The following is a 53,992-nucleotide window of genomic DNA, read 5'->3' as shown; positions in this document are numbered from 1 at the left end:
TCAAAAAACACCTGATTCAGTCTTTAACACCGTTTTCATAAATCCATAGATCCTGAAACCTGTTTGAATTGATGGTACAAGACTTGGTCTCTGCCTCTAGCCTTGTTTGAACACAGGGGTAGTGTAGTCCCGTAACCCTGTTGCAAGGACTTGTGGTAGCGATTTGATCATGAGTGCTGACCTTTACACGCGTTTTAATCATAATGAATATTCAAGAATTCAACATTCCAACACGTCCGGTACTTCAAACGTATATGGTGAAACTTTCAAATCGTTGGATGGCTTTCAAATGGCAGACATCGAAAGCATGAAAGTGAAAATGATTTCCATGAGCTCAGGTTGAGCGCAATTATTAACATTATCATTGATTATGAGTTTATTTATGGGAGCTACAGCAGTATCACGTAACACATCCAAACTCAGATCTAATCAAACTCCACAGGAAAATGTTTCATTATAGACATTGTGCACTCTGCTTTACGATTATATAATAGCTGTAACAAACAAGTACAACGCACATTACAAGCGAAAGCTTCGCTTTCATTTACCCTCGCCGAAGCTGCGCAATCGCGATACGCCGCGATGCACGCGTTCTGATTGGTCAAAAATCTATGCCACGTGAGGGTTGCACCTGTGATTCCCCTCTCACTTTCCCCATTCTTTGCCTAGCACTACAGCATTGACAGCGCAGTGTTTTGAAGGTAATTCGAACATTTGCCATCATTTTCTGATCTTTTCCAAGTTTGATGGAGACAGGCATTTATAGATTTCCGACGAGTATAACATTTCTCGATTATACACACAATATTGGTGATCTATGCTCTTTACCGTCTTTACCTTATAGCTGGGCATATTGCAGACACATTTTTTGCTATATAAGATTTATTTGCATAATAATGAGAATAACTGACCTTTAACGTAGGCGGTGGGTTTCGCATATTTACTAAGGAAAGCACTGTTGTAATCGTTGCCGATATGATTGCTTACAAAGCACGTGTAGAGTCCAAAATCATCCTCGGTAACATTAGTTATTCTCAACTCAACGCCGTAATGGTCCTTGACTAGGATAGTCTTGTAATAATGTGGATCTATAAGGCGGTATGATCCGTTCTCAAAGTCGTCACCAATTTTCTTTATTGATAAGACGGATTTGTCCCATTTCAGCCATCTGAAAACTGGAAGTGTTCCACTAACGAGCACAATGCATGTCATCGTTGCATTATCTCCAATCTGCACGGTTGTGTTCCTTGGAAGGCTTGTCTGTAAGATGGGCCGCGATCGTGGCTTAGCTGTTGAGAAGATGATGGAAATGTATTTTTAATTTCAAGCAGTTACAATACCAAAAGTGTCTGTGGTGCATGGTGCGGAAACTCGGCAAATTAAGTCATGTTTTACTTTATAAACAAAATCGCCTTACTTTTCCATTGCAGTTTTTTTTTAGAAGTAGACGTGCATGACTACATTTTTGTTTTGCTAAACTCACCAACAACCTGAAGCGTGTAAGTGTGATTTATACTGCCATATGGATTGGACACTATGCAAGTGTATTTCCCCGAGTCGTAGGGTACTAGATTTGTCAGTTTTAGGTACCAAATGGAAGTGTTAAGGTGTGGGTCCATCCTTCGCCTGGGCATTTTCGTTCCGTCCTTTAACCATGTGTATTTGAGAGGTGGCGCACCAGTCGCTTTACACTTCAATCTGATCGAGTGTGATGCTGGCCATGCTCGAAATGCTCTTTTTAATATATTTGGATCAGAAAAGGTTGGTGCTCCTAAACAAAGGACACAGAAACAAAATAATTAAGACCAATAAGTATGATTTGTAGCTTGACTCTACTTCTACAATCTTGTAGACATGGCCAGTTGCACAGGTGGCGCAAAAGCTTAATTTTCGTTATAATTCAAATTCATTGGAATGCCAAAGGAAAACTGGTGGTTAATAGTTTGCAAGTATTTACCTTATTTATTAAGGAAAAGTCATTGATTAATGCGGGTTATGACCACTCTTCATGTGATATTGCCTGTTTTGAAAATGAAATGTAATAACCTTGTGGGAAAAGAAGAAATATGAGAAAGTTTTGATTGATTGTACAGATATTCAAATTAGAAGCGTTAGACGTCTAGTTTCCTTAGCAATCAGGAATTGCGAAAGTTGTCAATGGATTACGGAGAGTATACTCGATTTGAACTGAACATCGGAAGAAAACCGATATTGCTTTGGTTTTTTATTTCTACACTGTGCAATGACATGCAAAACCAAAGAGGTTAATGGACTATAAACTTCAAGGAAACATGTTATACGAAAATTTTCTGTAGAGAGGGATTTTCTAAAAGTTAAAGTCAGCGCACTTACCTTTATTTTTCATCCGGGTAGCTGAGAAACAGGAGAGAGAGAGAGAGAGAAAAAAAGGTTTGATTTCAATCAAAAATCTTTCCAGTTCTTCTCAGTCCACACATATTCTACTCTGATTTTACTTACTTTTGTTTTCCTAATACACCCGTTCGTTTAGTAATGTCCAGGATAGCCAAGGCATTGCCAAACGTCATCTTTTTCGCACGCATTACGTGCCGTTTATTTAAAACTACCGATTCCATTTGCGGCATGTGATTCGTTGACTCGTTCCCAGTTGTCTTCTTACCTCTTTATCGACTGGGGACGAGTCAGGGATCTACGAATGGCATGGTAACCCCGGAAAGGGACAACTCACGAAGGGACAACCACAAATCATAACTTTTTTCAAACCCGGGCGCGGATCTAGGAAAAATGTTGACCGATTTACTGCAAAACGAGCGCCGAAGGCGCAAGGTCCTAGGGGGGGGGTCTGGGGGCATGGTCCTCCGGGAAATTTTTTTTTTAATTTTAACTACCTAAAGTACCCTTTCCTGGCTTTTTGGGTCAGTTAGACAATACATTTGCCAGTTCCATTCTCCTTGGATGAAGCCTTGCAAATCTGCGAATCATTTCGTCAAAGTCAATGTCCATGTTGTAATGTAAAATTTTGCCGCTAAAACGTGTCTATGACCCTTGTCTATTTCCGGTAATTGGCAAAAAAGAAGAAATAAAAAATAAATGTCAAAATTATTTTCGAGATTGAACTTGCAGTTTACTTTTATTAAATATATATATATATATATATATATATATATATATATATATATATATATATATATATATATATATATATATATGGCTTAGATACTACCACATGTGTAGTTTTTGGGGCGGCTTTTTAAGCTTAGCCTCCATCCCAGTTTTCAGCACTGCACTGATGAGGCCCAGAAGGCCGAAACAGTACTGTCTGCAGTTAGTTATATATATATGTATATATATATATTTTTTAATAAAAGTAAACTGCAATATATATATTGCAATATATATATATATCTATGTATGTCTGAATTTATGAAAACCGTGTTAAAGACTTTGCACCAAAATAGCGGGCATGTTTTTGAACAAACGGTTAGAAAATGTACATAAATATGGCCATGTCGCACCGAGAGTGCTATCTACCTCGTGTACTCTTAATAGAGTCCATACCATGCCTATACAAGCCTTTAAAGTCGCTGCAAATGAGTCGAACGAGCCAAACAAAACTAAATTAGAGCTTAAATTGATCATTTGGTTCGCCGCGGCACTAATTTAGACAGGCTTAACCTCTGCGATTTCACCTAAATGACCTCACTAGGTCTTTACTGTGGGTTAAATTAGCCAGTCACGCTAACAAGAGCATGGTAAGCAGTGGAATCGGTTATTTACCTCTATATTTCAGCCAAAAAGTAGCCGTTACGTGACATTTCATTTCAATATCTGACCGGATTCGCAAAAACATAGCCATAGAATTTGACTTGTCACTGATAATCTAACTTGCTACAATTCTGTCCTAGAGCTAGCTTTCCACGAGGCTTATCGTAGCTCAAATAGCAGCAAATAACTCTCCTGTATGCCTTTTGAGGCCAGGAAGACTAAATTCACCGTCTTTTCGTTGAATCATGAATTGTACAATTTAATTAAGAGTGCTTTTAACATGAAATTGGAGTCTAAATCAACACGAACGTACAGATATCAAAACCGCGGCGGAGAGCTAATCTATCGCTTTCTAAAGGCCTGCATCGTCCTAAATGGACTGAACAAGAGCTTCCTACATCGAGAATCGATTGAACTTCAGACAAACTAGGCCATAGTTAGCAGTAAGCGAACACTCAACATGTTGTCGTTACGTCAATTATCGCCCGGAAGCCACGCAAATAAATTTCTTCCGCGCTAGCGAATCACAGACAGTTCTGATACTTAGCTAAGCCGAGAACGCCTAAAATTGATAAAACAAGGAAATTCTACTCACGATCAGCGCTTGAACTCATGTTCTTCTCTCTCCTCGTGGCCATGTTTTGCTCGCAAATAGCAATGTCCCGGATGTCCTTCAATTTTGTCGAGCGCGGAATGGCACATCCAGATTTCAACAGATTTTTTTTCTAAGTCTTTAGCTACATCAAAGTTCAAAGCAAATGACGCCAACAGCAGCTAGAAATGTCTAGTCCATTGCACGTCTAAGCCCTAAATTGATGTGGCGAAAGATTTTTGCTGTCTAAAGCAAGCACAACATTATCGCCACAGGGCAAACGGCCTTCTGTTACGGGACTAAATGTGACCCGTACAGTTTACACATGTCCTCAGGCCCGCCTCAGGTACGATAATGGACGACGCTTACTAGCAAAGCGTTAGACTTGGGCCTTCATTGGACTTAATGATGTCCTCGGGCAGACTTCCTTTAGACAGCAAATACAGAACGCTAGTCGGTCGCTCCTTGTCAGAGTCACCGCGCGAACTGAATTCAGACGAGTGTAGCCTGGGCTAAACTTAACGCAAATTGAAAAAGGGGGGGGGGGGGTCGATAAATAATGAAAAAAATACCTAAATAAATGAAACATGCGGCAAGGAGTTCCTACATTTCATGCTAGGTAAGATTTACAAGCTGCTGTCATAGCTAAAGCAGAAAAAAAAAACAAAGAAATGAAAAAAAAAAAAATCAAAAAACACCTGATTCAGTCTTTAACACCGTTTTCATAAATCCATAGATCCTGAAACCTGTTTGAATTGATGGTACAAGACTTGGTCTCTGCCTCTAGCCTTGTTTGAACACAGGGGTAGTGTAGTCCCGTAACCCTGTTGCAAGGACTTGTGGTAGCGATTTGATCATGAGTGCTGACCTTTACACGCGTTTTAATCATAATGAATATTCAAGAATTCAACATTCCAACACGTCCGGTACTTCAAACGTATATGGTGAAACTTTCAAATCGTTGGATGGCTTTCAAATGGCAGACATCGAAAGCATGAAAGTGAAAATGATTTCCATGAGCTCAGGTTGAGCGCAATTATTAACATTATCATTGATTATGAGTTTATTTATGGGAGCTACAGCAGTATCACGTAACACATCCAAACTCAGATCTAATCAAACTCCACAGGAAAATGTTTCATTATAGACATTGTGCACTCTGCTTTACGATTATATAATAGCTGTAACAAACAAGTACAACGCACATTACAAGCGAAAGCTTCGCTTTCATTTACCCTCGCCGAAGCTGCGCAATCGTAACTTAATCCCGAGCGTTATATGACTTGAGTCACATAAACAGTCGAATGATGAGTTAACACTAAACGTTTCTCAGTGGTACTTGCCTGAATACACCATCGACGAGAAGAAAGCTATGAGTAGAAGCATCACGAACAGTTTCATACCGGGTTCCATTGTGCTTCGAGTAAATTCAGTGCTTTTTACTCTTCTTGTCTGTGTGCTGGGGGTCTGGCAGGCTGCCCAAACGATATAAACAATCAAAACAAAATAGAAATTGAAAACTGATGAATCGAAAAAGGTCAAAGTGTCATCTTGGGAAAAATCACAAACGTTTCGAGCATAGCCCTTCTTCAGTGCGGTGAGGCCGTTAAAAGTTCGGTTCACGCGACTGTTCATTTGAAAGTACATGTACACTCTTTTTCAATATGAGAACGCCTAATTTTGGAGCTGAGGCTGAAGGTTCTTATATTTTTTGGGATTTGAGGCTGAAAACGTTCTTACGATGTTCTTAAATTTAACTACCTTGATAATACTTCAGACTTTGTATGACCTGATGACTGTGATGGTGTCAAAGTTATTTTGGAACAGTTATAAATAAGAACTGCTGATTACCGAGATGTGTGTCATGCAATAAGAATAAGAAAACCATTGTCAATGTTACACAAAACATGCTCTTCCTTAAGTATTTGGGTTAACTTTACATTTTTTTTGTTACCTTTATTTTATGCTTGACATTTTTAAAATACATACAGATTAGCAAAATAAAAACGTTCTTAATCGACTCTCAGCCTGAGGAATGTTCTTAATACGTTCTTAAAATTTTGGTTAATCTCAGTCTCAAAGCTCTTATAAAAAAAGGTTCTTAGATAAAAAAAAAAGAGTGTAACGTACAGTTTTTCAACTTTTATTTTCTTTTGAATGTTTATATCCATTTATAAGTGTTACGCCTCAACCAGGGAGAGCAATTTCTTTCGTTCTGTTCATCTTAAACATCTGCCCAAACAATAGGCTCTTTGCAGCTGGGGTCACATGACCACATTTTTTCTTTTAAAAATTTCTATTATAGGCTATAACTTAAAGAATGCGAGAAATGGAAAGAGCATATTAAAAATACTAGAATGGCCAAGTTTGAGGTCCCTTGCATTAAAGAGTAAGTTTATACGACAGTTTGAATTTTCAGAAAATTTAGAGGATTTGTATGGAAATTGTTGCTGGAGAGCAAGGCCTTGCTCTCCAACAACTTTTTCCATACAAATCTTCTTATTTTTTAAAAATTCAGACCGTCGTAAAATCTCATTCTTTTTAGACGGGGGCCTCAAACTTGGCCATTTTGGTATTTTCAGTATGCTCTTTCCATTTCTGGCATTCTTTAAGTTATAGCCCATAATAGAAATTTTTTTAAGAAAAAATGTGGTCACGTGACCCCAGCTGCAAAGGGCCTATTGTCGGTAAGCCAACAGAATGTTACAAGCATGAGTGAAACAGGCCAGGCGCTATTCTATTCTATAAGTCTGCGATGTTCTAGTATTTGTGACAACTTCCTTTGAAATATTAGCCCAGCTTTAGCCGTTATATTAAAAAATGTTCAACAGGGAATCACTTTTTTGTCTCTTATACTAAGCTACGAAAGATAAGGTTTGAAGCGCTAGTGCTACTCAAGAGCAGAGGCATCTGAGGCGTCAACGAATTCCATTCACGCAAATCACAACTTCTTAGAAACGTCTTCCACTCAACTTTGCTAAAACCTTGCCTAAGTGCAAAACCTCTGGTAACTGAACGAGTGATAATCCAGAGATTCCCGGTTTGCGCTTTATTGATAACAGTAATATGCCCCTTGGACTGCAGGGATGACTCGCATTCTACTACAGATACAACGCGACAGTTCAATGACGTACAAAATGCTCCTGCACAAAGATAGAATGTAGCGTCTCGGTGACCGTTTGCTAATCTTCAAAGGAAGTATTTCATTTGCAAAGATCTGGAGGAATCGAGCTGTTTCAGTAAAAGGATTTTTTTAAATAAGACTCACGAATAAACTTGTTTTTTTAAATGCTACCATCGTCATGCACTCTTGTAGGGACCTTCCACCGGGGACACAAACGTGAACACTCGACCAACAAGTTTCTATATTACGCGAGAGGCAAATGAAGACAATTTCGACTAACTCATAAACACCAATAATGGATCTTTCAGTAAATTAATGGTATTGTTATTCCACCCGACTCAAATACGTTTTCCGATTGGAGGAGAACTTGACACGTGTCGTGGGTCAAAATTCACTAAGTCCCTAGGGCGAACAAAACTCACTAACTTCCTAGGGAAACAACAACTTGAACTTTAGACTCACACGTCATCAGGTCGTGCTCCTTGAAGCCGAGGGAAATTTGTGAGCCAGCCGGCTTCAAGCAAACGATTTCTTCTTTCTATTCCTGAGTTGGGAGGTATAACAAAACACTTAATGACTGGTCCCGCGGGAAAAAGTGAGTTTGTTTCCCCTCGACCTCAATGAACACTGAGGGTCTCGCTCGGGGAAACAAAACTCACTGTTTCCCTTGGTGCCAGTCCCTAAGTGCTTATTGAACCTTTGTTGGTTAAGATACCCAGCCACTGTGCATTTTCCGTCACAGTTGACTGCTATAACGACTCGGGGGAAGTCACGTTAAGAGGATTGCAATTACAATCGAATTTCATCAGCTCCGATTTGTATTAAAGGCTGCGAAAACGTACATAAGATGTCCTTTTGGTGTGAAACTGACTTTTACAATAATTTCGGAAAAGATAAAACTCTTGAACTGGAAACTAGTTGGGATGGAAACGAAGTCAAAAGAAACAAATTTTAGTTGGGATGGAAACGACGTCAAAGGCAACAAATTTTTAGCGGAGAGCCTTAGAACCAAATTCAATTTTCAAGGTTTCTCAAGCCGTGAATGTCGGTTAAATAAATTTTAAGGTGCGTAGAAAACCGTTCAACATCTTCAATGAAAAGTTAAACTATTAAAAAAGCAAACTACTTTGCTGGAGATCAACAGAATAAAAGCTTCGTAGTGAACACAACGTCAAACTGACCATCAAAATAATTTACTTTTCTATGACGTTATCATTACGAAAAGTTTATTTACATTTCCGAGCGTTGGTTAGAAAGAAAACTGAATGAGCTATATTTCCTAACAGAAGCAAATAAATTTGCTTTTCTTTCGTAACTGGGTGCGATGTTGATTTATCCATGTAGGGCCAAAATAAATTGAATGTTTGGGCAGAGGTTGGGTACATTTCCTTTGTAGGAACACGTCAAAAAGAGCATAAACGTTGACGGGCTTGGAGCCCTTAGGACTAGAGACGAGAGAGCACTGGGAACGAGAGAGATGGCCAGGCCCCCAAAAGCTCTCTTTTTCTCCTCCCCAGTGACGTCTCTTTCCAAAATCACTTTTTGGAATTCGACGTTATCCTTTCGCCAGTGCATGCCAGCTATATCTCATCGTTCACAGGAACTACGACGAGAAGGAGTTGAATTCACAAACTATGTACAGTACCTACATGTTACGGTTGTAACCTTGACACAGTCAAGTTTAGGACCTGTATCCACTCATTTAGTTGAACACGTACAGTGAATGTAAATGCTCACAATTTGATGGTATAAGAATCTGCTTAGTTATGTCAGCGAAGTGAATGTTCTATCACGACTGATATTTTAATCGTGTTTAAATAAATTCGCAGTCTTGTTAATTCGTTGTGGCTCCTTTCAAACTGCAATCCACTGTTCCTCTCCATGACTCATAACAGCAAACGTCTCTCTTTAAGAGCTAGGCTTTGATATACAGCTGTGGACCTCGCCGTTCTCTACTTTCCAATGCTCCACCTTGATCTTCAGCTATGGTACATTAACTTCTCTTCTTTCCAATATTCAACCTTGTTCGTGTTTTGCAAGAGAGCCTTGACATACAGCCATCGAGCTGTCACTTCTCTGCTTTCCGCTCCATCTTGTTTATGTTTCTACAGAGCCTTGATCTTCAGCTGCGGTGCATTAACTTCTCTGCTTTCCAGTGCTCCTTGTTCGTGTTTTGCAAGAGAGTCTTAACATAAAGCTATGGAGCTCTCACGTCTCTGCTTTCCTATGCTCCACTTTGTTTATGTTTTTACAGAGAGCCTTGATCTACAGCTGCACAGCTCTCACTTTTCTTCTTTCCAGTGCCAAACCTTGTTCGTGTTTTGCCAGAGAGCCTTGACATGCCGCTATGGAGCTCTCACTTCCCTACTTTTAAATGTTAAACCTTGTTTATTCTTGATGCCCCACAGCAGTAGAGCTCTTCTTTCATTTGTTTCACTTTGTACAAATACTGTGACAGAGCGCCTTGGCACAAAGTTGTCGTCCATCTTTTGTCTTCATATTACACAAACCCAAAAGTACGTCAGGTGTGTTTTGTAGGCTAGGAGATAATTCCAATATTTCCTTTACCTTGGAAAAGAAGAACGTTCAGTAGCGTTAGAATGCCACGCTTGCTGACTTATTTTATGACTGCGAATAGGATGACTTGAGCGAAGGGATGTACCTACTGCACCCCTGTTATTCAAATGACAGGAATGATAATTTTGAATCCTGGTGTTAAAAGAGCTCGATCACACACACAAAAAAATCACCTTTGAATGGAAGGAAACCTGAAAATAGTAGTTTTCTAAGATATAAAAACACCAGAGAGATAATAATAAATCATAAAGAAACAAAGATGGTTAAGGCTGGAGAAGATTAAAACGGATTACAAACGACGAACTTAAAAAATTAAGGCTAAAATTTTCAACATGTGAAAACCGTGACGTAGCTCCTTTAATGTGAAATTCCCCTCAGTGGCATCTACACGTTTCTTCGAGTATAAAACGAGCGAAAACAAATTCAAAGAGGTCAATGCATTCTCCTAAGCAACCACAAAGAAGTCAAACAGAACTCGAGATGACACTATAGTAATGGAACCGTGAAAAGTCGCATAAGTCACGTCACTTGACTGGCCCAGGAAGGGACTTGCTTATTCTGCTTGCCGAGTTTGTCCACGACTAATGGTAATGATTACTGAGCTAGCTAGGGAGGTGCAAAACTAAGATAAGCACAGAAATAGTTAATCCTAGAGCGGATTGAAAAAAACCCCGACGTACCAAATCTTCAGGTAAACAGGCCGATAATGGTCTAACGACGGTGTTACTGCTGGCCACAGCTTGTTGAAGAAACGACACGACTAACGCTGGTACTGGTCCCACTTCAGTCGTTTTCATGGAGGCAATAAAATCATCACAAAGACGAACTGGCCAAGAGAAACAAATAGAAAATTCACTTGCTTGCTAATAGCGGAAAATGCGTCTCGCTATTCACTGACCAATACCCCCAACAAACTCCATTCCCTCCCCACTCCGGTAAAATTAAGAAGTCGATCACTACCTGTCACTAAGTTGATGTGTAGCAAAGTGTTTACTTCGCCTTACTAACGAACATTTACATGCAACATCACAACTTAGTATAAATCTACTAGCGTTCTATCACGAATGCCGTTCTCTCACTGGCCACGCTACTCGCTAACTATTTTATATTAGTAGAATTCTTCTTGAACCCCAATGCAAATGCTGCAATCTGATTGGCTGAGCCATTGCACACTATCAGCCGTTATAGTTCGCCACTAAATATTCTCCGATTCTTATTAGTTTAAATTGATCACGTGACGCGATAGTGTTCATCCGCGGAGAGACACTATCAGCCCTTACAGTTCACCACTAAATTTTCTCAGATTCTTATTGGTTTAAATTAATCACGTTACGCGATAGTGTTCTTCCGCGGAGAGACACTATCAGCCCACAGTGCCCGTCCGAGGAAAATACCCGGATGGATAGTACTCGTCCGTGAAAATAGTTCCGTAAAAAAGCGGGTTTATAGAAAATAAACAATTGAATTTGTATTAAGAGGGTTTTTGTTTGTTTTCTTTTTCAAATTTTACATTCGGCTTTCACGGCTCTCATCTAAAAAAGTTGAAAATAATTCAATAATGATTTTTGAACTGGCGCACGGAAGAAAATTTAGTGGTGAACAATAAAGACAAAAGAGTGTTTATGTCTCGGAACTACCGGTCTGATAGTTGCCCCTTAGAGCTTTGATATTTTTAAAACTAGCATATTTGATTTAAGAACAACAAATTTCCGCGGGGCAACTATCAGCCGATAGTTCCTCGACATAAACACTCTATTGTTTAAATAGAAATCTCGAGCTCATAATCTTATTGTTTAATAGAAGTAGGCCGCGTATCAGTACTAACCTGCGATCAGACGTCATTCTATTTAGACAGCGACTAGAGAGGACAGAAAAGGGAGCAGGCGGGAAATAATGTGCTGTAGGTGACTCACTAAGCAGCCTGCGAACGCAGACGTATTTCCGGTTGTCGCTTGTCTCCGCCGAAAATAGGGACTTTAAGCAACGGTAACGCGGACGGCGACGGGAACGCCATAAGATCAGGGAAAAGCAAAAAGGTCCACTGCGCATGATTGGCGGGAAACTGGTTGACGTTCTGCGTTCGGGCCCGACGTGAGTGAAGCTCATCTCGCGTTGTCTGACAACGTGAGTTTTCGCTTTCGTTTCCTCTGCTGTGTCAACGCTAAATAACCAGTGTTACTAATTTCGAGGAAATTTAATGCTTGTTTTCTCTTGTTATGTGAGATATTTCATTTTATAGAAACGTCGAGAAACCTGAAGCGAACTCAAGCCAGTCGGCGAACATGTGAGTACCGTGAAATATCTTTTTGAAAGCTTATGTAAATAAAGACAACTTACACGAATTTAAATCGAAATTTTTCCTTTCAAGAAGTACTCAAATATCAAATGGCTCATTATGGTGAAATTCTAACACATTTAAAAGGGTAGTCACCATTAAAACTTGTGTAGCTGTTTCCATTTTCAGTCGTTAGACCAGAGGTTTACTTAGATCTTTATCAGTCGGCACACTGATTTGTCGCGCCAGTCTGATTAAACATCTGCTGATAATAAGTTTATTTACTTTATTGTACAACTCAGCGAGAAGGGGCAAGTTGCGTTTGTGGAAGCGAAATTCAGACAGGCAATCGTCGTCTTCAAACCATCCAAGTTAAAATCAGGAAAGGAATTTTAAGTTTGGTCGAGATCATTAGACCGGTTTAAATCGTACAAGAGTAGAAGTTCGTCATCGTTTAACACACCTTCATCGTGGATTATCAAGAGTTGATTGCGAACTTCTTTCAATGAAGTCACCCTAGTTCATCCTGATAAACAGAGGACGAATATCAATAATGTCAATAAGCTTGACAGTGCGGAAACCGCGGTTTCCGACGGCGCTGCTTAATGTTTGTGAATTTCCGCTACAACGGCGTTTTCTCCCCAGCCTTCTCACAGGTTTCGGCGTCCCCGCCGCCGTCCGCGTTCCAGCTGCTTAAAGTCCCTAATAACGTCTTCGAACGCGAGCCAGGAAACGATTTCTGTGTCGTAGAAATTTTAAGCCAATCACAGTTTAGCTCAAGTAGCCCCAGAACTACTGCGCGAGGTATTCGCTGCGAGGAGCACTCGAGTTTCATTCTATCATGGAATCTGATTGGCCAAGGAGAAACAAAAGTCACTACGTCAGAGAAATCGTTTCCTGGCTTGGGTTCGCAGACGTTATTTTCGGCGGAGACAAGCGATAGCCGGAAATACGTCTGCGTTCGCAGGCTTCTCCATAAGAGGCCCACAAGGGAAAAGAGGGCCTGGTCGACGGTTAGCTGCGTACAAGACGCGAACACAGGAATATCTAGAGAAGTTGGATGGGCCAATCCTACTCAGGGCTAACTAATAAGACGCGGTTATCAACATTCACATTATGAACATACCTAGAGCCTGCTGTACGCGCGATGAAGATCTCGAGTTGTGAAGAGAGAAACTGTCTAGCCTCTTTATTTTGGTAGGGCTGAAATTGAAGGAAAAAGAAAACACGTGCGCTTATGTTACCTTTTATCTTTTATATTTTTACGTATATACGGCCCCACAAGCTGTTAAAGCTTTAAATTTCACCGTGTTCAAATCATTTTGCTTGCTTGATTATCCTACCTTTTATGAATAGTGTCATGTTAGTGAAGACAGTGGAATGTGGTTTTAGTTCACCGGCTCTGGAGTCAATAATTCATTGTTGAATACCAAGCAAGCTGGAGCTGAGTTCGCAAACACGTTTTGGCGCATGATACAGCTGTAACTTCAATTTAGCAAGCCAATCAGGATGTGCGGATTGATCTACTAATTTGTGATATCTGTTGTATCACGGAGACCAAAAGATATCTAGGATTTTGTTAACACTTCTCACCGTTCGGTTTCCTCATCCTTCAAATCTCCTCTTGACAGCGTTTGTTCAAGAGTAATCCCTAGGCACACCGTGTGTGCCATCAACCGAGCAAGAGCCCAGCCCTGGAGAGAGTAAGAATCAAAACACACTGAAACCAACGAGTAGAGTATGTCTGTTGCAGTCAGTATAAAGAGCAGATTGAAAATAAAAGAGTATCGGTATCAAGTTCTGATACAAGCGAATCACGAGCGCTACATTATTAACGAATGTTAACTGTAACAGTCAATGAAAGGAAACAAAAACATTAGGAAGCAGTAGATTGATGCAAAAGTTAAAACCAACGTTATTTAATTGTACCTTTGGATCTTCTAATATGGTATCAGCTTCTTCGTGATTCATGATCAGCGGTAGAACTTGTTGAAGCAGGCATGGCACCAAGCCCTGGGCATCAAACATTAGAAGGCTGCTGGCCAAGTCAGCTAACAAGGAATTCGAAAGATTTGACAACTCGTCAATAACTACTCCATATAACGCAAAAAACTAAAAACAACCGACTTGGACTACATATCGGCAACAAAAGTACGAGGTGAGTAACCGCCAATCACGGTCATGTGATTACCTGTTGCATTCCAGTTAGTAAAAGTCATCATACGGTTTCATGTTCACCTTGGAATTAATTTGCAAGTGCAAACTAATTCCAAATTGAACGAGGAAAACCGTATGATTTCTTATTAATAACATAAACATGAAAAAAATCGCGTGGAGGAAGTGCCGGAAGATCTTTCTTGAAGCCATTTTTTCTCATTCGACAAAACTCTTTTCAAAGTTTCCGAACAATTTTTGTCATCATTTTACCTATCATTGGCTTAGAAAATTTCCTATTGTCTTTCAGTCAATCATAATCCAGAATTACGATGTGTAATTTACACTGGTGTTACACTTTTTACACTGGTGTTACGCTTTTTGAACTGGTGTTACACTTGAACTGCACTGCTCTCAGCCAATCAGAATCGAGCAATTTTTTCATGTATATTATTAGAACGAAAATTAAAAAAAACTACTCGGAACGGAAAAATATGGAACAAATATAGAAAGTATAGAACGCATGAAAAATAAAGAGACCAATGAAAAAGATAACTGGGCTAAATACTTACATAGAAAGTAATGGGAAGATATAAAAATATGCAAAATACAAAATATACAAAAAGGAAATAAAAAATATGGCACATAAAAGTTATGGATGTATTGCATATTAAAGTTGTTTGAATACTGACTGGAAATGCGCGCCATACGTTTCTATTATCTAATTCCAGCTTTTGTCTGTAAAAACTGTAAGAAACAATTCGATGCTGCGTAGCGCAAACAAAGCCCATGGATTACTACTAACCTGCTAGGACAATTTCTTCATGCCGGGTAAACTTTAATATTTCCTAAGTTTAATAAAGAAAAGGATCATGTTCATAAAAATCTCCAGTCACTTACAGGCAAGCCAAACTTTTTGTTTCCTAACTGGTCTTGAACAAACAACCAGCCAACAAGAATAGCTGTTACTTGTCGTCCAGAGGGTCCGTGAAGGGAAAAACTGTGCTTTCGGTCTCGCCTGACACACAACACCCGAGGGCAAAGCTCTTCTATACACCAACCAACCTTATCAACAAACCAGAATATATCTCTTTTTTTCCTAATTTGTTTTGTAAATAAAGGTGCGCTGCTGAACTGGTTTTCTTAGCGCGCGCTCCTACAAGCTCGGATAGCCGCATAAGATACCACACCGTGGAGAAACCTATACTCGAAACCAATCAGATATCATGATTCGCAGAATACCATTTCTACAATGTGTCAGGCTTAATCACCCTTTTTTCCTCATTTGTTTTGAAAATAATTGTACGCAGTTGACATGATTTTTTAGTACGCGCTCCTACAAGCTCAGATAACAGCATAAGATACCACGATCTGGAGAGGACAGGGGAACACCGTCTATTCTCCAGCGGAACCAATCAAATTTCACGATTCGCAGAATATCCCTTCTACAATGTGTCAGGCTCAATCACCAGCACCGCCGGGAAAAATAAACCCAGATTAGAGAAAGCGGTAGATACCGAGCCAAACATTAAGTTAACCATAAACTTGATAAGACATTACCTTGATGATATTGTAAATAAACCACTCGTTTCCTCCTGTAGTTAACAGATGCCTGAACTGTTCAAGTGTCCTATTACTGAGCTGCCGCGCCTTGACAACGTCTGTGAACAAAGTTCCAAGAGTCTGGAAACAGAAGAGACATTCAAATTAAACGCCAGGCTCCTGAAGTCCAGGTTTCGTTTTTTTTTTCACAAAAGGATTAGCATCACCTAGGAATTCAGTTTCATAAGTTGTCAATAGTCAGTTCTACTTTACTCAGAGACAATCAGAAGCCTTGCCTACTGTCCTGATATCCTGCGATATCACTGAAGTCACTGATTGATTCGGCCAGTCTTTTTTGCCGTGTTAAGTAAATACCAGGAGCATATAACTCCGAATCAAAGTTATATGCTTCTGGCAAATACCCAATCGCAGCTTTTTTTAATACTTTTTCGATGGCATATTAGGCTCGTTAGATCTCACATGAGTATTTTCCCTTGACTGTGTCTCGCCTGACATATCGCCTGATGTGCCGCCGACGCGTACCAAAAAGATACGATTAGGTATAATCATCAATTTAAATTGTTGTCTGTGTTTACCTAATGACTTACCTTGGACACAGGCCTGCCAGTTGATACCGGTTTATCTGCATTATCATCCCATGTGTTATCTGAAGTTAAAAAAGCGATCCTGAGTCTGCTTGTGATATTACAGGGTAGAACACCAGACTGAATGAGTTAGTAATTGCATTTCTCGGCTAGACACCACCCATCAGAATCACATGAGACGACCTAGTTTCAGTCAGAGGTTGACATTAGAGGTTTAACAATGCCGCAAGCCTCCGGCGGACAGCTAAGCATAAAAGCCCAAGGGCTAATTTTCTGATTAAAAGGGTAAATAAAGCCTATTTAAGTGTACCAATGTATTTGTTGTGCCTCTTTCCTGACTCTTACATTTTTAATTATTACAATTACGGTCACCCAACTAGTTTAGCTTTTTAGTTATTTTGGGTGTCCCACTACTGTATGTACTGTACTGTTTATTTATATATTTATAATTATAATCTTGTAAATTCTTTTAGTTGTTTACAGTAGTAGAAATAAACTGTTGTTGTTGTTGTTGTTCCGTTAAAGATACCAACGACAACACAAGAGTGTCTCAGTCCGACAAAAGAATGACTTCTCACCTTTTCCTTCTACACTGGACGACATTCTCTTCATGACTTCTAACAACATAGCACAGCTGTAAAACAAGGCAAGTTTGATCAGTCAGTTTGCAGCTTTCATACGCGGTTTTGAGACAAACGTCTTCATCTCTTTGCGTTCTTCGCTGGGAAAAATCGTTTGAGAATTGACTCCAAAACTTCCATTCTAATGACGTAGGTTTGAAAAACCGGTTCCGAGTCACAAACAAACTGGTTTTAAGTCGGAAGAAACCGGTTTTTCAAACGGTCTTAGGTAGAAAATTGAGATAGTCTACCTGTCTACAAACTCCTTGGGCATTCCTTTGGGATTGACAGGATTGAGGAGAAAACCCACTAACCTGTCAAAAGAAAAAAACAGAAGAGTAAAAATGTTTAAAGCATTTACTAGGAGGTCACAATGGGTATATTGAAACATGACCAATGTTAAGCTCACTTCCTTGAAAAAAATAGGGAACGAGAGAAAATGATTGTCAACCGAAGGCACAATAAGAGCCTTGGAAGTGATGAAGGGAATCTTAAAATCGATCAAAAGTAGAGTAGAAAGCTGGCACAGATGCAAAATGGTGTTGCTGTTCAAACAAGGACGTATTTAACTGATACACAACTATTGCTACACGAATAAAAATATGTGCTAGGGCATTAAAAGTCAAAAAATCAAAACTAAACCCTCCGTAACAGATAAATGAGCCACTCTGATAGAACGACAAAGCTTGTTTGTAGAAAGAAAATGTTCCACGCAGTACGCACGCGTGCCTCCGCGACGATTAACACCACACTCACAAAGCGGCTTGGCGTCATTAACGCCGTCATATCACCATATTGTATTTGTTGCCTTAAAAAGCACATCTCCTGAGCAGTTTAATATCTTAGCACTATAGAGTACTTTAGTTTCTTAGCATTGACTGATAGAGTACACTAAAGGACTAAATAAATGAGAGAGAGATTGAGTGTTACCGCAAGGGGTGTTTTCTTTCTTCTGCAGTCAGAGTATAAATATGTCCACAGCTCCATGAACAAGCACAAACGGCCAGCGCAGGTGCCTCGTACTTGAGAAGCTCGCACAATTTCTACCGAAAAAAAATAATGTAAAAAACAGTGATCGTTTGGGCTAAGTCTCAGACAGTCATCAAGGAACGCTGTCATCCTATCAAGGAAAAAGATCCGATAATAAACAACTCCCCTTTCCCTGAAGCCACTTTGCAAGCGGCGTGAAAGAACAGGCGGGCATCCGTCTGCATTAACAGGATACATACCCTGAAAAATTAAGCCCCCCCCCCCACCACCAAAAAAAAATCAAATGCATTAAGCCCCCCTCCCTCCAAATACAATCCACGGCCTTACAGTATATTAAAATTCTGCTCTCAAAGGGCAGTCTAAATAAGAGAAGTTTTTGAAACTATCGCGGAAAGTTGAACTTGAGGAGAAAGAAGATCTGGTTTTGGCTCATTCGACCACTGTCATTTAAAACCGTCCCATTTGTGATATTCTATCTGATCTAGCATTACCTGTAACTGCTCAGGAGGTACAGCTTTGGAGTCACATTGCCACGCCTTCAGTACATGATGCAAGGCACTGGAAACGTTCGTGCAGTGTTCATCCCAGTTGGCTTGGCTGCGAAATAAGTACAAGAACATGCTAACTTGAAGAAAGATGAAAGGGCAAAGCAAGTTCTTATGGGTCATAACCCAAAATATATTTCTACTGATGGAAATGATAAAAAAAATAATGGTCCACTTCCCTGAAAATTTAGATAAACAAGTGCATTGAAACTATCATGAGTTAACTATACACAAGATTTTGGTGTCAAAATGAACATATCTAGCACTTTATAACTGTTGCATGTGATGTGACACACGACAATTCAAGAGCTGGGCATAAGGTGCAACCCAGAAATTGTGCGTAGCGTTGTGCGCAGTCTTGGACTGAGTGTACCGGCGCTTACGACAAATTTAACCAACAAAGTGACCGGCCTGGTCAGCCTTTTCTGAGTTAAGCGCTGTCAAATGATTACAGCATGTATGATTGTACCTTGCAGGAAATGCTGAGTTACTGAAGAATTGATCGAGTAGTTCGTTAACTGCCGCTTGGTTGGGCGAGTGCTGTGTATCAGGAATAAATGACCTCCACTTGTCAATGTCTGGAATGTGGCGAGAGATCCATTGAATAACAAATGGAGCAGGTGACCGATTCTTGGCAACGTCCAGTACAACCTGGCCAAGAAAAAAAGAACAAATTGCATCAGTCACCCGGCTTCTGAACCTGGATGGGACGCTAGTCCTTCGCAGGATTATCCCCAGCATTAAATTCAGCTGTACCCATTTATACTCCGGGGTGGAGAGAGGCACTCCAGCGAGCAAAGAACGTCGTGTCCGATAGCCCAGGGCTAATGGATTCTGTCTTCACTTGCCTGATGGGCAAGTGAAGTTTCCTGGAGAATTTTTGAGGAAATTCCAATTAAAGAACTACTTCGTATAATGTGATCGTCCGGGTGAGGGTAGTTCTGAAAAGAACTGTTGTTGGTGACTGACGTTTACACAACCTGAGCGGAAGTCATCTTTAGAGTCTTCGAACTACTGATATTCCTGGGTTCAAACCATTTACTGTAAAGAACTACTACAAGAGATGAAATTTTGGGGGCCATTATAGTCGCAGCTTGCCGGAAGTGCAAGCCCGAAAATTGGTTTAAGTTTTTCTTTTGCACCTTGCACTGCGAGAGAAAGGCGTCTTGCTCAAAAACACAACAAAATGACCCTGCCCAGGGCTCGTTCCGAAGTTAGCGCACTAACCATTGGGTCTTTATTTAACAAATCAAGAAGTCTAAGCCGTGTATTACACTGTGATAAAACACGACGGACATTTAAGAACACGAGAGAAATGCAGAAAACACGAGCCGCAGGCGAGTGTTTTCTACATTTCTCGAGTGTTCTCATATGTCCAGAGTGTTTTTTCACATTGTAATACACGGCTTAGGCTTCTTTATTTGCTATATGATTTAGAGGTAATGTGGCGAAAGACAATAAAATACGCTTTTTCTGTGTTATACTCTGATAAAACATGGGTTGTTGACCAATCAGAGCGCGCACAGGCTCCTATCTATAAAGTAAAGGAGTATATCGTTAAGACACACGATCAAGCACATCAATACTGCACATGATGAGGCATCAAGGGGGTAAAAAAAGTGGAATGGCGTGGAAAGAATTTCTTATTTTCCTCGGACAGAAGAAATGCTGTATCGAGAATTCAACCACACCTGCTAGTGTGAACAACTGAAAACTTTCTCTAGAGGGTAATTAAAATAAAACCCACCTTTCGACCATACACCTGCCCAATATGACACAGTAACAGAAAAGAAGTGTTGAACAGCTCTCCTCTGATGTTTCCTCGTTTAACTGCAACAAATAAGACATGGTTGACCACAGCTACCTTCTGCTTGTTAGGTTCAAATCTTACTTGGTACAGAGAAGAACATTGATGGTAATATTGGTCGAAGCAGTGTTGTGATTGGTTACCAAAATTGATTCAAAATATTCCAACTAATGCTGGTTGTTCCATTTGCTGGGATAAGTTTGATTTGGATTTCAGGACAGTGGAATTACAGTAAAATTGCTTTGTTTAGTATAGGGAAAGAAATAAACTGAAAGAATATTTAAAAACCAGTTACGCACAAATCTTTAGACTAACCATCTTCTTTGTCTGTAGCAGCGTGAACAGTTTGGTCAGTAATTCTATTGAGAAACAAAACAAAACAAATGTAAACAGTCAAGACTGTGCATGACAAAAAAACAGCAAAAACGATTTCCATTAATGCCCTGACTTCAACTGCACTTTCAATTACGCACAAAGCTTATAATTCAGTTCATACTTAACAAGTCCTCTTATAAGGTTTTGAAGTTTTCCCACGCTTGCTGCTGCCACAGTCATCCATTTAAACTTTTCCACATTCTTCAGAGGGTTCAGAAATTTCTCATCCCTGCTGCTGAGATCGGATTCCAGTGCCTGCAAGGGCAGCAGTTAAAAGCGGAGAAACTAAGAATTATTATAATTATAGTTGTGGTCAGCACTAATAATGATGATGACCATAAAGACGAACATAATGAATGTGGTGAACATAAATACGACAGCACCCTTCTGCACCTTTCTCGTATTTAATTGAGCACACACAGAGAAAAAAAAATCCATATTGTAGGGGGTATGGAGCCTAACAAAGCTTCTCTTTTACTTACCCCGATTATTTCCAAAATTCTGCTTTCTGAAACCAAAATAATGAATTTTACATTACCTTTTAGTCTTAACACAGACTCAGAAAACAGAGGGAATCAAAAAGAAACTTCAGTCAGATTGTAAATAAACCTTCATCCTGGATTTGCTGTGCAGGATTGTTAAAAGTTAACTGGCTGCTTAACATATTTTGTACTTCAGCTGACAATGGTCTGCAAGGCAAAGCAACAGCCATACAATTTTGAGAACCTTAGTTAGGATAAGGGGGAACTGCCTGATAGTGTTTATCAGTCACAACCCTTGAGATCCTTTGTTATCTCTGTAACAAACTGTGCTATGAACAAACTTGTAAAACGAGTTGTGAAACCGGGTCACCATTTGGATGTAGCTTAATCCTCTCAGTTTTGCCTACCATGTCACATTAACAATTCAGCACTGTACGTCCCAGTGGCATAACGTTGTTCAACTTTGCCACTTATGTCCTAAGCAACGCACAAGTAGCTAAATGAAGTTGCTTGCAGTTAGATGTAAATGTAGTCAGGGCAACTAACCTCTGAGAGACAAGTTGTCCAATCCTATCTCCAGTCTGCTGATTGAGGTCTTTGCAATACTGTTGAATCAGTTCTTTATAGCAGTTACACCTACAAGTCAGCAAGCACAATCAGCAGTCATAAAGAAACCTTATAATAGAATAGTTTGAGAAGTCTGTAATTGAACAATGGTACATGTTTTTTATTTCTTAAATATAGTTTTGTATATTGTTGAAAGGGTAATCTCTTGGTGTGTTGGAAGTTCTTGTACATGTTGGGGAATGACTTCTACATTTTCAGTGGCTGGTCGCTGAAGAGGTTTTCTTCCAGTAAACAACCACCTCCAGTTACAACCACATTTTCCCTGATGTTGTCATATTTGAGAGCTTGCCATGGACTCCTATAAGGGTTATTGACCAAGCGTGAGGTCAAGATGGATGGATATTGGCCAAGTTCTTTTATGCATGTTGGCAAACCTGCCTCGGCTTAGGGGAATTTTTTTCTTGTGGGAAACAGTGCTTAGTCCCAAGCGAGCAAGATAGTGTCATCTTGCCCACTCCACAGCCAATCACAGTGCAAGATTTGGTTCATCTTGCCTGCTCGTGGAGCTAGCCATATAATAAGCACTGTTATTATCACATTGCCACTGACAGAAAAAAGCCCAACCTGCACTTGAGGTCCGCATCATCCAGCAGGGGAGCAAACTGCAGCAGTTGTTGAAATGCATTGTGTGCTGTGGAGTGTTCCCCAGGGTTTGGCTGGAGTTGCACAGAAGGCTGGGATCTTGTCTCCAAAAGACGAATCACAATTGGAACCTACAAACAGATTGACACATGACTGCTTTCAAAAATTGCCAAGACTGACCCTGTGGGAGTTTGAGCTGTAAAAGGAGGTTTGTAAGGTTGGTATTAAAGGATTTTTAGGTAGGGGTGTAACGATTCATATTCCTAGCAATTTGATTCAATTTTGATTATTGCCTTTTGATTTCGATAATTTCAATTCAACTATGCAAAGTATTTCCACACAGTGGATCTAAAAGATGCAGGTGAATTCACAATCGTTTAGTCGTTCATCACCATGTTTGAGAACGTGACAATGAGCGTGTTGCACATGGTTTGCCTTATTTGGAAATTCTCAAAGGGTGCTACATGGTAGAAGGGCAACATTTTTACCAAGCAACACAAAATGGCACAAAAACTGCAAACGCCTTTGCTCGTCAATCAAAAACGCACATTTTAAAGAGTTACATATTCTGATTTCACAATATAATAACTCACTGAGGGCACCCTGGGAAAGACATGCAAAAAATCGAACCAAAATTTAACCATGGAATCAAAGAATCGTGAATCAAACTGAATGGTCATAATTGCAATTAATCCAGAATTCGATAAATCGTTACACCACTATTTTTAGGGGTATGGAATTTGCCATTTCTTTACGAATTTCTGGGTTCATGTTCAAGATTAATGAAGTTCAGGTTCACATTTGTTAACTTTGAACATTATTTCCACCCCTTCCCCCTGCCCCTATCTTTTTTAAAAAGCATCTTATCTTGAGGCTACAGGATTTTGTCTGGTATTTTCTGCTTGTCATGATCGGTTGCTTGTAAAACACTAACTGTATAATGTCATGTATCTTAAAGAACTTTCTTTTCACAAAGATATTACATGAAGGGATTTAGTTCTCAACTGGATCAAAAGAGGATACCAAGAATTACAGGCTCATCCTGCACTATCCTAGTTTCTATAGTGGTCTAGTGACATTTACTTAATTACCTTCAAAAACAGAAACCCTGTCCATAATATTTCTTCCATTGATTTCTCAGGAGCTTCTAACAGGCCCACTATGGCTGATCTCAGAAACTCTAAGTACAACTGATGTCTTGCCACATTCTGCACAAACGGAACAAAAGTTGGTCACAGACTGACTTTCATAAAAGCATTGCCTTCTGGGCCCAAGTAAGCATTGTAATTTCAGGATGGATGTCATATTTTGTCTGTGCCAGCAATTTATGGCCCATTCTGTACTTTTTGTGGCTTTTCAGCTCTTTAGAAGAACACATACATTTAATAACACTTCCTAACTATTCAATATTGTGTACCTGAGCATGCATGATGCAATCCATCACATCAGCAACTTGATTTGGAGTGTACGAAGGACTCACTAAAACCTGGAATGAAAAAAGACACATAAGTCACAACAATAATTCACATTCATGAAACAATACAACACTTGACTATGCAATCTCATTTAATACTGCCACTTGTTCTGACCTGAAACTGAGTGAGAATCTGGACAGACATGTTTGGAACACGACCTGGACTGATATCACTACTACCAGATGACGAGTTTAGACTCTGCAACCTTAAACAAAACAAACAAACACACAAACCAGAACATTAAAAATAATTTAAATGGTTGATAAAAGTACATGATTAAACAATCTTTTGTTTAACATCCTTCCTGACTTTTCCTTTGTAATGAACTTTGTTACAGATGCTATACACTTGTATTTTTAAGAGAGTTTTTAGAGATCATACTGGACACTCCACAGTTTGAAATTCTCTCATTTAGGACAGGTACATGTAAGCAAATGGTGAGAAGAGAAGAGAAGTCAAGTGCGTAGAGAAAGGACAAGAAAGAGAAGAGAAGGGAAGCTAACCTTGGAGAGTGAAGTGCAGTGTGGTGACTGCAGGCCTGAAAAAAAAAAAAACTTGAATTCCAGCTTGCCCTTGGGACAAGTAGCTCTCAAATTTTGCTTGCCCTGGGCAAGTCTTAGAGTGCTCTTTTAATGTTTTAGTTGACAGACGATTTGCCTGGGCACTTGCCCATCGGGCAAGTAAATGCAACCTTCACTTGCCCATCAGGCAAGTGAATGAAAAGTTACTTGCCCAGAAGGAAAATCTGCTTGTCTGGAACAATGGAACAGCACTTTTTCAAGCCCTGGGTGAGGTGAGAAGAGGAGAAGAGATGTAAAGCAAAGTGAATGGAGTGAAGTGATTTAATGGAAAGCAAAGTAACTGAAATGGGCCAAAGTAAAGTAAAACAAAGTAAACATGTATATATGGTATAATGTGAATTGGATCATGTCCTGTACCTGCTGAAATTAACCATAAGTTCTTTAATGTAGGGCTGCATTTCAGGGACAACTGTCTGTGTCATGATAAGGTCCTTGAGATGTGCTTGCAATTGTCGGTCCAATTCTGATGCCATGGCTAATGAGGAACATGAAGCACTCCATTTAGTAACCAAATTTGTTAAAAATTAAAGTGGCTGTCAGCAACTGAACTTGGATAATGATTTCATTGAAAGGCTGAGAACTGACTTTTCATATTAACTCAAGGGTCATGGGGTTCATTTCCAGGAAATTCTTATCATGCTCGTTTTCTACTTTTCTTTTTATGAACAAAGGTAGTCCTTTGAAACTGTGGAATGTCTTAACAGATCCTTCAATGAGAAACATTGCCATCAAACAATAATTGGTGAGTCAATCACTTGGTGAGTAAATCATGTCACACGAACAAGCTCAGCAATGACCTATTTGCTGGATCACTGATGCAAGCTAGCTGGGAGAAGCTATCAACTCCCAAGACTTTCATGCAACTTTGGTGACTCGCTTGATCCTGCTGTTCTGATTACCCAACACTTGAGTACATACCATCCTTACATATATATGTGCTCCACCTTAAAATAAAGTATTGTAGATGTGGTACTGTGGAGTAATCGTCAGCTTCAATCTTTTCATGTATATCAGTAAACCCATGAATTTTTCGCACTTGTAAATTTTTCATCGACTACAAATTGCACTTGCCCCATGGGCTTGTGCGATTTTGTTAGCCTTTGGAAAAATTTACTTGTGCCTATTTATTCCTAATTGCACTCAAAATTGTGTGATTATCTATAGAAAAGTTTGCATCTAGCTATTTGTATCGAAATTTGGCATATAAATTATATCAATAGTTGACCTCTTTTGGTCTTTTTTTAACCAATTTTTATCATATGTTTATAAATAATAAGTTCGGACTGTGGATCTCTTAAGATTCCTTTGGTATGACATCTTTCATTGACTCGGGAAGTGCACCTATAACCGCCCATAGGTTATGTCATGTGTATGCAGTGTACCAGCTTACTTACCATGCTCCTCCATCTTTCCTACAATGACCATAGCTCTGTAAGATGAAGAGCCCATGACATGTCCAAAAGCTTTGTTGCATTTTCCAACATTAGACACATGAAATGGTGCATCTGCACCTCCAGACAGACGTACTGACTGTGTGTTACACAAGATACAGTAGCAAGGTTAATGAGTTGTAACATTCTAACTGATTCACTACGTAAACAAGTGTTTTTAAGTTCAACTGTGCTTCAGTAACCTACTACAATTTAATACATGGCTAGCACTGTGAGTGGGGGCAAGACTAACCAAATCCTGTCCAGTAACTGGCTACCTGACAAAAAAGATGCGCTGTCCTGCCCACTCAGGACTACCAAGTAGTTCAAGCAAGAAAATGGTGTTGTTTATGCCATATAACAAACCATTTATTGAACAAGCCTACAGTATATGGTCAAGATGGCTGGATACTGACAGTCTTGTTCTTTTTCACATGTTTATCAACCTTCACTGGGTCTCAGTCCATAAGCACACAAAAAAGAAGAGCTTGACCAATATCACGCCATTTCAACTGCACACTTGGTCAATAACCCATCATGTTACAGGTCCCTGTTCCTGTCATATACTCTGTAATTTTATGATTTCAATAGCAGTGCAAGTTGTTATAATCCACTCACCTCTATACACAATTTCAGCAGCCTTGTAACAACAATTAGAAGCCAGTAGACTATCTTGACCAAGGAAACTGCCAGCTTCAGACATTCTTCATCTCTTTCTGGGCAACTAAACAAAGCAGTTAAAGTGGTTAATCCTCTTATAATGCTCCAGGAGTTAACATCAACAATAAATTTGTTGTCTTTACACAGAATTACGAACATTCCCACCAAAAGAATACTAGAATACTATCATTATTATTACCAATACAATCGTTTTCAGCTGTTACTGCAGGTTTAAATTTATCCTCTTTTTAAAGAAATAACCAGTTTTCTAATAATGAAAATTAAAAGTTGTTCAACACTACCTTATAGTTGGAACAAAACTAAGGAGGAGATCCAATAAAGCTGACAAGCACTTGTGCTTTGTAACATTCTGAAACTTAAGACAACCAACAAAGAGTGAAAATGTACTGCTTTACATCAAGAGAGAGTGACCTAAGAGAATCTTAAATATTCCCAATGTTACATGGCCTGAGTTTATCAGCTTAGAATAGTGAGAGGGCTGAACAGGAAAATATTTCACTCAAGGTCTTGGCATCTGGATCAAGTGCAGCGAGTTCCATATAAACATGTTCCTGCCTAGATTGACCTTAGAGGTCCAAGTATAGGGGTCCAAACTTGTATAGAGGTCCAAGTATAGGGTTCCAAGTATAGGGGTCCAAACTTGTATAGAGTTCCAAGAATAGGGTTCCAAGTATAGGGGTCAAAGTAAGCTCTTAGATCACCAAATCATCATTTTAAAAAAAAATCATCTAATCTATCAGTTACTTATCGAGCAATTGAACTTCTTTCATCCCAGATTCTCCATTATTGCTCCAACTAGCATAAAAACTACTTCATACCTGATGGACTGCTGTCAAAGCTGATGAACAAGAAATAACCTAAAAGCAAAATAATAATATAATTATTACATATATAATTCATATGCATAATATACATTGTAAAAGGGTGAATTGTGATGCCTAAGAAGTAAATAAAGTTAGAAGTACTGACTCACTTGATGCTTTTAACAGAAAAAATAGGAAACTGTCACATGAATTTTACAGTTTTCAAAATAATACAGACCTAGCTTTTAAGTCTTTTTATTGTTCTATAGTTGTATATTTATTCATATTATTTCTGTAATCAATAATTCTCTTCTTTTTAAATACCTTTTGGATACTAGTCTTTTAGCTAGTTTTTTTTTTTTTAGACATGACCTCATCAGTGTTGCTCTTATATTTTTATGGTGTTCCGTATAAATAAATGTTTTACACACTTCGTACATCTCACATTTCTGTATAACCAAATATTATTGAATGTTTATGAACTGGGTTCATGGTCAGTCATGGTAAGAGCACAGTTCACTTAGTAACAGAAAAATGGAGAGAAGGAGGAAGAGACTTAGTGAGGGATGGGTGGTACAAACCAGCAAGGGGCAAAGTGCTTGAGTCTGTTACTGAGCGGTGTGAAAACAAAGTGGAATGCAAGTGCACTACTTAAATGTATCCTACAAACATGGTGGCATGATAGGTTGGTGCCTTTGACTCTTCTTCAAAGAGTTTTATATGAAGTCTGGCCACAGTGTTTGTGTTATGTTCTTATATAATACCTTGGTAGCAATCCCATGATTAAGATATGACAATATCAAAGTGCTTGGTGTACTGCCAAATGTAGCCTGTTGAACAAGACATTCTGGAAAAGATAGAAACATTATTTTGTTTTATCTTACATCAAGGTTAAATAAGGTGCTTTTTTTTTTTAAGAAGCCTTGCCAGGCTCTTTATTTCTATGACTAGCAAAATTTGATGTGTCATAAAATTATCAGAGAATGTATACTAATTGAGGTAGGAATTACTTCACCTTTCAATATGAAGAGATACATGTAGCTGTTGATGTCATTGGTTACATTTTGGCCCGGGGGGGGGGGGGTACTGCCATAAATGGGCTATATAGGTATGTGCCGCTGTGAAGGGTATGGTTTTCAAGCAGTTTACTGTAGGATAGGCTATATAAATCAGAGCGTTTGGGTCTAAAATAGGGTATCATTTTTCACAAAACTGACTAGTTGGTTGAAGATTTTATCTAAACTAAGGAAACAAGGAATTGCCACTCAAAAATATATATAAAAAATGAAATCAGCAAGTTTAAATTTTTGTAACTCAGCCTCAACATCGTCGATAGATGACTATCATAAAACACTACTGGATATTATTAACTGTCAAAAATCGGGATTCAGATGGAAATCGGTGGTTTTAATACTGGTTACTCTAATATAGGGTAGCAAATTCAGCTGAACTAGCTCTAGGATAGGCTAAGGGTTCCAGGGTCCCAGCGGCTGGGCAGTCTGGCTCAAATAGCATGAAGGCTTTGCACAGAGAAAACAGCATGCTATAATACGAATTGACTATTAACATCTAAAGAGCTTGAGAAACTTAGTAGTCAGTGAAATGTCTAGCTCTTGAATATAAGTTAGACTTAATATTACAGGAAATATTGGCTTTCAAAAACTGCAAAATGTCTGAGAGGCAAAAGCGTGAATGCGCCCATACATCAACTACCTTGATACACTACTACATTCTCAGAATGAACACTAAAAGAAAGATATAAAATCAGCAAGGATAATTAAATTTGCAGAATGAAACTGGATTCAGTTTCGAACACTTCCGTCACAATAAGCTGTCAAAATATAAATGCTTTGCCTGTTTGTTTTTAAGATTTGGCAATCACAATGAATTTTAAATAACCTGCTAAATCATCGAGGTCTTTTTTGTCCTTTCCTGCTAGTTTTTTTACTTCTACAAGCCACTGTAAAGGAGTCCATCTTTCTCTCCAAGCTTGAAGAAGAATCTCCGTGTTGACCACCATTTTGAATTTTTACAGCTTAGTAGCCTGGCAGTTACTGATTGCTTTATATAAGAACAACTGTAACATACAGCACTGTAATCAAAGGGAACCAGTCTGCTTTGTCTTGTAGAAAACAATGAAAGCAAAAGCCACACAGACGCATCCCGAGACGATCAACTTTTCGGGATGTTGCATATTAAAGTGGAAGCTTTTCCCAGACGGCTCCTGCAGGTCCCCCTCGGTCCCATCTTTTACAGTAGACGTGCTTTACATGGATCCAGCATGCGTTTTCATGCATTCATGCATGTTGTCGACTCCTAGCTGTAGGTTAATTTTTTAATATGAAAAAGTTGTGTAAATTTCATTTGATCGCTGGAGCGATGGCCGTTTGCAAAATATTTTGGGACAGAAAACTCTTGGAAAAATCAAGGAGGTCAATTATCGTCCGATAGCAAAAGTTTTTTCATAGTACGGATGAAACGGAATCACATTACGCCACCTCCATATTTCTTGTATGGTGACCAATTAAGTCGAAAAGAGCAACCATAGCAGGCCGCTCTCCAAGCCTTCTTCGAACCACTGATTTCTTAAATCAGTCATATGTATATTATCCACATTGATTTTGTAAACACAAATGAATCAGAACCCCACCATCAAGCTAATTATAGGCAACTTATTATTTCGCCATATAAAGAAAAAAAATAATAACAACAAATCATTTTATTCTTTATTTACGACCTGTAGTTTTATTAAACGCCCGTTTTAAAGTTTATGTGGCGTTAATTGACCAAAGTATTGTCTCATTTCCTCAATTTATTTATCAATAGAAACCACCTGCGTTAAGGGGTGGGCTCCAACAGGGCTCGGCATACATTAACACTAATAAGTACACCAGTACATGTGTACCTAAATCCTTTCACTGTTGCTCTCTGCGTGTTGCACTGGCAACGGAATCCTTGGAGAAAGCTTATAACACCCATTTAACACCTGTTTAGTCTGTGCTTCAGCTGTGAAGGCGACTACAAGATGAAAGGTTGTCAAAACGCACTAGAGACGCACTCATGCAATAAATTGAGCGTATTTCGTCGTGAAAAAATGCAACACATGCCTGGACAGGATTATTAGCACGCATAATGTTAAAAAATGTCCCAGAGGATTTATAATTGATACGGAGTAATAAAGAAATCAAGTATCTATTGCTTTACTTACGAGAAACCGTTCTATTGTTGTCCTTTTCTGGCATGAAAAAATTTTTTAAAAAATTACAATTTGATTTCTCCCTCATTTAAATGCCATTAGTTCCGCGAAATTGTGACATCAATATGAGTTCTATTAGTTTGTAATTATCCTTGTTCTAATAACAAAATTGTTTGACAATACATTGATAATTGTAAGAAGAAATCACATGAGCTCACATGCTGGTCACTTCTGGGATGATTTGCATATGACTTAATGTTCCATGCATCATTAAGCGAAAAGTACAAACGGACATAGCTGTCTAATTTCTTTTGTGTTAGGGACCCTTCTCCAGTTTTTGGTCAAATGCATCGTTCTCTTTTTCGTTGTACTCGGTGCTTTCTATTTTTGTTTTTTTTTTTTTTAGCAACGAGGAGTGAAACGCCCGTTTTGTGGTTGATGTTTGTCCCGATATTGAATTCTGCGTACATCCGACACCAGGCTGTCTCGGCAACAGAGTGTTTTTCACAAAACAAAAGACAATAATGCTACAACAAAAAGCTATGTATGTTAAAGCTGTTTTTAAATAGAAAAAATCTTAGCTTAAAGATAATACTAATACTCATATAGGTACCTAGCGGCGCCATCGAGTGCTTAAGTTATATTGCTCAAGGTATTTCATTTTGAAGCCCCATTCCGATGTTTTTAATTTTTTTCTGTTGAAAATATTTCCATTGATTTGTGAGGTCAGTTACGAGTCGTCTGTCTGCTTGTTAAAAGCAAATAAATAAACAATACTTTAGGGTATAGTAATTAATTAGCGGAATCGCAACGTTTTCCGCCAAAAACTCCCAGCGGAGTCTGATTATTCCGAGACAACAGTAAGTAAATAAACCTCAGAAACAAATTTCGCATATTTTATAAGATGTTGCGTGATCACACAATGATACGATCATACATTTATTTCAATCGTGGGTCGGATATCCGTGATCTGCTTCATTATCCGGCAAACACTCCGTGGGAAAACGTACAAAAACGCACACTTGATAATCTAGGCGGCTTCTGCCAGACAAAAATATTGTTCAACAGTGCGCGACATAATTCCTATTTTTGATGACAAACAAAAGAAACACATCCACCAAAACAAAGAACTTTCATTTTCCCGCGCTCAGCCACCTGTTGCTCTGCTAAAAAGTGTCAGCCAATCAAATCCCCTCATTTGTTTTCTAGCCAATCATATTCTTGCACTGCCTTGGGATCAAATTTTCAAGGCAAGCACGTGGCTAAGGCGATGCAGCTGACGCAGGCCGCAGCTGATGTTTTGGTGGGTCGGAAACAATGGTACTTGTTATAATATGTTCTGTTAGCGATAAAAAGGCGCGAACCACGCGTCAGCCACGCGGACAACAATAGAGGTGGACAAAAATGTTTTTCGTTTAAGGCAAAGCGCCTAAAATGAAAGTTTAGGCTCTTGGAAACCAAATTAATGAGGCTAATTTGAATTTCATGTCCTTTGAAAGAAGATCAGCTTTTATTTGCATGCCAGTTCAATTGACGAGGCTTTTATTTCCGTAGACCTGCCGTCCCACAGAATGGAAAATTCAACTGTGTTGTACGATTTTACAGATGAACAGGGAGCCAGCGAGGCTTTCTGCGCGATGAACAATTTTCGAATGGAGAACAATTTTTGCGACGTGATTATTTGTACGGAGGACGGGGAAGAATTCAACGTTCATCGGCTCGTTTTGGCCTCTGTAAGTGCCTATTTCCGAGCGATGTTTTTGACGGATATGAAAGAGAGCCACGAAACAAACATAACAATCCGAGGAGTGGAATCGCAAGCCATGAGATGTTTGATAGACTTTGCCTACACTTCATCTTTGAGAATCACGTTCTCCAACGTTCACTCCTTGCTTTCGGCCGCCAGCTTACTTCAGTTTCTGACCGTGGAAAACGCTTGTTATGATTTTCTCAGGAATAGCATTAATGTGAACAACAGCCTCGAAATCTGGAACTTAGCCGATTTACACGGGTGTACAGAACTGCTTGAGCTGGCTGAGAGCTTTATCCGCGCCAACTTTGTGGCGATTTTGAAACTCGCGGACTTCAATTCTCTCACGCTCAAGCAGCTGGAGGCACTTTTTTGTCACGACAAACTCAATGTCCCGTGTGAAAGCATCGTGCTTTTCGGAGCGCTAGAATGGATTAAGCATGATTTAACCAATCGTCTCGCTGATCTTGAACAACTACTGACCCATGTCCGGTTTCCTCTAATGACGCGCAAATTTCTGATGGACACAGCCGCTAGAGAAGAGCTTATCATGAGTAGTCCGACGTGTCGACAGTTTGTTCTCGAGGCGATTGATTATCATCTTATCCCAGAGCGACGGACAAAGAACCGAATTCCGCGCGCGATCCCTCGGGACAGACTCAGTCGACTGTTGTATGTGGTCGGCGGTGAAGGTAGGAACTCTCTATGAGGTCGACAATACGAATAGAAAATATGCATAATGTGTGTATTTAGAGTATATTACTGCAAGATTCAGTTCTAAAGCCAAGCAAATGAAAACAAGTCATCGGATCTGGAGATTATTAGTAAAGGTCAAACCACAGTTGTGCGCAATACAACAGGATTATAGCGCGCGGGTTCTTTTGATGGTATCAGCGGAAGCCTCTCTTGAAACCTCGTATATCAAATTGGGCGATATATTTCAAGAGTCTTCTCAATCATATGATCACGAAAACACGAAAATTCCCAAACGGTCTGGCATTCAAACGAAGGTCTGGAATCGCGACTTCTCGTCGAGTTTCAGACTTTGTACCAGTTTACAGCCCTATGACAAACAACTGGTGCGATCCCTACACGATAAGGTCAACATCCCTTAAATCAAGAAACGATCAATATTGCTTCAAACTAACGCCAAATGGGTAAACCTTTCTTTAGACCATTCGCCAGTAGACCAACTCAATCTTTTAAGTTTGTTTTTATCTGATAAATAATGCGGTCCAAGTTTACTTGAAATTGGATTAATTGTTTGCTCCAAGAATTACCAAAATTAAACATCCTGGATAAAACAAAAAACAAATGATTTATTTTCGACAACAAAAAATGTTTTTATAATTTATAATTGCTTTAAGGCTTAGAAACATGAAACGCGCCCACGCAAAATAATTTAAGCAATGACAGTGATGAAGCAAAAGACACGAAAACTCCGTAAGTACGTGAAATAAACCACAGAGTTGTATCCGCGAAGAAGAAAATAAATCGCCAAATCTGCCTGAGGGCAGGAGCCTTTGACGTTACTTAATGCGACGGTTGTAATAACAGTAAATTATCGAAAGCCTAGTCACCGCAATTTTCTTAATTGAATGACCCATGGGGGAGGTAAAACAAGTTTTACAAATTAACAATCATTCATTTTCCTCTATTTCAGTGGCAAATCTGTAAACTAGCTAAGCTTAGTGCTTGTATAGCTAAGTGCATGACCATTATAAATAAGATTTACATTTTCATTGCACGCGCTCTTGAGCCTCTTTTAAGTTTTATTGGTTGATTTGTTCATTTAGTTTTGCTTTGTTTTTGTTTCTGATAGTGAACGATCAAAATGGATCGACCTCAATGTCCCTTTATCATCATTATTACTTTTCACCAAGGAATTAATGAAACTGTAATATTTCGTAGAGAGAGAGAGAGAAATGATCCAAAATCGTCTTCCTTGCCTAACTAAATTGTAGTGTTATGGAATAGGACTTGTTACCTTTATTATATCGCACTCGTTATGAATATCTTGTCATCTGATTTAGAAAGCTTTTGACCGCGCTCGACCTTAATAAAATTAGAATAATAAAAAATTTTCAACCTAAGCTATCGAAGCCAACACGTCTCACTCCTAACTAGTAATACCTCAATATTGTTAAACGTTATTTTGTTCTATTTTTAGTTATAAATTGCATCTTCGAATTCCATGATATTTATTTCTTGTATTATGTTTTGATAATTTATCATATGCAAATCAACCTTCAGTTACTAAAGTTCAGAAACTTGGGGCCAAAGTCGCCAAGTTATATTACAGCATAGGTCCGCAATGTTTACATGCGCTAACCGCTTATGTGAACGGTCGCATTGTGTCTATCCTTTTGATCTTTTCCATTTCAGAAAACCGCAAAGTTTTAAATAACGTGGAGTACTTTGACTTCAACGAAAAGAAATGGCGAGTTATAGCACCCATGATTATTCCACGAAAGTTAGCTGGTTCTGCGATTCTTGACGGTCAGCTGTATGCCGTGGGAGGGATAAATAGGGAGTACGCTGACCTGGTGACGGTGGAGAGCTATAACCCCTGTGTAGGCCAGTGGACTTCAGTTACGTCACTCAATAAATGCAAAGGTATTCAAACAATATGAAAATGTGCTACATAATAATGTTCTGTTGGTTTTAAGACAGTATGACAGCTGTTTGCCTTAACTTTGGGTAAGTCTGCAAACATTTCAACCCTTCAGGCGCGGGCTGCGGCGTAATCTTACTGAAGCAAATGCTGCGAAGCACTAATCGCTTGTCATTGTTCGTTTCCGTAGGTGCTCTGGCATTATCGGTTCTAGAGGGATGGCTATATGCTGCTGGGGGTTCCCACAATGGGTCTGCGCTGAAGAGCGTTGAACGTTATGATCCCATCAAGAACGAATGGACCCAGGTGGCCAATATGCGCTTACCCAGAAGTCACTTTGGAATGGCATCTCTCCAAGGACGCCTTTTTGCTGTTGGGGGGTACTGTGGAATCTCGGAAATTGAGCATGTTGAGTGTTACGATCCAATGACCAACAAGTGGTCGGACATGAGCAGTATGAACAAGTCCCGAATGAACCACGCGGTAGTCACGTTCAGTGATCGTATCTACGTTATTGGAGGCAGTAACAGCGTTGGAATTCTAGACTCCATAGAGAAGTACAACCCAGATTTGAATCTCTGGCTGATTATCCGCAACACGATGGATCCGCGCAGTGGGGCGGGCGCAGCAGTGGTTTTAGGTGGGGAGGATGGAGCACAGGAGCTTTTCATCATCGGTGGACATGATAACCACAACAGAGACACGAACTCAGTTAAAAAGTTGAATCTGAAGTTTGCTGACTATTCTACAGCAAGTGCGCCATCCATGAACCATCCTCGAGTCTATGCCGCCGTAGCGTGTGCGTGATTTAGTACCTTATTTCCAGGGTCTCTCACCTTCCAACCACTTGCCGCCGCTCGAGATCTGGGGCATTTCCATCGCTAGAACCACCTGTCCGTCTTAGCTGGCGGGGCCTTGGCACGAGGAAAAGCTGTCGACTCTCTAGACATACGATTTGATTGGCTAGATTCTTGGAAGAAAATTTTCTTTATTCAACGCTGGTTTATTTCTCAATCTTGTCCACTGGTTATTTCTGACCGAAACTGTTCGATAACAGCAGCTGCAGACCTTAACATAATTCAACAAACGGAGTTCTAAGCAGAAAATTCTAGCCAGAAGTAGCATTCACATGTTTCGTTATGGAGCCCTTAACTGAAAGCGTTAAATTAGTTAAAATTTTAATCCAAGAATCAGGAGTCTCCAGAGCCACGTTTTCCCCCGTAGGCTAAGAGGGACAGTTGGTTCTGGAGCGAGGAATTGGACAGACCCTGGTAGCGGGCTCAAATCTCATTTAGTTAACAAAGAAAGAACATAACCCAATCACTATTTCTTGTAAGTATGGAATAAATGTACTAAATCTTAATTATGCGGTCATACATTACGATGTTAATTTGAAAACATGAGCCTTCATGGAGTGCTCTATGACACTTTGAACTCTTAGCTTTATATGCTTTATAATAGAGTCAAAGCGCACGAACGTTTCTCTTAGCCTGCTAACTGGCTCACGTTTGGGGAGCACACGTGCGAGCGGCCCCTTTTCACCAGACTCTTCCTGTCGGACCGCTTCGCTCGCGGGCTCCTGCGTGTGACTCACAGACGAGAAGGCCACGTTTTGCACAGTCTCAAACTCAAATGAGCATCTTTTATAAACCAAAGGGGGCGCAGAATGTAGTCTATGAAGACTGATTTCAGGTTAAAGTTCTCAATCAGGCATCACTCAGTCTTTGCTCATAACAAAAATAGTTCACAAAGTATTGTATTTATTATTTTGTCAATTAAAGTTACCGATCATTAGGGAAAAATGACAAGAGTTTTCCGAAGGCCCTATACCTCACTGTGAGGCTCTGTTAATAGGGGTAGCCAGACACTAACAAGATCACTGATATTGACCTTGGAAATAAGAGTGGCCAGTAGCTATTTTCTCCTCAGTTACGGAGAAGATAGGCAATAATAATACCAACTTAGATATTGTGCTGATGAAGCATCAACATCAATTCACAGAACTACAATCATTACAGGCCACACATAGAAGTGACAGATTATGCTTTGAGCTAAGGACTGATATTTTGAAAAATAATACATTGAGTTGCAACTGGAAGAAAGAAGAGTTATTTATCAATTATAAATAAAAAATAAAATTCGCTATTAAATGCTGTCAGTTATTGTCAGACACAATAAATGGGTTAGGACCTTTATTGGTTAAAACTCACAAATTCAAGACTTCAAAATCTTGCAAAATTTAAGTAGAAAATAAAAACTAGCTTTCATAAGGCTTTGGGATACCCAAAGGCACACTACACTTAATTTAGCATTAGCTTCAACATATGACTTGGCGAGATCTGATGTGACGAGAATATCACTGCAGTTTATTTGTGAGAGACAAGCAATCAAACAAATAAGTTTAGTGTTAGCTTCAATATACGAATTGGTGAGATCTACAGTGTAAAAATATGAGAATATCACTGCTGCAGTTTATTGTGTGAGAGACAAACAATCAAACAAATAAATTTAGTGTTAGCTTCAATATACGAATTGGTAAGATCAAAATGTGACAAGAATATCACTGTAGTTTATTTTGTGAGAGACAAGCAATCAAACAAATAAAATCCAATAATTAATAAGGTGGAAGAAAGTGTTAACTGATGTGATAACTTCTGACAATTTATATAATTATGAGGAAGACTAAATAGATTCTCTGACATGATTATACATGCAAAGTACAGGTACAACTTAGTACAAATAGCCTCCCAAACCAAATGCAGATGCAGTAAGTAATATAACAATAATTGGTTATTTCTCTTAACTGAAGCCAGTGGAGAAACTATACATTGCAACATTGTCTGTATCAGTCATTAAATTAAGAATGAAACACCCCCTATTAATTCCCTTAAAAATGAAATGCATTCTCATCTCTCTCACTGGTGCTACACTTACTACCTTACTACTCTCCCAATATATTACAGATGTGTTCTCAGCTGTCAGGTGAATATCCAACTTCTGTAAGCAAGTTGAGTGTCACATGTATTACAATTCATCTGTGGTTGTCCATCACTTGTTTAGATCTGTTTTAACATCTTCCAGTTCCCTTGTTAGATTTGCTACTCGCTTTTTCCATGAATTTACTTGCGCTGAAAAGAAACACACCAGAAACATGAAACAAAAATAAAACAACAAACTAAGACACCACCAAGAAGTGAGATAGAAAAGCCATCCTCTAAGTTTGAAGTTAGTCACTGGCTTCATTTATTTTCTAAGCAGGACAGTTACAATGCAACACTCCACCCAGCAGTAGATATGAGTTCCAGAGAATTATTGGAACAACCTGACAAAAGATCTGGGGTGATCCAGTCTCTTTGTGCTACAGATTCTGGAGTGATGCAACAGCCCTGAAAAGACAACAAGCTCCTGCCTCAAAGTCTCAAAGGGGCTACAAGTGTGTCATAGTAATAATGTAACATGCAAGTATTTTTTTGCTTCGAACAAAGTTACCTTCAAATTGTGGAAAACATCTGAATAAATATTTACAAAGGTAAGTTCAATTTCCTGACACATAATTCAAGATATCAAGCTTACTTTATATCTAACATTTCAGTAAATGTCTGAAGATTGGTCAGGCCAGTTTACATATACTTGTCACTGTTAGGGCAGAAAGCTAGGGATTAGTAATGTCATGGACTTTACAAGTTTGTAGCACTAGACTCTTACTTTTCAGTTTGTCCCGTTGGGTTACCAGAAGTTTGGCTTCTGCCTCATTGCCAATGGCCTCTGTTTCCAAATTCCTGATCTGCTGCTCCATGGTCTCGATCTTGTCTTCAAAATACTCTTCACGCTTATCATATCGCCTGTGCTTGATTTCTAAATTGATGATCCTAATTGTGTCAGAATCAGAATCTTCACTCAACTTGCAGATCTTGGACTCTGCTGTATTCAATCTTGCCAAATGCTCACTCAGGTCAGACTTGATTGTATTGTATCTGACCTTGGCTTCAGCTAGGCGCTGCTCTGCCTCATCAGCTATTCTCTTTTTATCTCTGACCCTAGCTTCCAACACGACAAGTTGATCACCAACTTCAAATTCTTTAGATTCGAGATTCTTCCTGATTTCTTCACTCTCTTCTGCCATCTGCTCTTTAGCTTGGTGATGTTCTTGTTTATCCTGGATAATTTTGTAGCTGTTGTTCAAATCCTCTTTTCTTTCCTTGATCCTTTGTTTGAGTGCCTCTACTTCCTCATCTGCCAGGTCAGCCCTTTCTTTTGCTTGCCTTAGGTGACGTATCAAATACTTATGCCTATTCTCTGCCCGCTCAGTGTCGTCAATTGTTTCCTTGACTTTTCTTTTGAGTGCATCCATGATGAGGGTGCAACAGAAAATTACAGTTAAGTGACACCTGCAAGCACTAGATTGACAACACGCTGGGAAATCTGTAAGAACAATAAAGAGAAAACAATGTCAAAACAGAGAACAGCAAAAAATCCAAGACAACCTTCAATCTTTACAAAAATGTAATTAGGGGGCAACAATAGCCTGACACTCCATATCCTTTATCAATTGAATACATAGGGGCCAGAGGCAACAGCAACCATTTTGCGATTAAAAGACACACAGAGACAATTAGGCATGATTTTCATCCAATCAATTATTTCTGTTTTGTTGCATCCCTCAACAACCCAAGAAAGTCTTAAAATAGAATCTTTTTTAATTATTCACAGTTACTTTACTTTGACAAAGGGAGCAAAAGAGTTGCCATAAATTCAGTATTTTATGTCTTTTTAGGTCAGATACAAAGCCTTTTAAAGTTTTTTTTAACGTATTTTTTTAAATTTATTATACAGCCTTTTCAATCAAAACACTAAATTTATTTTGAGACTTAGTTCTAATAGTTCAGATCAGATATCAATCAGAATTGCATGCTTGAAGTTCATGGTGTCTCAGTCTGTCATCCTGGAAATTTTTCTTAACATTTTCAGTTGTGTAATAAACCTCTTCCTACACTTTTTTTAAGAAAAAAAAAATCAAGGACTTTCAGCAACCATAATCTGAAAATTCAAGGACCTCTTCTCGAGTGAATTTGACTCAAAAGCATGTTGACAATACTAAATCACTTTTAGTTACAAAACCTATTCCTTAGAAATACTGGTTGTGAAACCACGTTATTAAGACAAGTTATTAAGACACTTGATAAAATTTAACTGAACTTAATCCCAGCTTTCCTTAAGTATTTGTCAAGTACAATGTTCATCACTGAAATAATATATAGAGTTAGCTAAGCCTAAAAGCGGAGCTCCTGATTGCAATAACTGACCAAAAAGGAACAAGAGAATGATTTTTTTCTTAGATCAGAAAATCAAAAAATTATCAATTGTGAGCATGTAACTGTTCAGCATGTGGTTTTGCTAGTTTTTCCTGTTAAATTTTAACAAACTATACCCAATAAGCCTAACCAAGATTGTAGAAATTATGGACACAATATATAAAGGACTTTCCAAGAGATGATTGTGCAAGGAATATGTCAGAAGAAAAGTCAACAATGTGCCAGGGGTTAATTCACGTTGAAATTTTGCCTTTGCGAGTACTCCCTCCTTGTCCCCCAGACAAATAACCTGACTTGAGCCCGCGATCCAATCGGAAAACCAGTAACTGGTCAGAGGTCAACTTCAAAAAAAACACCCAACCTCGATGAACTCTAAACCTGAGCCTGCGATATGGTCTCGTGATACTGGTCAGTGGATAGCTTGTTGCGACAGCTGTCAATTAACGATAGTGTGGATGCCCAAAATGTAGCTATGGTAATGGTGTCACTCTCTTAGTTTTCAAGATATTGGTGTACCGATGTACGGACAGTCACGTGACAACCAAAATTTTTCAGAGCAATGGGTTACCAAATTTTCTAAGGTATGGGGCTCTGCTCGCATGCCTTCAGCGCGCAGGAGCTCTGCTATCACAAATCTTAGTTTCCGAGACTACAGGTGGCGAACCTCCACTGTTCCACTATCAATGCAAGATAAGATTAAAACAATATCACAGTTTTAAGACTTTAAACACAACGTTCAGCGTAAATGTCACAAAACGTAGTTCATGGGTGTCCTTCTACTGCTCAACATGATGACGAAGTGAAAAAATCGCTGTTCTTGATGAATGTTCCAACAATATTCTTGATGTTTCTTCTCTTTTATATGGCCAACTAACATGGATTCCCCGATAATGCTAAGATTGATGCTTTTCATACGCACAAAACAAAATGTTTTAAGGTATCAGTAAGGGGAAAATTTGCCATTTTGCATAATTTTACTTTTTTAAGTGGTTGGATAAATCTCAAGGTAATCTTTAAGATAAAAAAACTCCACAAAAAAGTATTATATCTGCCGCTAGTTATTACATGAGAAAGTTTTTTGCATATTAATTACTTAATTGAAAGTTGACAAGCTCTGTCAAGTGAATTAACTATCGAGGCAAGAAGCCACATGACATCAAAATCATACTGAGTTGACACGCAATTCGTTCGCCATAATCAATGCCAGATGTCTTCAAAGAAGAAAAAGCGATCTTGCCTGTTTTCATCGGCTAAAGGAAGGCCAAAGAAGGCGAAAAACACTTTCAACAAAGAGTGGGCCGCTAAATTAGCAGAAAGGGTCATTTTACAATCAAGAAAAATTGCTAGATAAACTCAACAACGATCGCGATCACAAAGCCAGTGAGCAAGCTGAAATTAGTGCAAGCCGCACTAAAATACTGTTGCAAGAAACTGTCGAACCATAGGAGATTGACGAAGAGAAGTGGACGAAGTTGAAAGGCAGATCGATTGTACAAAATTAGAATCAGCAGTGCAACAATTTTTTCTTCCTGCCCAGCTATTGTTATTGCTTCCAGCATCTTTGCCTTTGCATCAACATTGGTTGATGAAGTCCCGTTTATGATGTCCGCTCCCGCGTTTCCCTTTGTGTGCTTGCATTTTCTCGGGGACCTTCTACGGGCCTTCTGCATGTTAACTGACATGGTCATAATTCTGAAGAGTAGTCAACTGATACCTAAAATTTTGAATGCTAATATAGTAAATCAAAAGGTAATTTCACGTTTACTAACTTTGGAATTCTGACATCACACATGAAAAAGCGGTTTATTCACTGGTGAATAAGTTACCGCGTGCCGTCGTGGAAATTTGTACCTGTTCCATGTTAACTGTCACAGTCCTATTGTTAAACAGAAAGTTGGTTCCTCTGCGGTGTCTCCCTTGGTGTGATAATCTCATAGCACCTGAAAGCCGCCGAATTTTATTTTTCCTCTGTTTCTTGAGAGTAAAAAATAGGCAAGTTGTATGTGCATTTCGACTTCCAGGTAGGCAGCCCCTGGACCAAATTGGCTGAAATTCGAAGAGAATGTTGTCAGAACGATCACCAACAAAACCGTGTCTACGAATTCTGATTATTCTTTTCATTAAAAAGTTATGCCTTTTTGTCGTGGACAGTCCTATTTTTTCCCCTTTTCTAACTTTAAAATAATAACAAACGCATGTGCCAAAAATCTGAGACACGGTTTTTGAGGTCAATGTGTGAAGAAGCGGACGCCATGTTAATCGTTTTCTCCCACCTAAATTTAGCGGGCGTATACCTTGATTTATGGGTTCGCGAAGCTTTGTAAACAGATCCACATTTCCGAAACACGGTAAATTTTTACCGTTTTAAACAGGTCGGGTCATAATCTGTAGTTATTAAGCTTCCAATAAGTATACGGTTTGTATGGGTTTTTGTTAAAACCACGGACGCTAGAGCGGACCGTGCACGGATGGTCAAATGGGTTATATCAATACCTTAATAAATGAATTCTGGTTGTCTTTTCCCAGCCATGCCTTGTAATCTAAGTTCCTTCTTCAAACATTTTTGTACGTATCTCGATGTGCATGTGTATAAAAAAGCACGGACATTGGGTACCAGTAGGTTTGAATTTCCTCAAGTGACCCGTAACAAGAGTTTAATGTCAGGAACTCCATGGCAAAGGTGTCACGAATTTTAATTAACTGGATAAGAGAGAGCTTTTAAATTTTAAGCTGTCATTTAGTGAGTATTCAAGGACTTTGAAGGACCTGTATTTATACCAGCAAATTTCAAGTACTTTCAAGGCCTTTGAAAAGGACTCCTAAAATTCAAGGGGAGAAAACCGCGGGAAAATATGAGCCCTCAGTCTGCTGTACTTGTTCCATACTGACAAGACCTCCTGCAATATTCATACACAACATTATTTTTTCACAGTTTGAAAAGTAAATCACTTTCTTATAGCAAGTTATGACATCATTTTCAGCTTGATCACATGCTCCTCTTTTAAAAATGATTTGGAATCAGTGTTTTCCATATCACCATTGGACCCTGAGAAAATTGTGTATTTCATAAATTGACCGCAGTGGAATCATTTAAATTCAAATTTGAGACCTATCAAAATTGAGTTTAACTGGATATCAGGCCTGTTTAAATCTGACTCTCTCTTGCTAGGTGTGGAAAATTTTAGGAATGCCCATTATGATACTGGGCGTGACACTTTCCTCTTCTAATTTAGTAATTCTCTAAAGCCAGAAGTATAATTTGGTACTTACACACAATTAAGGCAGCCTGGTTAAACGCTTGGGGTACTTAGCCTACGATAAGCATCCAATCCAGGGAAAGCAACTGCCATAAACCTCTGACAGTAACGACCTTCATTACTTTCAGAATTAGCGGCCTTTTGGGCTCACTAATTTCGCAGGGTCACTGTCTTCGGGGAACAACGAACATTATACAAAGTTGGAACAACTGAGTTTTTTTAATGAAATATAAGATAGCAATTCAACACAAAACATTTTTCTCAGGTAAAATTTGTCACTGTTCCAGTTTCATGTTACTAACATGGGGTGGCCTCTACATGTCTACAACGTGTTGTCTGTTGTGGGCACTAGTTGTGCAAGTTTCTCCTGGAGTTCTTTTCTGAGCCCTTTAATCACCTTCCTTTTTTACAGTGACATCATCGAAACAAGGGATCTCTTTTCCTCTTCCTTAATCCTTTAAGCCCCGGAGAAAAACCTTATTTTTCTAAAATTATAATAGTTGATCGAAAGACCACAAGTAATATACTAGTTGAAAGGTATTGTTTCGGGTATGTCCTAAATCACCACAACAGACATACAAAATGTCACAAATTGAATTGAGGAGTCTACAAAGTAAAAAAATGAAAACATTCAAAAACACCTTATTCCTTGTGTATACTGGGTATTGTATCGGTGTATACCAATATTCAATAGGCTGTCGGTTTCGAACAACTTTATTCCATTTGGTAGCAGAAGCGTCGCGTATAATTGAAACAATGATCAGTCAATATAATACGTAGTATGTAGTTCGAAATCTGATGGCCTTCAGATAATGTCTTATCACAGTTGTTTCTGTGTCAATTGGTCAGTGATACAGTAGATAAGGCAATTATCGTTTGTCACGTTATGCACGCGTAATTATGTGAAATTATAATCAGTGACGATACACTCCCCGCCCCCCCCCCCCCCCCCGCCAAATACAAGTTAAACTAATATTTTTGTTTACAGTAACTGAATGTTGCTCAAGTTATTATGCAGATAGTCTATGTTCATCATTGGGTAACAGAACGACCAACTTGTTAACTGGTCTCTCAATTGTGACGTAACCTCTTCCGTTGTATTTCAATACCGGTTCTCCAGGTTTTGGGTTCTTATATTGTACATGAACCTTGCGTACTTTGCCATCTGGTCCTTCAAATGTCTTTGATACTTTTCCCAGTTTCCATTGGTTTCTGATTAGATTGGAATCCTGGATAAGAACAACATCTCCTACTTTTAAGTTTCTATGTGCAGTATGCCATTTCTGTTGTATTAACAGGCTTGGAAAATAATCTCTTGTCCATTTCTTCCAAAAGTTGTCTGTAACCATTTGAACAAATTCAAATCGACGGTGTGGATCAGCTGAGTATCTAAACAGTCCACTAGGTATTTTAGATGTGGATCATCCCAGGGGAAAATCGTTGTTGGATGTTGTCCAATCGGTCTCTCATTAAGCTTGCAGTCTCATAACACACAGTTTGTAATTCAGAAAATGTCAGAATGCTTTCACCGATGGCTGCTGTTATGGTTATGGTTGGTACTATCGTAAGTTTATGGCACGACCTTAAATTAAAGACTTTTGCCCTTGTGTAAATATTATGGCATTTCATTGCATGTAAAATACTGGGTGTCTGGAAAACCCAAATAGCGAATAGTGAATAGACGCGAACAGCGAATAGCGAATAGTCCCGAATAGTGTGAATAGTGGCGAACAGTTGCGAAAAGTGGCGAATAGTGACGAATAGTTGTCAATAGTCACCGCCTTAGGTCTAATATCCTTGCATTAATTAATTATCCAAATAAGCAACAGAATTTCAGTGAATTTATTACCTTTTCTTCTCCGGACTCAGGCTCGGGCTGTCCATCGCCGACATTAAGAAAACAGAAAACAGAAGGATAACCTAATAAAGACATATTTACGCTTTTGGAGTGGTTAAAACAGAAGAAATTACGTTTAGAAACACCTTTTGTCCTGACAAGCGTCTGTGCTTTTTAGTGGGAAAATCCCGTCTTACATTGCTGCAAGGTTGACTGCGAGATACTGGATACTTTATTTGCTACGATTTGCCACTAATTTGCCACTATTCACACTATTCGAGACTATTCATACTATTCGCTATTCGCTATTGGGGACTATTCGCTGTTCGCTATTCGCAACTATTCGCTATTCGGGTTTTCCAGACACCCTAAAATACTGGTCCAGTAGCTCTAATCCTCACAAAGTACTTACAGTAAAATGCTTGAACAAAATACTATTTCATATCTACGCCTTTAAAAATACATGTTTTAAAGGATTAATAGATTTGAATACAGGAAAGCAACATAAATACTTGACGATAAATGTTGGGTCCAAGCAGTGCAATGACTTTTGACCGGTTCTTCAAGAAGCCAATTGAAGGCTTCTCAGTGAAACCATTTCAAGAAATGATCCAAGCTAAGTTTATGCCAAAACAAGCAAGTTTAACTATTAACTGTTTAAAATCCTGCTGCGATGTCCGCCAGTAAACCACGACAAAATATACAGGGGAAACGATAATTCCGATATGGTCTTAGCTTATATTAATTGTCTTTAACAACACTACTAGCTGGCTTCAAACAACTTCGAACTGAGTCTATATCCTCATTACTCCAAAATAACAAAATCATGATTCCTTGTTTAGGCTGTTAATTTTCATTTAACGTAATCTGAGTTGCGATAAAGTAGAAAACGGGCAAAGAACCCGCATTTTGGCAAGGTTTCTTCGTCTGGACAAAAACCCATTGACAAAATACAACATGGCGTCGCACGCGATCGTAAACAATCATCCTGTGAATTACAATGTAGCTTGCAACTTTCATAGTAAGGCAGTGTTTGCGATCCCACACAGAAACTGTTTCAGTGATTAGCCTTAAGGAAATAATAAGGTATACATCACCTGGAATGAAGAGAAAGTGGCCCTCAACTGAAAGATGAAATACAACCACACCTCAGACTCCTCGCCAGATCTGGGCGTGCATGTAATTGAAAGTGACAACTCCGTCTTCGTGTATGTTACAACAAAGAGTCACAAGCTTACAGGCGCGGGTCTGGGTTTAAGATAGACCCTTATCTACATGGTTTTGTACTAGGACAGTTAGGATACCTTAGTTCAAGTGGAAAACAGGGAAATTAACGAATTTTTTCTTCTTTTTTTTTTAATCCGTGCGGGGTGTAGACAAAACCTGTACCCCCTTCTAGACACCTCAATTTTTTCGGTGAAAATAAAAAAAATAAATAAATAAATTAAAGCTATACCGCCGCTTCTTTCGCACTTTAGTTTACTTCGATTCAGCATTCAGCTCGACAGAAGGTGAAGGTGTTCTCCTTCACGCAACACATTTCCAAGGTTTATTTGGCAATAAGCTACTCGGACAAATTCCGTAAAACTTGCCATTTTCAAATAGCATTGCCTTCAGCCATTTTGTTTTCCGCCATCAAGGATTTTCCGCCGACCAACCCAGAAGGGGGAATCCAAGTTTGTCTACACGCGCGTAATGACCCTCGCGAACGCCCTTTTATAAAAGTACTCTTCCAAATCGGGACCAGGGCTCCGTTTCTCGAAAGCCCCGGAAACTTTTCGGGCTCGGAAAGCCATAGCAAAATCTCGAACATTACGATTACAGCGCTGTTTGATTCACGTATTCTTAATATGAACAGAGGTTCCCTTCATACAAGAAGTTTCAGACATATACACTACTCCGTTTGTAGATACAGATGAACTAAAAATGGCTTTAGGGGCCCGAAAAGTTTCCGGGGCTTTCGAGAAACGGGGCCCTGGTCCATAGTTGACTACTCTATAAACTACCTCAGCAGTCAAGAAGCTGATCAGAGGCCCGGTTCTCCAAAGCCCCAGAAACAGATACAAAATAAAATTCCGAAAGAAAAGAACCACGTTACTTTTGGAATTAGCAGCCTTTGGGGATCGTTACTTTCGGGGGTGTCGTTGCTATCGGGGGGTCGTTACTTTCGGGGAGCAAAAAACGTTATTTTAAGTTAGTACATGGAGCTCTTTTCTGTTACGAAATTAAAGACGAAAATTCGTAAAAACTGTTCTTAAAACATCAAATTAAAATCGTTTAAAGTTATACTGCTGCCACAGGGGTGGGCTCTTCATGTCTAAACCGCGTTGTTCGGCACTGGTTGGCAGGAAAGCTAGTAAGATCAGGAGCCCTGGTAAGATACCTTAAACTGTTTCTACTTTATGATGCATTGCTGTTACGTTAACCGCGTTATCATGGTAGGTGGATTTTTACGAAAAATGCGAAAAATCTTTTTTTGGCTGTTCACATTGGGAAGACTGAGATAAATATTTTGCAAAAAGAAAAGGGGAAAGGGCTTTTTTACTTTTTAAGTTAAAGTAAAAAAACTATTTTTGAATATCATTAACCCCTTTCAGCACGTTGACACCTCTAATTAAAATTCACCGCCAGTTGTCACAAGTAACGCGAATTGCGGTGTGATATTTCATTTGTGCACGCGAACTGTTCTTGATCTGGTTGTTTCATCGCAAGTTGGCTTTCGTTCTTGTCAAATTTTCTTTATGTCAGGACGAAAAATTCTCGCCAATTTTCGTCTTCGAAGAGGCCGAAGAGGCGGAAATTTGGTGGAACCCACAGGTTCAGCGTCGAACAAGATCTTTGGCTCTGAGCGACCGTGGGTCGCACTGTAACCAAGAAGAATGGTTGAAGGAACTCGAGGACACTAGTCCCGCCAATGAAGCTAAAGGACAAAATACAAAAAGTGCTAGTCGCACGAAATTGTTGTAGAACGGACGCGATTCCGAAACCTCCACAACGAGAGAGTCAAGCGCAGATATCGATGTTGACAATGTACACCTCGAGATTTCCTCTTTTTCATGCTTTTTGGCTTCACGTGGCCTGTTTTTCAAAAAAGTCTGGAGAACGAAGGAGCCTAAACTTAAGCAACGTAATACCAATGCCGCCGACGAAATCTTTTAAATAAAAGTGATCACGGCAGTTTAACTTGTAGTTTGTCCCTTCTCGGACGACTGTTTATTTCAAGTTGTCATAACCCATTGTTGTGGTAAACTGACCCATGCCGACATCTGTCAGTGCGGAGGGGATTTTTAACACCTATTCATACAAATCTCATAAAAGGTTTTTCGTGTTTTTCTCGATAAAGTAAAACTGCATATAAGGATGAACATTTTTAGTTCGTTTACGCGCGTCTTCCGATGGAATTGGCTGAAAATCGGCAGGTATGTTCTAGGATACCTCCTTCGAAAAAGCGTGTCGGGCGTTGTTTAATTATACGTTATTATGTGGCTGTCTCACAAGGACTGGGAACTACCGAATCCACGAATTTGATTGGCTGAAATCGATATTGACCGCCGTCGAGATTTCCCCATCTAGACCGGTTACACTTTGTGATGAAAACGTTGCCAACTAGAATACAAAAAATATAAAAATATTGACTATTTTCTTCTAAAAATAGTAGTGGAGGTGACAAAAAGCCTGATGAGAAAAAAGTGTAAAGAGGACGAGCAAACTTTAGCAGATCTAAGTTCTGCTCATCGCCGTTCGCAAGCAAAATGTTAACTAATACAAACCAGCTAAAATATTCAGAAATATTCAGACAATTGCTTGTCCCGAGTAAATGAGGTTATAGGGGGATCCTTGTTGTCGTCACTTTTTACATTTTGGCTCCTGAGAAGGCATCTTGTGGGATACGAATTGACTCCAAACAGTGAAAGAGTTATTGAAACTTTGTACAGTTTTGGCTCTTTAGGTATGGGTTTGGGTATGTGTGGATAATTGTCTTTCAAAAACCGAAAAATTTCTGGGTGACGAAAGCGCTAATAATACTTTCTTTGTAAGAATTTGAGTTTTTAAACCCGCGTCACACAAAATGCATTCAATAAATCGGGTTCAAGTTCCTTGTCCAGTTAGTCGTGCAGTTTGACCCTTCAGTATTCAGAACTGATTTGTTTTGCAGTTCCACCAGAAACTGAATCGCTTATTCTAATAGAGCATATATTGTAAAAAAGGATTCTCCTATCATAACAGGCTACGAGGCGCAAGGAGATAATATCATTTGTACACTAAGTTGATAATCACGTAAAATAGTAGACAAAAAAATTTAATAACACAAAAGAAAATTACAGATCATAAGCTCATTTGTGCTTTAGTGTCAAGTACCATGCATAAACTTTCCGTCATAAGCTCCCCCCCCCCCCCATTCTATTAAAGGCGGCCTTTTTCACTTTCAGCTACCCCCATACCGTTGTTTTTCTTTCACCTGCCAACTTCCCCCTGACCAAGAGCCTGGAACAGGCTTCCTCCGGGTAAGCATGTAACATCCCAAATCTAGACGCACAAATCTCTCTAATACTATGCTCTTTCGAATATAGGCCTGTGAGTTTATATCTAGTTTGCAGCTAAATAAACCTTCTAATTCTAAACTGAATTTCTTCCGATTATATTAAAGCTCCCAAGATAGGGGTGTAATTCACGGACCCATGATGTTCAACTGATGATTTTACAACTTCTTCTCTATTGTTTCTCATCGTTTTGCTTTAATAGTTTAATAGCAATTTTGTTCGACATGAAAACGGAAAAACATTTTGAAACTTTACATGCTAATTTTCTTTGACAAATCATTATCTATAAGGAACGAAATGTTTCTCAACATCACAAAGCTAATGCTAATGGAAATTACTCTGTAGAGTGTTCAACCTTTACTGTTATTATCCGCTTGTCATTCAAGAGCCACGCGTTTTTCCATAGTTTAACGAGGTAATACCAACGGATGCTAAAGAGAACGACAAAAGCCGTGGACACTAAGACAGTAGCAGTAGGCGAGTGTTTACACAGGTTTGTTAGCCAAGAGTAAATTAATCGTGGCTCTTTTGTTTCCTTTTGTGCTTGCCACGTAATGGTAGACCTAAGTAAGAAGGATATCGCCCGCACATGTTTGACTACCAAAAGAGTGACGACTCGCAATCGAGCGCGCCACATGCACGCTGAAGATCAAACACAAGAACGAAGAGGGGTGGGAAGAACGTACTTCCTCGATACTGAGCTTCCTTCTTCCTTTAGCTTCGCCTGCCACTGTGCGAGATTAAGAGTCGACCAAAAATATCGCGGAAGAATTTTGTCGCATAAGATATCGTATGGTATATAGGAGAACCAGCACTGACTCACGTAATAAATTATGCCTGTAATATACAATTCCTTTGGGTTCACAAGCCAACATGTTGACTAAATAAAATGGAAAATTCTGAAACCCTCGTGATACGTATCACAGAAAGGGGAAGTCTCGCATTCATTTCACGCCTACACTGTCCTGTTTTTGTTATCTCGCCATGTACACTACTACACAGGAGCGGCTTTTTTTTCAGCTACTTTACGACGGAGCACGTCTTTAGTAGAGGTAAACGATTACGGTAACACGATCGGATGTTCTAAGGAACGAGGAACGCTGTGAAAACTGAAATACGAGTAGTAGGAGTGTTTCTACAGCTTTGTTAACTAAGAGTGGATTAGCAAAACGTTTTTGCTTCTTTTAGTGTTTGTTTGCCAAGACTGCGTTTCAATGCTCTGTACTTCGCTTAGATACTGAAAAATGCGTGACCAAAATTGGCCACTAAGGTCGTCACATAACAGATCGAAACGAAGGCTGCAATGAAATTTTGACTTAATTGAGTGAGACATTGCTCGCTTTCTTTGGCTTCGCTCGACTGTTTTGATGATTAAAATTGACGATTAAAAGAGATAATAACCTCAATCAAATCTAGCAGCTTCTGAAAGGGTAACCAGACGAGCTCAAAGCACAGGAGAGTGCGAAGAGTGCGAAGAACTTCTTCGCACTCTTCCCTGCTCCTGTGCTCCGCAAACAGCGCCGAATATATCGCGAAGGAACTTGCCACATAGAATAAAAAATTAATAAAGGGCGCGACAGGACAGTCAGCACCCAAAATAATGCTACGCTAATGAACATGCAGTTCCTCTTTGTGCGAGCAAAAGCGGGAATGGCCACGTAAACCTGTATGTTGACCAAATAAAATGGAGAAGTCTGTATACATTCTAATCCATAAAACAGAGCGGTTTTAAAGCCCTCTTGTTGGACACCCACACTGATTGATTTTTTGCTCTGTCCCACGTATGTTTACTAAGAGAGCATGTCCTCGGTGGAGGTACACGATTCGGTGCGGAAGTTTAAACTTACATTAATCTCCCTCCCTTCGGAAGATTAGCAGCAGGGTAAGGAACACAAGTAAACACTATAAAAGATTTAAAGAGTGAACTGTGTCAGAGGTATACGATAGCTCATTCCTAGTGTTCATATACATTTTAAGTAATTTTTTTTAGTTTTCGTCGCTCTGCTCTAGAAAGACGAGCCAGACCATAGAAAACTGAGTTATTGCATCTAACAGCAATCTGTAAACGACCTCCGTGAAGGTATACGATTCGGAAGCAATACCGTAATTCAGTACGGAATTGAGAAGCTTACATCAGATGGATTACTATTAAACAAGAGCTAGTTACTTAGAAAGAGGTTTTTGTTCATGAACTGTCGCACAGAAAGTGTGATGGCTAATTGAGAGTCGCTGATAGTTCACCGATTGAGTCTGCCCTCCAGGATATCCCTTGAGACGAAAAGATTTTCAGAACCTGCCCTAATTGAAACTCTCTATATAGTGGTGAAGTGTTTTCAGTATAAGAAAAGAAGGAAACGTGACGTTCTACAATGTAGGTTTTGTTCAGTATCGTTTCACTTTAGTTATATAATACTTTCCCTCGCTCTCTCTTACACACTCAAGATTAAATGGGAGGAGAAACCTTACACTGTTGTTTACACATCCTTATCTCAAAGCAAAACGGAGTAATTTATGATCACTTTCAACAGAACCCCTTCTGCAGGATAGAAGACAAAGAAAGGTCATCTCTACTGGTATTTCAGCGATTCTATTGCAACTGGAAAGAAATTGGTGATCGAGATACTAGAGTACAATGCAACATTGACACAATCCTTTTGTAAATGATATACTCATAGTTTTACGACGGAATTTGAGTCTTTCTAAAACCAAAATTGACGTCGATTCATTCTCTATTTAACAACTAGATTATGAGCTCGAGATTTCTTACGCGCATAGAAATCGAGAGCGAATAATCTAATTGTTTTAGTATAAACTTACTAGTCGTTCAAAGCTTATCTAAATCCTCTTCACAGACACCTCGAAAACGCAAAGAAGCGGTTCCCATTTTTGGTAACACACGCACACTTCTACGCTACCCACTATCTACAACAGAAATGATAGATCACGTTGAGTAGCGTAGCCATTCGAGAAGGGCATTCGCGATAGAACGCTAGTGGATTTATACTGAAACAAGTTAAATAAAGAAAACAAAACAATAAAATTCGTTTTCGACTTAGTCGCGTCACAGTGGAACAGGCGCCTCTATATAATGAAATGGCTAGGTCCACACTGGTTCTACGCCTGAGGGGATGCGGATAAGCTTGGATTAATACGCGCATCAACCTTCATATCAGTCAAACGAAAGAGAGTTTCTAGTCCTCTTAACTTCCGCTGTTTGTTTATGTTCATCACACCGACAGCCCGTGCTTATCGGTTTCTCCTGGGGATAATTTTAAAAAATGTGTTGATATGCTTAAAAAACTCTTTTTGCGTTCTTTCAAAATAAAAATGGGAAAAAATGCTATAGAAACAGGTATGATGTGCTCTCTCGCAGTGGTGGCCATTTTATCATTGTGTATTACCCGTAGGATTGTTTTTAAAGAAACAAAACTTGTGGGCCTGATGCACCGAGCGTGGGATTGACGGAGGACAGACCAGACACACAAAAGGTGAGCTTTTTGAGAAGCAGCTTCCCTTTCGCCTCCCATTTGTATCTGTTAGACATGCAAGGTTTTTTAGTCTTGTACAAGGCCCATAGGTTCCTTGCTATACTGCCAGGATAATGCCTGAGAACTATTTTTGGCTTGTACCTTTGGTGCGTCACCTATTTCATCCTCTATTGTGGATCAAAATAACTTCACAAGTGGAATACGGAAGCTAATAACTAATTCATAAGCCCGGCTAAATATAGACTTAATTCAGTTAACAATACACTTAACTGGCTTTTCGACTTAAACCGAGTCTAAAATTGCGAAAAGCAAGCTTGTCACTGAACCATAGCTCCGATGGAAACTTCTGCCTCGAGGAGAACATTTACGAAAAGTCCCACCTTTGT

General features: G+C 39.2%; 4 protein-coding genes across 4 annotated transcripts; 1 reads left to right on the top strand and 3 right to left on the bottom strand.

Moving 5' to 3' along the window:
- Positions 1 to 799: 799 nt before the first annotated feature.
- Positions 800 to 2,365, bottom strand: LOC145471385 (fibroblast growth factor receptor-like 1). Its single transcript, XM_081454848.1, has 3 exons — positions 2,353 to 2,365; positions 1,484 to 1,771; positions 800 to 1,289 (listed from the first exon to the last, which is right to left on the bottom strand). Exons 1-3 carry the CDS (start codon positions 2,363 to 2,365, stop codon positions 883 to 885), a joined length of 708 nt encoding a protein of 235 aa, XP_081310974.1. The 3' UTR covers positions 800 to 882.
- Positions 2,366 to 8,635: 6,270 nt separating this feature from the next.
- LOC145478397 (mediator of RNA polymerase II transcription subunit 24-like) lies at positions 8,636 to 29,631 on the bottom strand. The gene is made up of 30 exons (XM_081456414.1): positions 29,511 to 29,631; positions 28,376 to 28,458; positions 27,627 to 27,665; positions 27,090 to 27,163; positions 26,746 to 26,851; positions 26,092 to 26,227; positions 25,055 to 25,172; positions 24,231 to 24,321; positions 24,059 to 24,127; positions 23,733 to 23,849; positions 22,624 to 22,772; positions 21,979 to 22,068; positions 21,560 to 21,639; positions 21,433 to 21,458; positions 21,072 to 21,205; positions 20,891 to 20,934; positions 20,516 to 20,598; positions 19,238 to 19,419; positions 18,715 to 18,820; positions 18,164 to 18,276; positions 17,485 to 17,547; positions 17,192 to 17,247; positions 16,617 to 16,675; positions 16,027 to 16,149; positions 15,272 to 15,314; positions 14,242 to 14,363; positions 13,906 to 14,006; positions 13,439 to 13,515; positions 10,718 to 10,863; positions 8,636 to 10,028 (listed from the first exon to the last, which is right to left on the bottom strand). The coding sequence occupies exons 1-30, from the start codon at positions 29,629 to 29,631 to the stop codon at positions 9,894 to 9,896; spliced, it is 2,886 nt and encodes a 961-aa protein (XP_081312540.1). The 3' UTR covers positions 8,636 to 9,893.
- A 1,840-nt stretch (positions 29,632 to 31,471) lies between these two features.
- Positions 31,472 to 36,462, top strand: LOC145478404 (kelch-like protein 3). The gene is made up of 4 exons (XM_081456424.1): positions 31,472 to 32,201; positions 32,362 to 33,249; positions 34,943 to 35,173; positions 35,362 to 36,462. Exons 2-4 carry the CDS (start codon positions 32,379 to 32,381, stop codon positions 35,976 to 35,978), a joined length of 1,719 nt encoding a protein of 572 aa, XP_081312550.1. The 5' UTR covers positions 31,472 to 32,201; positions 32,362 to 32,378; the 3' UTR covers positions 35,979 to 36,462.
- An 884-nt stretch (positions 36,463 to 37,346) lies between these two features.
- On the bottom strand, positions 37,347 to 46,925 carry LOC145478423 (uncharacterized). The gene is made up of 3 exons (XM_081456451.1): positions 46,675 to 46,925; positions 38,877 to 39,593; positions 37,347 to 38,299 (listed from the first exon to the last, which is right to left on the bottom strand). The coding sequence occupies exons 2-3, from the start codon at positions 39,520 to 39,522 to the stop codon at positions 38,220 to 38,222; spliced, it is 726 nt and encodes a 241-aa protein (XP_081312577.1). The 5' UTR covers positions 39,523 to 39,593; positions 46,675 to 46,925; the 3' UTR covers positions 37,347 to 38,219.
- Between the last annotated feature and the right edge of the window lie 7,067 nt (positions 46,926 to 53,992).

The sequence above is a fragment of the Orbicella franksi genome, chromosome 2, assembly GCF_964199315.1.
Source record: "Orbicella franksi chromosome 2, jaOrbFran1.1, whole genome shotgun sequence".
Classification (NCBI taxonomy): Eukaryota; Metazoa; Cnidaria; class Anthozoa; order Scleractinia; family Merulinidae; genus Orbicella; species Orbicella franksi.
This window is presented reverse-complemented; position numbering and strand designations above follow the sequence as displayed.

Coding starts and splice junctions, on each gene's coding strand:
- LOC145471385 (XM_081454848.1), bottom strand. Junction 1,290..1,483: donor TTACACGCTTCAGGTTGTTG/GTGAGTTTAGCA, acceptor TCTTCTCAACAG/CTAAGCCACGATCGCGGCCC.
- LOC145478397 (XM_081456414.1), bottom strand. CDS start 29,631: ATGGTGGTCAACACGGAGATTCTTCTTCAAGCTTGGAGAGAAAGATGG. Junction 23,850..24,058: donor ATTGCATCATGCATGCTCAG/GTACACAATATT, acceptor CCGTTTGTGCAG/AATGTGGCAAGACATCAGTT. Junction 13,516..13,905: donor AAGGATGAGGAAACCGAACG/GTGAGAAGTGTT, acceptor CTTCAATTTCAG/CCCTACCAAAATAAAGAGGC.
- LOC145478404 (XM_081456424.1), top strand. CDS start 32,379: ATGGAAAATTCAACTGTGTTGTACGATTTTACAGATGAACAGGGAGCC. Junction 33,250..34,942: donor GTATGTGGTCGGCGGTGAAG/GTAGGAACTCTC, acceptor TTTCCATTTCAG/AAAACCGCAAAGTTTTAAAT. Junction 35,174..35,361: donor GTCACTCAATAAATGCAAAG/GTATTCAAACAA, acceptor TCGTTTCCGTAG/GTGCTCTGGCATTATCGGTT.
- LOC145478423 (XM_081456451.1), bottom strand. CDS start 39,522: ATGGATGCACTCAAAAGAAAAGTCAAGGAAACAATTGACGACACTGAG. Junction 38,300..38,876: donor CCAACGGGACAAACTGAAAA/GTAAGAGTCTAG, acceptor GTTTCTTTTCAG/CGCAAGTAAATTCATGGAAA.